Below are 60,948 nucleotides of genomic sequence, written 5' to 3'. Positions count from 1 at the left end.
GTAATCAAGATAATACTGTAATTTTTAAAATCAAAATTAATGCAAAAGAATGATAAACCAAATAATATTTTAAATAGTTAGGATCTGGCTTTTCTTTTTGCATCCAATTTTAGTATGACTCAGCACAGCACTGCTACTGATCTTGTCTCCGCCCTGCCCCACCATCACTCCTTTTCTCTTCTCAGGGGCATAAACAAACCATCCCCCTACATTACATTATGTGTATAAGCAGTGTTTCTTTTCTGTTGTTGCTTATTTTGTCAGTGTTTGTTGATCTATTTTTCCTGCAGTGAAAAGTATGTGGCTACCTTGAATTAGGACAGAATACGTATATTACCCATTAAATTTATGAAAATTTATATTTTTTCATTCAGCCGTTTTGCACTTATCAGGAATTAATTAAAATGAAGTGAGGGATAGGTGTGCTTTTCCATTCTTAACATAGTACAGCTACACACTACATATTCTAAAAGTATGGAAAACTACACACAAGTGCCCTGGTAGGTGTGGCTCAGTTGTTTGGTGTCATCCATGCACCGAAAGGTTGCTGGTTTGATTCCCCATCAGGGCACATGCCTGGGTTGTGGGCTCGATCCCGGATAGGGGGTGTGCAAGAGGCAGCTGATCGATGTTTCTCTCTCCCTCTCCCTTCTTCTCTCTCTAAATGTCAATAAAAACATTTTTAAAAAAGAAAGAAAACTACACACAAGTCAGATGAACCCCCAACTCCCACTCAGCACTCCTCCTCCATTCCTTTTTGGGACATCATGTCCTGTGTTTAGAAGCTGGGGTTGTGGGGCACACCCAAGTAAACTTTCAAATATGCAAGTCAGTGCCCCCCCCCCCTTCACTTCCTACTTACACCTCCTCTCTAGGCTCAGCACTTACAACCAGTGCTGCACTGAGCCCTTCCCAAGTAGTAACTCAACACCCCAATCAAGGAATTACTATGAAAATGACTTCCCATTTATAGAGAGGCAAACGCACAGCACGGGACCAGGCAGTAAGAGAGCCAGGGTGGGAACTCCTGGCCTCTGGCCATGCTGACCCCTCGTCTCATGTCAGGCTCCTGCAGGCTCCCAGGACCTTGCATAAACCCTGCTCTCCACCAGCAGGACCACCCCTGACAGCTTGGCGAGCTCCCCCTCCTCACCACTCCTCCCAGCCTACCTGCTAACTTGTTCAACTGATCGCTCATCCTGTCATTCAGCCCTTACAGCTTCCCCTACTGGACCAACACAGATGAAATGCACTGGAGAGGGAAGGGAAAAGATTCCCCCCAAGTTCTGGAAAACAACAAGAGTAACAGGTGTGAAGTGACATGAAACTGCAGGGAGGGCCACCATGCCCAGCATCCAGCCGGTGGAAGAACAGTGAGCTTCTGACTCTTCCCCGGGCTCCGGGCACCACTCGGATTTCAGCCTTGGGGTGCAGCTCTGTTGCCGATGGACGTGGGTCCTTGCGGTGTTGAGAAAAAAATCATTTTGGGAGATCCACAAGGGAGGATGAGGTCTGGTGGTAAGATTCATTTGGGTGGAAGTAGAAGGCAGTTCCCCATGTCCCATCGCTGTCCCTCCTGCCATGGGACATCAGGGCCAGAAATAGACCCAGTGTCCAGAGACCCTGGGCCACGTTAAAGCTGAGTCCAGTCCACAGTTTCTCACCACCCAGCTGGCTTGGTTCGGGTTCCTGGCAGCAATCCTAGCTGTGCTGCTGTATCCAGGCTCGGCCTGGAGCCTGTGTTTAGAGAATGGCCATGGGACTGCTAAAGCCACATGGCTATGGAGTGAGAACAAGTGAAGGAAAGGGTGAGCGTGTGCTATTGAGAGGGAGGGAGAGAGGACTGGCTTTGTTTCCTGGGATTAGATTACCTGGGTTTGGGAAGGACCCGTGTATTCAAAGTAACCAATCAACTTCCAAGCTTCCGGAGCTTCTGATGGGACCACCCCCACCAATCCATTCTTCCCCCAGGCTTGACTGACAGTCCTCCGTGGCCATTTGGCTTCTATGCGCATGCCTCATAGAAGCACCTCCCTGAGCTAATTTACTCCTACTCCGCACTGTGTACCTCCCCCTTCATTGTTCTGTCCCTTGCCCCAGTGATTGGCAGGAAAGGACCAGTGGTTCCCTGGGAGTGTGTGAAGCTGTAACTTCCTGGTGAAACAATAATGTCTGATTCCCTTTGCTTTCTTCCTTTAAGATCTAGCTACCTACACAACACCTGGGCCTCAGGGACCAGATAGGGGCTATGTAGGGGTCTGAAAGCCTGAAGGACATCCTGAGAAAGCCACCTCTGACCTCCCTAATAAAGTCCAGGAGGAGGCTGGCCTGGGGCTGAGGGGATGTGGAGGTACAGCCCCCCTCTTGGAACGAGGCCCAAGCCAGTGGCCAGTGAGGTGGGGAGTGGGAGAGTCAGAGGGCTTCCTCCCCATTTCACTTCTCTGCACCCACTTCTCCTGGCCCTGCATCCTGGGATTGCAGAGGCAGCTGCTGCCAGGCCTCTCCTCGGTCCTGCCTGTGGCCCAGCCTGTCCCGGTGCCTGGGATCATGGGCAGGGATGATCAGACACTTCAGCCATATGAACAGCCTTCCTTACAGAGTAAGTGCTCAGTGAATGAGTGCTAGAAATGCTATGGCTCAGAAGCCAATCCTTACTTGGCCTGAGGGGGAAGCAGCCTGTGTCCTCAGTCAGCCCTATCCCACTCAACATCCTCCAGGGCCCCCAGGCCAGGCAGCTGGTCAGTGTGAGTTCACCAAGAGGAGCCCAGGGGGAAAGCTGTGCCCTGAGGGGAGTCCTGCTCTGGGGCAGGGGTGTGATGAGCTCAGCTGGGAGATTTCAGGGCCCCCACAAACAGGGGTTGCCTACTCAAGACCCATAGACCCAGGGCAACCCCTAATCCCTGAGTAGCCCCTGCTGGGCACCTAAACCTCTCCATGAGGGTCCCCAACTCCAGAAACTGCCCCTACACCCCATCTCACCATCTTCCCGGGGCTCAAGTTCCCAGTGAATTCAAGCTTTATTGCCACACAGACTCTGCTGCTCCCTCCTGGCCATCTCTGTGCCTGTGAGAAGGTGGCTTGGTTTTAGGAAGCAAGCAGCCAGGGAGAGCCAGAGTGGAGGGGAGGGGGACCTGGGGAAGGAGGCTAAGAGATCCCACCCCAGGTTTCCCTGAGTGGTGCCCAGCCCAGGGCTGAGGGGGCTGGTTTGTGCACGGGGGAGGAAGCTCATCCTAGGTAACCCTCCCTGGGGCCTCCAAGCACACCAGGGTAGGGAGCCTCAATGAGTCTCTTCCACACACCACGATGCCCTGGAGGGTGCAAGGAGCACACAATGGAGCACATGGTCAACCAAACCACATGCGTAGTCCACAGGGAGCCCGTGGCCCAGTGTCAGTCAGCAGTCCAGGCCAATGGACACCAGCAGGTCCTCAAGTGCGTGTAGCCGCCGCTCCATCTCCTTAATGTTGCTGTAGGTCTGCACCACGCTGGTGATGTGGAAGCGGATGTCATCTACCAGAGGGATGGAGTCCTGCTCCTGCCGGCCTCTCACAGCCGCCGCCTCCTCCCTCACAGCCTCCGAGAAGTCCTCCTGCTCCACCAGCTGTGAACAGGCACACTCAGGGCACACCGCTGCTTGCCACCCACCACAGCCTGCCCCCACCCACTGAAGCTCCCACCGGCCCACCTTCTCGATAACCTTGGCCATGTACTCAGTGCACTGGTCCTCGAGGCGTGCCAGGCGGAACAGCTTGGCCACACGCCACAGGCCCACCACACTGTCCTCATCCAGCAGCTGGGCCAGACTGCGGCCACACAGTCGTTTCAGGCCCGGCAACAGGTACATGTCGGCCATGCTCAGCACATCATAGGCCACCTCCGGGGGCACCTGCAGTGAAAAAAGGGATGAGGGAGGGTGCACCCTAAGGTCACCAAGGCCTCTCAGGGGCTGGCAGCAAGGCTGGGACCTGCTGGCCAGAAGGTGGAGGCTTCGGGCAGAGCAGAAGCTTCCTCCCCTTGCCAGGTACCTGACCCAGGTTCTGCAGGCACCCATGGGACCAGAAGGGACACAGAGTCTGGGGTTCCCATAGCTCAGGCAGGGCAGAGCCTGGGCTCTGAATCACACACACCTGAGCTTGGAAATTCTAGCTGTGGGACCTTGGGCCAATCACGTCACCTCTGTGCTTGAGATCCTCTGTGAGATGCAGACACAATCATGTCTGCCTTAAAAGGCTGCCAGAAAAGTGACAGAAGTTGCTTCTGTAAAAACTGAGGCAAGGACCCTACTAAAAAGGTGGGGGAGTAACTATTTACCAGCTCCTTCCCACCCATAGAGGCTGTGGGATTTAGGGCACAGCCATAGCTGTACCCTGTGCTGGGAGAGACCATGTGCTCCACCCAGACTGTGGATGGCCACAGGGAGCAGGCTGGAAACGGAGCAAACAGGACCTCTGCTAAGCCCCTCACAGGCCATATGCATGGTGCTTACTTGTGCCGGGCACTGTACTTGCAACATACACATTCATTTGCACAAGACCTTAGGAGCTAATAACTATCAGTATCACCCTTTTCTAGAGGGGGAAACTGAGGCACAAAACAGTTGAGTAACTAGCCCAAGATCACCCAGCTCTGGGGTAGGGGTGAGGCTAACCCAGAGTAAAACCAGGTTTGGAGCCCAAGTCCTTGCTCTGAGTCATTAAGAAGTTGCCCTCTGGGTGGCAAAGCTCTTTCTAGGGTCAGGATGGGCCAAGGTGGATGCTAGGTGGCAGGGGCCAGAGAGCTGAACTATACCGCAGAAGAAATGAAATAAATAGGTAGGAGGGGTTCTCTAAAGGACTAGGTGGTAAATACTGTGCCACAGGGTCTCTGTTACAACTGCTCGGCTTTGCCATTGTGCAAAACCACCACAGACAGTAGAGAAATGAATGGGTACGGCTGTGTTCCAGTAAAAATGTATTAATGAAATGGGCTGTACGTGGCCTGCAGCCCAAGATGGACTGGCCTGCCAGAGGGTACTCACCTCCACCTGAAGGAGGAAGAAGCTTCTCTCTTCTGTAAGTTACCATATTTGGGGGCTTCTTTATTACAGTAACCTTTGCGTGTGCACGCACACACCCTGCCAGAGAACACCCTGGCAGAGGATACTCTGGTCTATCTGTTGCTGCCCATGTCACCTTATGTTAGGGGAGCCTTGGGGCAGGTGAAGACACAGGGAGGCAGAGAACCCTAGGGGTCTGCAGCAAACTAAAGGCAGGGGCTCAGGGCTTCCCACTGTTGTGGGAACCCAGCGTCACTGTCCTCTGGCTGAAGAAGTTGGGGGCCCTAGGTGGCTGACACTACGTCCCCAAGTGTCAAGTGCTCACGACATAGGTCTCGTCACTCATTCCTGTCGTGGATCTAATGAGGACCCCTCTGCCTGAAAGAAAAATCTAAGTGGGCCCCACACTCGCTCTCCAGCCTCATGGGAAACCTGTCCCTCAGAGCCAGTGAGGACCTGGGCAGACCCTTGAAGCCCCACAGTGACATGGGCTGTGTACCTGTCCTGACCATTGTGCCCCCCACCCCTTGCCCCTGGCACAGTGCACACAGCCCACCCCAGTCCGCACCTCAGTGTGGTTGGTGTATATGTAGTAGAGCACATGGGTGAAGACGTGGGGCGAGAGGCCATGCAGGGTGATGGCTGGGAGGCCACCAGAGGCCTCTAGCCCTTCATTCTCTCGGAAGTGGTCATCCAGCAGGGCCCGGAAGTAGTCGCTGCGGCCACAGAAGAAGGCCTGGGGGAGGCTGGGCTTAGGAAAGGCCAGGGCCTGGGCTGTGCCCACAGAAGCTGGCCTAGGGCTTAAGACAGGGGTTTAGGGAGCTGTGGGGTGGACAGCACCTTGTGGCAGAGGAAGCTGCAACCCTCCACTTGGAAGCAAACATCAGGACAGCTGTTGAAGCCATCAGGGAAAGGGAAAGGCAACTCCCCAAGATCACCCTGGGGGATGGGAGAGGAGACACCATTAGATAATGTAGGTGAGAGAAGGCAGAGTGGCTGGCCTCAGCCAAGAGCCCACTCTAGCTTGATCCTGGAGGGGTGAAGGGGGGTGAACTGCAACCTCATTTGCAAATTTAAATACAAGACAAACAACAAAAGTAAACAACTAGGCTCAGAAAAGGGAAGTGAATGGCTCAAGGCCACATAAGGAACTGAACCCAAATGTGGGGCTTGCCTACCACAGCTGTCCCAGGTAAGTCACCTGCCCACCAGGCCCAGTCCCAGGCCCCTGTGTGCTTACTCGGAGCTCAGGGGGCAGGGCACAGTCAGCCAATAAGGCCAGGTCCTCCCGGAGCCGGGGGTCCTCTGCGGGGGGCCTCATGCTCAGCACCTTCACATGAGTGCCTGGCTTGGACGCCACTGCAGAGATAGTGCAGCTTCAGGAAGCCAGGTTGGCCCTGCCAGTTCCTGCCCAAAGCCCTGAACCCCAAAGTCTGGACGTACCAAACTCAGACACTTCCTTGCACTTGGCCTCCAGGTCGTTGAGCAGATCCAATAGCTGGCACTGCTTGGCCAGGCGCTCACAGTCACTGATGTGTTCCACACCGACATCCAGGCCACCTGGGTGCAGCGTGGGAGGCTCAGAGCCCGAGAGCGGCCGTTAGCAGTGCCCAGGCACATGGAGTTTCATAGGTGGTCCCTCTGCTGAGATTTCTGGGCCTACATGCTGCCTTAATTTCCCCTCAAGAGCCATTGTCTGAGTTCTACAGACCCCAGAACAGATAAAAGGGGGCTCAGTTTTGGGGTGAAATAAGCTCTTCCCTAGCAGAGCCCAGCTCATTGTCTCCCAACCCAACCCAGGAGGCAACTGGAACTGCCTTGCAATGCAGGGGACAAAGCACCAGGTGATAGAAGGTCAGCCCAAGGCTACAGCTGGACCTGCTGCTGGACAGAAACGCAGCCCTCTCCCTGCCCGCCCGACCCAGGCCTGGGGTGTCACCTGTGTACAGGTACTGCAGCAGGGCCCCAAAGGCCACAGCGTTGATCTGCAGGCAGAGAGCCGGGAAGGAAGGTCAGAGCCTGGTCCAGCACAAGCCCCCCGCTGTCCCTCTGCTCTCCCGCCCCAGAGAGGGATGCACCAGTGGATGTCTGAGGACCACGATGCTCTTGCCCTTCCACTTGGTATCCAGCATGTTGGCAAAGTAGCTGCTACGTGCACCCAGAATGCAGCGATGGGCCCGGAAGGGCTTCCCGTGCACCACAAAGAGCACATCACTGTGGATGCCTTGATCCAGAAGCCTGGGGGGGCGGGTGGGGGTAGAGAACAGGTGGAAGAGGGCTCAGGAGAGTGCCTCTCCTCCGTCTCACCACTCCAGTCCCTCATATCATCCTGTAGGAAGGCTCTCAGCCCCCTGCAGGCCACACCCATCACAGACCCACTGGGCAAAGGCCATCAGATGCCCCACACTCCATCTCACCGCTGCAGGAATTCATCATAGTAGTCCCGCCTCCTGGAGGAGGGTGTCACTTGCTTATAATCAAGCAGGGCCCGGCGGATGGTATCACTTGCAGCCCCATAGAAGCAGCGTTCACCGTGGAAGGTGTTGGCCTCACAGCGGGCTCCTAAGGGCAGCAGAGCTCATCAGTTAGCAGGGCCATAAGGTGGCATGCCGCAGCTGGGGAGGGGCCTGGGGAAAGCCTAATCTTCATCCTCCTCCTCCACTTCTCCCTACATGTAGGGCCCATAGCCCTAGAGACTCCTTCCTAAATGACCCTGGGCCCACTCTGACCCCAGGGCTCAGGCACACAGGCAAAGTCCTGTACACTCACATACACATATTCACTCACACATACCACAAACTACACAAAACAGAATAGGCTCAGAGACTGGCCCTGTTCTATGCACTGGGGACACTACCATTAAAAGACAGGGTCCTGTTCTCACTGAAGTGACACTCCAGTGAGGCAGAAGGACAATAAACAGATTAACAAATGATATCAGGTGCTATGAAGAAAAACAAAGCAAGATGAAGGGTGACTGTGATGGCAGCTGCCAGAGAGGGAGGCCAAGGAAGGGCACTGTGGCGGTGACAATGTACAGAGACCTGAATCAAGTGAGACAGTTGGCCATGCAAAGATCTGGGAAAGGGCATTCTAAACAGGAGGACTAGCACGTGTAAAGGCCCTGAGGCAGAAGCAAGCTTGGAGCGCTGGAGCACCAAGGAGAAGACCGGTGTGGTTGGCACAGTGAGCACTTGGGAGAGCCAAAGAGGAGGCCAGAGAAGGAAGAGCAGGCCATGTAGCAGCTCCCAGGCAAAGCAAGGCATTCTAGTTCTATGCTAAATACAGTGGGAGCCATTAGAGGATTTTAATAAGCTCATCACATTTGTTGAGCTCCACTTGGCTACAACATAGCAAACAGACTGTAGGTGGGGCAGAAGGGGCAGCAATAAGACCAGTGATGAGGCTGGCACTGCATCCAGGGAGAGATGGTCCAGGAAGAGATGCTGTAGCTGGGTTGGGCAGGAGCAATGGAGATGGAAAGTGGACAGAGGAGAGAATAGGTTCTGAAAGTAGAGCTAACAGTACTTGCTAACTGGGTGTAGGGGTGAGGGAGAGGACTTAAGGGTGTTTGCAAATGCGTACACATGCTCTAGAGCCCTTGAACACATGTACACATGTACACACACACACCGGTGGATGGTATTCCTGTCCCCTTCCCTCACCATTGGCCAGAAGGTAGAGTACCAGTTCTTCATGCCCACATAGACAGGCATAGTACCTGAGGGGGAGAAGGAAGGAGTACTGGGAGGCAGCTGTCAGGACTGAAGGGGCTGCCCCACCCACCCTGACCACCCATCCCCTAGCACTCACAAGGGGGTACTATCCCACTTGTCCCATACATTCACATCCACGTCTCGCTGCTCCAGCAGGTACCTGGGCAGGGAAAGGGGAGGTCAGAGCCTGGGTCAGGACAGGCTCATAGTCTGGGAGAGAAGACACCTGTGTAAGGGGAAGGAGGGAAGACATTCTTTTTGGCTGAAGGAAGTCTCCCCCAGGTGAGGGCAGGTGACAGGCAGACCAGAGCAGGAAAGACATTCCAAGCAAAAGGGCCAGTGAGGCAGGATGTAGAGGTGGGAACACAAAAGGCAGACCCTGAGCTGAAGAGGCTGAAACTGGCCTGTAGGCATTTGGGAGTGACCCCTGCTCTGCTTCCACAGGACCCTCTGGCAGCTTGGGTCCAAAGAGGAAGCTGCTTGCAGGCATTCTGGTGGCAGGGAAGCATGGAAAGAAATAGACAGATTCTAGAAGGCGGAAGTCAGGAGGCAGGTAGCTGATGGAATGTCCAGGTAGGGGGGTCATCATGGATGGTGGTGGAGCCATCACTGAGCAGGGCCGCCTTGGGGGACATCCAGGTTGCACGAAAAAGTGCTGCGTAGCATTTAGCGTTGGGAGTTGCCAACTAACTCCTAGGGGGCACCGATGTGAGGGAGGGGTCAAGGGAAGCTGTGGGCATAAGTAATGGGGAAGGAAGGGCCAAGGAAGACAGGTTCCCCACCCCCAATAGGGCACTGTCTCCCTTCACTAGAGCCACTGAGATGGTGATTTCAGCGCCATATTTGCTTTAGGCAGTCCTGACAGCTGCCTCCCAGTACTCCTTTTATGAATTTCTGAATCCCCGGTGACCAGAGGCCGATTCTGGTCCCTACATGTTCCCAACGCCAGGTCCAGAGGCATGAGAGGAACCACATCGGGAGTCCCAGGCCTGCCCCCAGTCTGCCCCCAGCACTCGGAGGGTAAACTTCCTCTCCGCCCACTTCTCCTCCCGGCCTTCCGTGGCGGTCTTCTCCAGCACCGCCTCGGGGACCCGCCCCCGCGCACCCCCGCCGGGGAGGCTGCCGTGGTCCCTCCGTGGCCTGTGAGGGGGGGGGGGGGGGGCTTTGGGGGATCGAGTGCTGCGGCCAAGGCGCCCGCCTGTCCCGCGGCCGTCCCCTGCACACCCAGGGCTGGAGGCGCTCTGAGGGCGCCGCACTCTCCCGGGGCTGCGGGGTCCTCACCGCACTCGACCCACGTCTCCCTTCCTGCAGCTGGTGAAGAGGTCGCTGATATCCATGGCGCAGACGCGGCGGACGCACTGACGCTCCGGAGCCGGACGTAAACAGGCGCCGGCCCCGCCACGCCCCGCTCGCCACGCCCCTCCCTCCCGCTCGCCACGCCCCTCCCTCCCGCTCGCCACGCCCCTCCCTCCCGCTCGCCACGCCCCTCCCTCCCGCTCGCCACGCCCCTCCCTCCCGTTCGCCACGCCCCTCCAGCGCTCTCCCCACCCCTTCTCCCGCTCGCCCCGCCCCCGCCCCACCAGCCCCGCCCCTCCCTCCCGCTAGCCACGCCCCTCGCCCCGCCCCTCCTCCCGCTCGCCCCGCCCCACCAGAGCCCGCCTCGCAGCAAAAATCAAGTCAGGCAGACGGACTGGTTGGGCCCGGCGTGAGCTCCGGGAAGTTTTAATGGGGGTCCCGGGACCCGCCCCTCGGGACGTGGGTTGGGGTGGGGAAGGCTGTGCCATTATCGTTTCGGGTGGGGAGTGGGAGGAGCCGGCACCGGGAACCCGGCTGCGGAGGGTGCCGAGGCCGGGGAAGGAAGGGGCGTGACTGCGCCCTGGGTCCGCCTTGCTTGTCCCGGCCCTGCGCCGGCGCCCGCCTCACAGGTGCGTGTCCTCCTCAAACACGTCCGAGTCCTCGGGGTCCCGCTTGCCCCCCATGAGCGCGCTCCAGCCCCCCGGGCCGTTGACGGCCCCGCCGCCGTTCAGGCTGGGCTGCTTCTCCTGCATCTCCGACTGGCTGTCGCTGGCCACGTCCAGCGTGGGGTTGTCGTGGCAGCCGTTCTCTACGAAGCGCAGCTCCTCGCCGTGCGACTGCGGGCCGGGACCAGGCTGCTGGGCGAGGGCCTCGGCCTCGGCCCGGGCCCCAGCCCAACCCACCAGCTGCACAACGTGCCCCGTTGACCTGACCTGTGACCTTGAACAAGTCACGTCATTGCTCCTTCCCTAGTCTGTAAGACCCTACACAGGGAACCCCAGGGACCTTCCGCAGATGATACTTCCCTCCTGCTCTCTTCTGCTCTGTTCCCACAGCCCAAATCCTTTCTTAAAATAATTCTACTGATCCTTTGACTAACACCAGCTGATCCCTCCCAACAGCCTCCTGATAGACTCCAAGGGACTCCTGGGAAAGGGTGTCTTGCCCTGCCCTCTCCTTTGTGAGGAGTCTTTCCTGGACCCCTGTGCTCTGCTGACCCAGGGCTTCTAGGAAGACATCCAAATGAGCTCAGGCTCTGCCCAGGAGGGGTTGGTGCCATGGAGGGCTCCTGCGGGTGGGGCTGGTGACCTGCACAGAAGGTCCACTGAGATGCATGCTCTGGACAAGTGGCCTCACCTGCAGTACCCCAACCCAGGCCATTACTGCCAGCCCACCTGAGATGACAGAGTCTGCAGATGACAGCTTGCGGGGGCACTCCCATCACCACCAGCACTGCCCCCAGCCCACGACCTCTGCCCCACCCGCCCCCACACTCACCACATGTTTGAGCTTGGGCAGCCGGCGCTGCCAGCAATTGTAGAGCAGGCCCAGCACGATGATGATCACACAGATGGCACCGATGACCACCAGCACCACAAAGAGCGTCCCGTAGTCACTGCGCACCTGGCTGGCCCGGGCCTGGCAGCTGCTGGTTGTGGAGTAGTTCTGGATGCCAATCTGGGGGTGGGAGGGGCCAGGCTCCTCAGCTGAGGCCCTGGGTGCCATGGCTCCCACCCCCATAGGGCTGGGGCTTAGGAACAGGGACAGGCTTTGAGAAGGAGCTGGCACACTCCTGGCTCCTGAAGCTCCCTAAGGGGCCTGGATCAGTGTTCATGAGGGACTCTCTCTGCCCTATGTCCACCCTGTTCACCTGGGGGCAGCTCCAAGCCTCTCTACCCTACATTTCTATTGCATGCCCCCCCCCCACACCCCCAGCATGGTACTGCCTGACCCTGACCCTGTGGGAAAGAAGTCTGGCTCAAAATCCATCAGGTTGGGACCCTACCCCCACCCCCGCCCCTGACTGAGGCTGCCCAAGCTCATGCTGCCAGTCATGATCCAAACTAGACTGAGTCTCCACACCTGTCCCACCAGTTTAAAAAGAAAGAAAACAGACAAGGGCAGCTGTGATCCCCTTGCCACACATCCTCCACCACACAACACCATTGAATTAGGCCCCTGGGTATTCTGGTATTATCCTGGTCATTATGGGCCAGAGACAGTGCAGGGGGTACTGGGGACAGCCCACAGGGGCCACCCCAGCCTCCCAGCTCCCTCCCCTTTCCCACTGGAGTGGTCACCAATGGTATTTAGCTGCCCAACCCCACTCCCACACTGCAGATTGTCTTAGGTGGGCCTGCTTTCTCTGATCCAGAGGCTGCTGTGCCCTGACCTGGCCCAGCAGATGTTCTCTCCACAAATCAGCATCCAGGCAGAAAGGGAGCAAAGGTGAGGTGCCCTCCTCAAAAGATAGGTGCTCTTTCCTGGCTCCTGATGCAGAGCTGGGAGCTCCCTTTTTGCCTTGCACTCCCCTTTCAAATGCCAGTTATTCAGCTCTCCTTTGGTTTCTGTGAATCGCCTATATATTTCCACTACCTTCCTCTATTGACTGAAGTTATTAAGGGTCCATATTTCTTGCTAGAACTTGCTAAATTGCCCACTGATATACTTCCAAATGCCCGGCATGCCTTTGGCCATGTCAGTCAGCATGAAGTGTCCAGTAAAGCCAGAACACCCAGGGACTGGGAGAAGAGTCAGGAGAGTCTATAAAAAAGATCAAGGGCAGCCTGTTCCCCACCAGTTCTCGGGGTTCACAAACCAAGACTTTCACAACCAGAACAGCCCTTAGTAGAGACACTGCATTTGGTGGAAGACCAGCGTCTTGGGCCTAGTCCAAAGCCTGGCTCTCCTACTACTACTAGCTGTGCAATCTCAGGTGAGTCGCCGCCTTCCCTGGGCCTCCACTCTAACCTTAAATGGAGCACCGAGCACCGAGGGTACTCAGTAGGTGCCTTATTTGTGCTCACAAGCCCTGGGGCGGTGGTGAGGAAACCGAGCACCGTCTGGCACTCAGTAAGGATTCAACACGCTTTGCTGATAAAAACAAAAAAAAAACCCCAGAAACCCCACAGAATCCATCTCTTTGCCCTGAGTGTACTGAAGAGGCAGAACCACAGTCATGCACAGTTCATCTTTGCTGTCAAATATTATACAGCCCTCAATAAGAAGGAAGACTGGCCCTAGCTGGTTTGGCTCAGTGGACAGAGTGTCAGCCTGTAGACTGAAGGGTCCCAGGTTCAATTCCAGTGAAGGGTACATGCCCAGGTTGGGTTGCAGGCTCAATCCCCAGTAGGGGGTGTGCAGGAGGCAGCCTATCAGTGATTCTCTCATTATTAATGTTTCTATGATTCTCATCATTGATGTTTCTATCTTTCCCTCCCTCTCCCTTCTTCTCTGAAATCAATAAAAAAAGAGGACTGATGACAGATGACTGGACTTCACAGTGAGTGGAAGGGGTTTTGTTAGAGATGGTGACTGTCCTCGGGAAGGGAAGTGAATGAGGAACAGGAGGAACAATGGGGACCTGCCCCTCCTATCAGCCATGGCTCTGCTCCACCATGCACAGGTAGCCAGCCTGTCTCCTCAGCCACAGTCTCCAGGATGGGCCAGAGGCTGGGTCAGGGGTGAATCTCAAGAAGGCCTGTCTGCTGTGTCCTGAGCCCCACCCCTCACCCCCAGGAGCCCCCCAGCTGGCCAAGCATTGCAGACTCTCATGGTCTCCGAAGAAATGCCCAGGCCTCTTGTGCTTTCTCCTGTGGTTCTAGAGCCACAGCATGTGCTCCCACCCACCAGGCTTCTGAACAGTCCCTTGGCCAGGCATACTTGTAGTGTTTCTCCCACTATCTACCCAGAAAACTCCCAGCTGGCAGTTCCTGGCTGTCCCATGCACAGTGCAGTGATCGCTAAGTGCTCACATACTGTCTCTCCCATGGGGACTGTGTCTTAGGAGACCTGAAAGGAAGAACTACAGAGTAAGAGTTTGTGTTTTGCTCCTTGCACCACATGGTGCAGGCCACCCTCCTGCCCTCAGGGATGGTAGCCCGGTTGCCAGAGCTTTAAGGAACAGGACGGGAACTCGTCCCTGCCCTCTTACCTCCACCAGACTCCTGCGGATATCACCCAGCATAGAAAGGACATCTTGAGTGGGCATCACCCCTGGGGGGAGACAGCATCATCAGTCCAGCCTTGGCCACTGAGGCGCTCCCCCTTTGGACTCCTGGTCCCCTTGGACAGCCTCTGGCCTGAGTTTCTAGAGCAGGGGTGGGCAAACTTTTTGACTCGAGGGCCACAATGGGTTCTTAAACTGGACCGGAGGGACGGAACAAAAGCATGGATGGAGTGTTTGTGTGAACTAATATAAATTCAAAGTAAACATCATTACATAAAAGGGTACGGTCTTTTTTTTTTTTTTTAGTTTTATTCATTTCAAACGGGCCGGATCCGGCCCTCGGGCCGTAGTTTGCCCACGGCTGGTCTAGAGCCTCACTCCCTGGCTCCCTGGTATATACACAACCACTCTCTCCTCTGCTTGCTGCCCACTGATTGACTCATTAAGAAGATTCAGTGCGTGCCTACTAAGTGACAGGTGTGATACCAGGCGGTCACTTCCACAGCTCCTTAAGTCTGCATTTTGAACACATTCCTTCTCAGCCCACCACAAAGTATACAGTGCCACTGTCTGGCACCTGCACTGAAACCACACTCTTCCCCCTCCTATTCCCAGTGTTCCCACCTTCCTCCTCCTGCCTTCAAGCTTGTTGTTGGTACTCCTGGATCCTCAACTAGGAGGCTCAAGCAGCACCTCATCCTGCTATCCTAAAAGCCCACCCCTCATCCAAAAGCCCTGGCTGCACTTTCTCACAGCTCTGCGGGAGAGCTTCCGTGGCCTTGGGAAACCTCTGCTGGTTTGGCCTGCCTCCCACTGCCTTCTTGGACCCTCTCCCCAAACATACCAACGACCCCCCTCCTGTGGGTGCCCCTCCCCCCCGCTCACCCTGCTCGCCCACCAAGGTCATTAGAAGGTGCTGCTCCTTCTCACTGGGCTTGCTCAGGGAGATGTGCCAGTCCCCGTGGTGGCCGCTACCATGCCGGGGTAGCACCTCCTCCACCAGAGCCAGGAACTGCAGTCCCCAGTGCTGCCGAAACACCTCCTACAGGGGCAGAAAGAAAGCCTATGCTCAATGAGGGAGACAGCTCTAAATACCCCTGCCTGGAGACCCAGCCCGACTCCAACCTCCGCCCATCAGCCAAATCCTGGGAAAGGCCATCTGGCTCTTTCAGAGGGGGCTGGTCTGGACCACTGGAAAGGCTGTGAACTTTGCCTTCTAGAGGACTGTGGGTTTGTTGCCTACAGGCATCCAGGTGCTCCTTCCCACCTTGGCTTTGCACCATGAGGAGGGTGTGGGGCCTATCCAGGGATACTCGCAGTTGAGCTGGGAGTACAGATAGGCCCACATATGATGACAAGTCCAGGAAGTGAGTGTGTAGCATGCGAAGGAGTATGGAAGACTGCTCATGGTGCATCCGTGTTCAAGTGTATAGTGTAAGGAATGAATATTTTGGGGTGCAGGGATAAAAAAAACAACAAAAGATATTTTCAACCATACAGCCACCAAAGATCAGGAGGTGAGGTGGGAAGCAGTCTGTGCTCATCTCTCTTCTGTCATTGTAGAGATACAGCATAAAGTTGGGGAATCAAGAAAGATGTCTGCGTACCCTAATGCTGGTGGTGGTGGCCAGAAGAACTAAGCAGAGATGGTTAAAATGGTAATCCCCCACCCAAAAAAAAGCAGGGCTGGGAGCAAGAGGAGGGATGTAAGGAGACTTCTTTCTCATCTGACACTCTCTTGTACTGTTCAGATTGTCTTGGGGGGATATATATATATATATATATATATATATATATATATATATATTCCTGGCACTGAGCAGGAATTCAGTGAGTGGCAGGAGCTCAGGCTGGGGCTGGAGACCAGGACCCTACCTCTGGCTCCCAGCCTGCCATTGTCCCTGCCTAGCCCCATGTGGAATCAGACCCTCCTTTGGCCCTGTAACTGCTACCCATTCCCTGCATCCCTAAGCCCTAGCTCCTCTCCAGCAGCCTTCTCCCTCCTGTACCTGGGAAGTCAACTATCCCCTACTTCTGGAGTCCAAAATTCCCTGCCAGAGACACCCCTGTCAGCTGCTCAGCTCTCTCTTGAGTGCCCTTCTGTGAAGCTGCAAGCCAGGGCTGCCGTAAGGCACAGGCATCTCCCCAGGCCACCCCTCTGGGACTGCTGACACTCCTAGTCTTTCTGTTAGAGCCCAAACTAATGAGCCTTCCCTGGACCTCATGTCAACCTGAAGGCCACTAGGATGGCAAGTGGCAGGTTCAGGCTCAAGCTTTGGCACTCACTGGCCTAACAGAAATCCAACTCAGTTTTGAATTGGGAAGAAGATTGGTACCTGGAGATAGCCATATGCAGCTAGAAAGTCCCAGTTCCTGAAATGGTTCTTACCATCTTCGTGTGTGTGTGTGTGTGTGTGTGTGTGTGTGTGTGTGTGTAGGGAAGGGGTGCAAGCTCACACCTGCCTGAGCAGGTACACAGAATGCACTGTGTCCAAGCAACCCCACTGCTTGCAAATAAACCCCACCCTCTTGTCACAGGTAGTGCCTCCCCCCATGCAGTAGCCCTGTGCTTCACCACGTGTGCATGCCCCACATTTCCTCGGGTCCAGCTGTCTGCCTGGCTTGATCATCATCGTAAGCCCAGGCTGTTAGGACCAAAGCCCACATTTTCAGATGGGGAAACTGAAGCTCAGAGAGGTGCAGTATTTTGCTAAAGGTCATGGAACTGACAAATGGCAGAACCAGGATTTGAACCCAGATGATTTAGATTCCAAAGCCAGGGCTTTTCTCCCAGGCCACCGACACTTAATTCCTACTTACAAAATCAATGGTATGATTCTATATACAGTCATCAGACTCTCCCAGGGGTGATATTGTGAGTCTGTGGGCTCCAGCCAGGCAATCCATCAAGCTGTATACTTAAGATTTGTGTGCTTTTCTGGACGTATGTTGTAAGTCGTTAGAACTTTTCTTAAGTGCAGTACACTCAGAGGTATAAACTGTCTTCTCTGCTAACTCCTGGGCAGATGACCCTCACAAATCACACAGTTTCTCCCACTGTAGGGGCTCCAGCTCCACTGGTATGGTTCTTATGACAAACAGGAAGGGACATCTCATTATTCATCAGAACATTTTGACTTCTGGCAAGATGACAGATAGAATTGATGAAAGCTCTGCTCTACCACCTTGCTACAAACACATAGAAATACTGGACAAAATACAACAAAACAATGAAGATGTTCTAAAAGCATGCCCAACTTCAAGCTCAAAGGAGGCAAAAACAAATGGAACTTGAAGCCAGAAGAGTAAGCTGACACTAAAGCCACAGTAATTCTAGGACCCAGATATTGGATCCAGCAGTTGGAGACCTGACTTTCAATGCTCACATGGAGACAGGAAATGTGCTCCTGGCCCCGGCAGGGTGGGGAACTAGAGCAGAGTACCAGGACAGAGCCTCAAAGAGCAGCCCTTTCAGTAAAATGGGGACTCAAAAAATTTTCCACTCACCTGGAGGAGCTATAAGGGGTATGCCTGTGTCCATGGGTAGGAGAAATAATGTTACGTAAAATCACTTAAAAACCCAGGCTTGCACTTCACCTGGGAGTGGAATCTCAACTTGTAGTCTTTTGTGGTATAGAAATCTAAGCCAAGAAATAAATTTAAAATTATTCTAAAACTATTAGAACTCCTGAAGTTTCCCTGAAATCACTCTGTAGAAGTTCTTTCACACCCTGGGGTTTAAGATGAGATCACAATAAATTATGATCCATATGAGGGAATAAGGTATAAATGCAACAAACAGGAGAACTGACAGGTCAAGATGTGGTGTCATTAAATATAAAAGAGATAATAAAATAAGTATGTTTAAAATAATTAAAGAAGTAAAGGAATAGAAACCATAATGAAAGAAGAGAACAAAATTTAAAAAAGAGATTTGGAATCAAATAGAAATTCTAAAAATATAAAATAGTTATCTATATAAATGACTCAATGGGTAGGTCAAACAGAAGATTAGATACAACTGAGGAGAGCTACTAATTTAAAAGCTAGAGCTAGAAAATCACCCAGAATGCATCAGAGAGATTTTAAAGACATAGAAAACATAAAAGTGTATTAAAAGACACTTGACTCAGTGGATAGAGTGTCAGCTTGCAGACTAAAGGGTCCCGGGTTTGATTCCAGTGAAGGGCACATGCCTGGGTTGCAGGCTTGATCTCCAGTAGGGGGCGTGCAGGAGGCAGCCAGCCAATCAATGATTCTCTTTCATCATTGATGTTTCTATCTCTCTCTCCCTCTCCCTTCTTCTCTGAAATAAAAAAAGCAATTATTAAAAAAAATAATAAAAGACAAGGTAGATGGGAAAATAAGGCCCTAAACCTCTAAGAAGAATGAGAGAGAAATGGGAATTTGGCAATATCTAACAAACTGCATATGGAATCTCATTTCTAAGAATTTACTCTGAATATACATTCCAACCACGCAAACACACACACACACACACACACACACACACATTATTCACTGCAACATTGGAAGTAATTGCAGAATATTGCCCATACAAAGGAAATTTGATGAATAAACTGTGGTATACAAACATAATGGAGTTATTATTCAGTTGTAAAAAATGATTAAGAATGGTCTCTATAAACAATAAGTGCTGGCGAGGATGTGGAGAAAAAGCAACCCTAGTCCACTGCTGGTGGAAATGCAGACTGGAGCAGCCACTATGGAAAACAAGTGTGGAGTCTCCTCAAAAAATTAATAATGGAACTGCCATTTGACCCAGTGATCCCACTTAGGATATATTCCTAAGAATCCCAAAACACCAATCAGGAAGAACATATGCACCCCTATGTTCATAGCAATGCTATTTACAATAGCTAAGATCTGGAAACAGTCCAAGTGCCTATCATTAGATGAATGGATAAAAAAAGATGTGGTACATTTACACAATGAAATACTATGCAGCTGTAAAAAAGAAGGATCTACTACTCTTTGAGACAGCATGGAGGAACCTAGAGATGATTTTGCTAAGTGAAATAAACCAGACAGAGAAATACAAATATCACATGATCTCACGTATATGTGGAATCTAATGAACACAATAAAATAGGACCAGAGGCTTGAAATCATGGAACAGACTGGCGAATCTCAGACGGAAGGGAGAAGGAGAAGCTGGAAGAGTTTAATCAAAGAACTTATATGCATATCCATTGCCCATGGACACAGATAGTGGGGCAGGAACCAGGAAGTGGGGGGCAAGGGAAAAAAAGGGGGAAACATCTGTAATACTCTCAATAATAAAGACTTTGCCCTAGCTGGTTTGGCTCAGTGGATAGAGCCACGGCCTGTGGGCAGAAAGGTCCCGAGTTCAATTCCAGTGAAGGGCACATGCCCAGGTTGTGGGCTCAATCCCCAGGAGGGGGCGTGCAGAAGGCAACTGACCAATGATTCTCATCATTGATATTTCTATCTCTCTCTCCCTCTCCCTTCCTCTCTGAAATCAATAAAAATATAATTTTAAAAAAAGAATAAATATTTTTTAAAAAGAATGATCTCTATAATGGTCATAAAGTGGTTTCCAGACTATATTGTTAAAGGGGAAAAAATGCAAGAGTATTGCTAAGGACTAGCGGTGTCACCCTCAAATTCATATGTTGAAGTCCTAACTTCCAGTATGTCCTAATGTGGCTGTATTTGGAGACAGGTCCTTTAAAGAGGCAACTAAGTTAAAATGAGGTCATTAGGGAGGGCCCTAATCCAATGACTGGTGTTCTTACAAGAGAAGAAGATGAGGACACAGATATGAACAGGGGGAGCACCATGTGAGGACACTGGGAGAAGACAGTCATCTACAAGCCAAGGAGAGAGGGCACAGGAGACACCAGGCACAACTATGAAAGGGGGCTCACATTGTAAACAAGGGAGTAAAATATATGCATGCACATGTTTCTAATACTGAGACGCCCAGCCTTCTCCCCACCCTGGTTCCCAGAACACTGGCAACCAGCCCCTTATACTCCCAGTAGAAAAGAAGTCCCCTTTTCAAAGGATCTAATCACCTAGGAGGAAGGAGCTAACGATGTTGGGATTAGAAATTTTCAAAAGAAATGACCCGGTCAGACCACCCTCCTGAGAAGCCATAGTTAAGAAACTCCACCACCACGCCCAAAGCTTCCAGCCAGCTTCCTGGTGGCAAACACCGCCAGACATTTGAAGAGAGTACGCATGTGGAAAACTGAGACTGAAACAAAGAAATCAGGAAAGCAACCGATACAGGAAGAAAAGATGTTAAAAAATGATTTCCATATCCTCAGAGAGATAAGATACTGCATGCATGAGCAAAACTATTCCTTTAAATTAAAATTGGAGGGGGCAAGAACAAAAGAGCCCTTAGAAATTTGAAAACATGAAAGCACTGTTTTCTTGGATGTTGGTTCATCCCCTGGGTGAAGCTAGCCCCCCTCTGACTTAAGAGCTAAGCCTTCTACCCCATCCACTGCCCATTCCCCAGTGCCTGCCCACTGCCTCCACTCTGCCCGCCTGCCTCCAATCTCAGCCTGCGGTCCTCAGCCTAGCTCAGCACTCACACAGTCTATGTTCTCTGTCATGTTCAGAATGATGTAATTTTTCCCAGCCAGATTGCTCCAGTCTTTGCAGACCACCTGTACAATGAAACAGAAAGAAGAGTAACAGTTACAAAGGTATAAGGAAAGGCATCCAGAGAGGGCCTGGGTAGAAACTCTGAGAAGCTGGGAGGTGAAGGCCAGGTATAGGTCTGTGATAGCTAGGTGGGAGCTGACAGCCTGTGCAAGGTGACATGCCCAGGATCCAACCCACGTTCACAAACCCATATGTCTTCAGGGAGCAAGTGAGAGGAGGAGGCCAGGAGTGACACAAAGGAAGAGGAATCTGTGCCCAAGAGGCCAGCCTACAGAGAGCTTGCCCCAGCTAGGAACAAACTTTGTTTTTAATGCTCTGTAGGCCAGATGCATAGGCTAAAAACTCAGGACCCCCTTCCTTTCCTTCTGGTGTTGGAGGGTGTGCGCGCAGGGCAGGGATGATGAGGGGAGGAGCAGAGGGTGACTGTGCATGTGATGGTGGGTATGGAAACGGCTGGAGAGAATGCAGGTCAAACACAAACTCTCGCCACTGTCATAAGCAGTGTGGAAGCCATGAGTAGCAGCAGCAGCACCTGAACAAATAAAAACCAGGCCAAGGCAGCAGACTCTTCCAAAGCTTCCACTTGGCAGGTTAAGTGTGGTGCGGACACCCACTGTTGAGCCATGAGGTATGCACCCCCAGCAGTTCTGCTGAGACTCTGCCTGGTGTCAAGGCCCTCCATGCTCAGCCTGGCAGACCTCCCACCGCAGTGCAGCCCCAGAGTAGCCAGAGGCCTGCATGTGCCTCCACGTTACCTGCGTAGAATCCCAGGGGATTCTGGATTGAGCTTCGGCAGCCTGCCTTTCCTGGGGCTGCTGGCTGAGGTCTTCTTGTCCCAAGGTAGCAGAGGACGGTGTCAGTTCCATGTCTTGGGAGGCCAGGGGGACAGTGGCTGAGGCTCCAGGGTAAAGGGGGTCTTCATCTGGGGTCTCAGCCCCACTTGGGGCTTCTGCTTGAGGGAATGAGGCCAAGGACAGCACCTCCCCTTGCTTGCCAGCCAACACAGTTATTCCCATGGTAGCCTCCTCAGTTGCCTCCTGCGGAGCCTCAAAATCTACCTCACGCCCTGCAGCTGGCAGCGTTGTGTCCCCTGCCTCCTGGTTAGTGAAGTCCTGACCCTCTAGGGTCACTGTACTTGGGGTGACTGAGGGTGGTGACAGGCTTGGCTCCATGCTGCTCCCTACCTCCACACCTGAGGAGGCCTGGTCCCCAGAATCTTCATGCTTGTGTTTGGGGGCCAGGGGAGTCTGGCTGCTGCTGGTGGGAGAAAAGTCGTGGACCTGAGTTTGGGCTTCTTCTTGGGCTCTGTTCACAGGCAGCAGTTCTTCCTTCTCCTCCTCCTCTTCTTCTTTCTCTATATCCTCCTTCTCCTCCTCTTTCTCCTCGTCCTCCTCCTCTTCCTCCTCTCCAGGAGCCATATGCCAAGGTGGCTCTACCAGGTTCATCTTAGGCAAGGGAGGGGGGAGGCTTGACGCCTCTTGGCCCTGGCTGCTGTCTTCTATAGGACCTGCCTTCTCAGTCAAGTCTGGGAAACCATAATCTAAGGACAGAGATGGAAAATTCATTCACTGGTTTTATTATTCATTGATTTGTTCAGTATTTGCTGAGCAGATGATATAAAAGAACCATGAGACCCTCGGGAGAACAGCGGGAGGTCGCACTATTGATTATATCAGAAAAGACTGGGAAATATAGCTGGGTAAGGGGAAGGGGCAGACTGCGGGGGAAACAGAGGCCAGGCTGGCCCTCATTTCCTTCATGATAATAAAAATGACATAAATCTGACACACAAATTCCATGAATATAGAAATGTATAAAGTAGAAAGTTTATATGATTACACCCCTCAGAGACATAGCCCTTATTAACAGTTTGATGGATATCTTCTCTATTGTTTTTATAATTTGCTTGTTTTTCCTCATCTGGGGATTTCACCAAGAACACCCCATTAGAAAAGGTTCCCTGTATGAGGTGTAAGGACCCTCTCTCTGATCATAGGAATAGATGAGACCCACAGATTATGACCATTGTTCCTAAACTGTGCTCTTATTCTATAACCCAGGCCTTGACTAGGAGATGAAAAAGATGCAAGGAGAGCTAGTGAGAGGCCAAGGGCCTCTACATCCTCTGTAAGTCCTGGGGAAAATCCAGTCAGGGCACAAACGTAGGTTGAAGGTTATTCCCAGTGGGACACATATAGAAGGACACTGATTGATGTTTCTCTCTCACATCAATATTTCTCTCTCTAAAAATCAAAGAACATGTCTTCAGGTGAGTATTGAAAAAATATATACACTGAAGTATTTATGGGTCTGCAACTTACTGTCAAATTGTTTAGAAAAATTCTATGTCTATATGTCTACATATACATATACAGAATAAAGCAATGTTAACAATAGGGGAACCTAAGTGAAAGGTATATAGGAATTATTCTTGTAAGTTTTCTGTAAATTTGAAATTTTAGGAGAGGGAGAAGGGAGAGAGAGGAAGGGAAGGAAGGAGGAAGGGAGAGATAGAGATAGAGACAGAGACAGAGACAGAGACAGAGACAGAGATAGAGATAGAGATAGAGATAGAGATAGAGATATATATCATTTTAACTGGCTAGTGAATGTGCTGGAACCACCAGAAGAAAAGAGAGCAGGTCATCCTGGACTAAGAGCTCAGAACACTCCAGGAGAAAGGAACACAGTTGCCATGACAGAGAACAAGCCTGGTGGACAGGGAAGAATGCTTGTCCCATTCAGGTGTCCAAGGCAGGGAGACCAGGCTTCCAGGGACTTGCAACACTGAGTAAGGAGCAGAAGCCTTAGCTGTCATTTTGGAGGGGAATAAAGGAGTAAATTGGCAATTGAAGAAGAGAAAAAAAGAAGTGAGGTGGATGAGGAAAAGGAGAGAGCCAGAGATACGGTGAGAAAAGAAAGGGAGAGGAGAGGAGGGCAGCAACAGGGGTGAGGAGGAGGGAGGGGGGAATGGGTCTCCTCTCCAGGTAAGGTGGGCCACTCCCAGTCCTCTAGTCTCCTCGTGCAGTGATGGGCTGTGAACTTCCTTCCTTCGGTGACACGCCAGCGCTGTGAAGCTGCAGTCCTTCTGGTGGCCATCATTGGAAACTACATCTTCTGTAAGTCCTGGGGGAAATCAGGCTCCCCATCCCAGATACAGGGTATCAGATAGGGGCCCTACAAGATCCAAGGGCCCATTGCCCTCCTCTTACAGATGAGGAAACAAGAGCTTGGAGAGTAGAGGATAGTTTCTCTAAGCTTTGAAGCTAAATTTGGCACATTGTAAAGCTGTAAAACTCAGGCTCATATGTAGTCAAAGCCAGTCTTTCAAGACACCTCCTGGTCAGGCCAGCCCTAAAACTTGTCTTCAGACGCTGAGAAGAGCAAATTGACAGCAGTAACATTACCTCTCCCAGTTCATCTGCCCCTCTGGTCACAGCCAATCTCTTTAAAGCTGTGCTTGAATCACCAGATTGGGTGAAATGTGAGAGCCAAGGTCAAGCTTCAGAGTTCTGCAGGCAGGGATTAGAATTCTGGGTGACTGGCCTCTAGGCTCTGCACACCCAGCCTCTGCGACAGGTGGCTAAAATGAAATGACATAATGAATGCAAAAACACCTGTCCCATGGAAGGTACTTTTTTCTCCCAAGGCAATCTCTAAAAGTCTCACTATATGTCTTGCACTCCTCTAAGCTTTCCACACAATCCAGCTCCCAGTAGATAGTATCTGTGATCAACCTGTTATTATAATGGGACTATGAGGGTTCTAGGGGTCTAACACTAGGAGGGATCTAGGAGGCTATCTGATTGCCTCAGCCCTCTGGCAGGTGCCTAGGAAGTCTAGAAAAGGTGGGGTCACAATCCTCTTCAAGAACACATCTTGGCCTCCTTAGAGAGGAACTGCTGTTGTTGCCTTTTTTTCTCTCACCCTAATTTCCTTAAACCTTAAGCCCATTTCTGTTTTATCTACGAAGTGAGGATCACCTGGGAAGTATCTCCCTCAGGAAAAACACACACATACATATGTCTTAGTTGCCCTAATTTAGCCTTCTTTCCCTGGGGCTAAACAACCATCAATAATTATTCCTTATTTGCAACCCTTCCTATTAATATTTTGCTTCTCTTGTGAAAACTCTGGATTCACCATCGTTTTAACAGTCGTTATACAAAATCAACAGAGTAGTTACACAACTAATATATGCTGAATGAATTGTTGAAACTAAACAAGATCCACTAACTAGAGCAGTGGTTCTCAACCTTCTGGCCCTTTAAATACAGTTCCTCATGTTGTGACCCAATCATAAAATTATTTTCATTGCCACTTCATAACTGTAATGTTGCTACTGTTATGAATCGTAATGTAAATATCGGATATGCAGGATGGTCTTAGGCGACCCCTATGAAAGGGTCGTTTGACCACCAAAGGGGTCGCGACCCACAGGTTGAGAACTGCTGAACTAGAGACTAACTGATGCACAATGTAAAATAAGGTTCTTGATGGAAGTAACATCATTCGTCACAGCACTTAAGCCGCATTCTCCCCAGCGATGTGATCGGTGGCTCAGAGGCCTCTAGGGGTCACTATGATGAAGCTCCAGGTCTCTTGACAACTTGGATTCTTTTCTTTTTCCCTTTGAATCTCACTATGGTACTGGCTTTTGTTCTCTAAATCGATCATGTTGCATTTTCTCTCTCTTATATTTATTTCATCAGGTTTTTTGTTTGTTGGTTGGTTTGTTTGTTTTGTTTTTTTAGTCCAGGACAAGCTTTCATTTATTTTAGAGAGAGAGGGAGGGAGAAACACCCATCCATCAGTTGCCTCCTGGACACACCGAACGCACTGTATGCACCTCCACTGGGATCAAACCTGAAACCCAGGCAAGTGCTCTGACCAGGAATGGAACCTACAACCTCTCTGTCCACAGGAAAACTCCCAACCAACGAAGCCACACTGGCCAGGGCTCATCACAGTTTCGAGGTCTTGTTCCCCAATTTATCAAGGCCACACTGGACTTTATTTCTTCCATCCAAGAAAGCCATGTTTCATGGATGATGTTTTGTATCTGCTTAAATATTAATGAACTGATTCCTCTGTTTAAGACATGGAATTAAAACAGGCATCAGGGCCAGTGGCCTTGAAAATCACTTTAAATATCTCTTTAGATTAATGTTAAATCACTGAAAATTGTCCCCTGAGTGCAACACTCAAGCTAGTTAACTGAACGCTAATATAAAAATACTCACAAAACTCATAATAGATTTGTATAAAACAAAGATACAAAGGAAGACGCTTTCAGTATAATTAAAAACTACCTCAACTGCAGTAGTCATGAAAGAAGCGTAAACTAAACAAGATGATAAATTTTTTTGGCCTACCAACATATATATATAATGGCCATTATTGAATCAGTGCTGACTTGAACAGAAATCAGTCTACATTTTTGGAGGGGGGTGGCAATATGAATGAAAAGTTTTTAAAACACACATTCTAAACCCACAATTTCACTTCTAGAAGTGCACCCTAAGGCAGTGGTCAGCAAACTGTGGCTCGGCAAACTGTGGCTCTTTGGCCCCTTGAGTGTGGCTCTTCCACAAAATACCGACTTCTGCGCATGGGCCACGAAGTTTCAATTGCACTGTACATGCGCGCCCGCACGTGGTATTTTGTGGTATTTTGTGGAAGAGCCACACTCAAGGGGCCAAAGAGCCTCATGTGGCCGCAGTTTGCCGACCATGGTCCTAAGGAAACAATTAAGGATGTTCATAACAATTTGGTTTTAAGACTTCCCATAAAAAAAAAAAATTTCCATCATGGCACAGTTCACACAACAAAGACTGGAACCAACCAGTCTCACACAGCAGGGGGTAGACTGAGAAATGGAAGCCCATCACTCTTGAGATCAGCCTTACAGATGAGGTTGGAAAGCTGGGTTCGCTGGCTTGGAAAGATGCTGGTAACTGAAACAGCAAGATCTGTACACTATAATAACAATTTTTTGTGAAAGTATATTTTATGTATTTCCCATATGGGAAAAATTCAGAAAGATATACATGTTTACATTTGTTAATTCTGAGTGATGGGATTATAGGTGGCGTTTATTTTCTCCTTTTAAGTTGTTTGCCTTTTCTAACTTTCATATAATGATACTCATTACTAGCATAAAACAAAAATTCAGATTTATTTTTATTTTTTATTTTTTTTGCTGCCTAGGTGAAGTGCTTCTGTCAGCTGGTCCTCCTCTTAGTAAACATGCTTGATGTATGGGCAGTGACTCAGAAGGCTAAATCATTCTATAGCAGACATAATCTCAACAAGGATTCACTGTATAGAATGAATGTCTAGGTCCCATCAGACAGCTGCTTTGATGATCTGCTTTCTATAAAATTCATTACAGGCAACAGTAATTAAAGTAGCCTCATGAATGATTTCATATAGAGAAGGAATAGCAGATCTTGAAGTAGAAATCTCAGATTTGAGATTCAGCTCTGCCACTTATTACCTGTGTAATTTAGTGCCACTTTTACACCTCTCTAAGCCAGTTTCCTTATCTATAAAACAGCGATACTAACCACGCCTGCTTTTACAAATTTCATCTGGTTGCAGTGAGGTAAAAAACGTATGTGAAAATACTTTATAAAATATAAATACTTTATGAATGCAATGTGGTTTATGCCCAACCATCATTTCACCGCCCCCCCTTTTGGTTAATGGCACTCCAATTCTCCCCTCTTCTTAGTCCAGAAGTAGAGGGCCCCAAGACCCACTATGAGCCAGTGAGAGACCTCTGTCCCCATGGCCTTAGGACTGGTGGGAGATGGGCTCATGACTCCAACCAAACTAATGAGCTTCCCCTCTGTTATTTTTCCAAAAGTGATGGAAAGGCAAATTTTGCTTCTGCTGGGGCTGTTACATAAAAGAAGAATGAAATTGCAGGTACTAGGGGCTCTTGAAGCCACCACACAGGAACAGCCTGCCTAAGAATGAAGCCTGAAGGGGAAGCACGGTGGAGCAAGGCAGGCTCTGACTCAGGTTCAACCCCAGGACCCCACCTGCAGTTACTGAGCCAGGAAACACCTGTGTGCCTGTTTGAGTAGGCTTTCTAAAACTTGCCAAGCCCAAAGAGTTATCTCTTTTCTTGCAGAACACCAATCAGCTTGTTCACTGGGGAAATTAAAACTGCTTGCAGAGAATTTTATTAAGGAGTTTAGAAAATGAAAGAAGTGGAGGGTGACAATAGGGACACCTAAGTCTTGAGATAAATAAGTAACCTGGGGAAATATTCTTTTTTTTTTTTAAATATATATTTTTATTTATTTTAGAGAGGAAGGGAGAGAGAGAGAGAGAGAGAGAGAGAGAGAGAGAGAGAGAGAGAGAGAGAAACATCAGTGATGAGAATCACTGATTGGCTGCCTCTAGCACACCCACTACTGGTGATCAAGCCAGAAATCAGGGCATGTGTCCTGATGGTGAATCGAACTGAGACCTCCTGGTTCATGGGTTGATGCTCAACCACTGAGTGACACTGGCCAGGCAAAATATCCTTAATCATTAACAATTCTGCATGAGTTAATTGATCTGGCTTTATGTTGGCTTGATGGTAAAGTGGCAAATTTACATTACATATCTTTTTCCCTACTTTGCTGAGACTACTTTTTTCAATTGAAATGTCAGAGAATCATAATATTTTAAATCTACAAAAGACTTCAAGCTATCATTCGCATGGTCTCACAGATAAAGAGACTGAAGCCAAGATTAGAAAAGAAACCCACTCATCATCAGTCAAGCAGAAACTCCACTAGCTGTTTTTGCCATTGGACCTCTGCCCCACCCCCAGGATCACTGCTACAGAAGGGGAAGGAAGGCACCAGCTCTGGTTCTAGGCATAACAAACTAGAATGAGCTGTACAATAATACAGATAACAGTAAAATGTACTGGTACGGGCTCACCTTGGCAGCACATATACTAAAATTGGAAAGATACAGAGATGATTAGCATGGCCCCTGTGCAAAGATGACACACAAATTTGTGAAGCATTCTATATATTTTTTTTTCCAATTAAAAAAATGTACGGGTTCCCTAACTAACACATCCCATCAATGTGCTCCTGTGGCAAGAACCCAGGTCCACAGGTACCACTGCTCAGGAAAAACTGATTCTAGACTCAGCTCTGCTGTACACAAGTATGTGCCCTTGGGCAAAGCTCTCGCTGTGGGCAAGCAGACTAATCAAAAGATGAGCAATGAGGGAGCCTGGACAAAACGCCGCTCCTCCTCCACCTGTTCTATATCTCTTGCCCATTGCCCTTGGAGGGCACTTGTGTCCCCACCTCACAGTTCTTCAGGTATGTACAGCAGAGATAAGAAAACAGACTTATGCCCTGACCTGTTTGGCTCAGTGGATAGAGCGTCAGCCTGTGGACTCCAGGTCCCAGGTTCAATTCCGGTCAAGGGCATGTACCTTGGCTGCGGGCACATCCCCAGTGGGGGGTGTGCAGGAGGCAGCTGATCGATGTTTCTCTCTCATCGATGTTTCTAACTCTCTATCCCTCTCCCTTCCTCTCTGTAAGAAGTCAATAAAAAATATTTTTTAAAAAAGAAAACAGACCTGTGTTGTGGAGCTGGTACGATGTGGACTTGGCATGAGCAGAATGTATGCAAAGTGCCCATTACATGGCTTGTGTTCAATGAATGACAGGCATTTTTATTATAATAACACCTAGAGAAGCCAATGGGGGGGGGGGGGAGGAGGGAGAGAGAGAGAGAGAGAGAGAGAGAGATATGAAAGAGGGGGGGGGCAAAGCAAGGAGGGGTGTGAAACAAATCGGAGTTCATCAAAATCAGGGCCTTACGCTGTGATCCTGAGGAAGGTCTAAGTGCATAACTACTGCTTTCTCAACCAGCCGCTCTGAATGACTGCTCGTCTTAGACTGGTATCTCAATAGTTTGAACAAAAGAAAAAGCCCAAAGAAAGACCACGTACATATAATTGTCTGGTACCAGGTAAAAGTGGAATTTCTTTTCAGTGATGAGAGGATAGACTTATCAATGAATACTGCTGCAGCAATAGGTTATATACATGGGAAAAATGAATGAGATCCCTATCTTATGCCACATGCAAAAATAAATTACAGTTAGAATATTAAAAAATCAGGCCCCCAAAATATATAAGAAATAAAGGTGCATATATTTCAGGGAGGGAAAGGCTTTTCTAAACATAAAGCAAAGAAAAACACATAAAAACATTTCAAAAGAAAGACTATTGCCTGGCAGGTGTGACTCAGTGGTTGAGTGTCGACCTATGCATCAAGAGGTCACTGGTTCGATTCCAGTCCCGACACATGTCTGGGTTGAGTCTTGATCCCTGGTGAGGAGTGTGCGGGAGGCAGCTGATTGATATTTCTATCTCTCTCTCCCTCTCTGTTCCTCTCTCTCTCAAAATCAATGAAAACATGTTTTTTAAAATTACATGAAAAAAGAAAGATTACTTGAAGCTTATAAAAATTAAATGTAGATATATCAAAAATTACTATAATAAAGGTAATTGACAAACCAGAAAAATGTTTTCTATATATGTCAGAGAAATGATTAGTATCCTTTTTATATGGAAACTAGAGGCCTGGTGCACGAACTTGTGCACAGGTGAGGTCCCTCAGCCTGGCTGGCGATCAGGGCCAATGGGGGGTTGGGAGACTGGCTGGCTACTGGAGGTTGGCCGGCCACAGGAGGTTGGCTGTGGGAGTGTACTGACCACCAGGGGGCAGTTCCTACATTGAGTGTCTGCCCCCTGGTGGTCAGTGCGCATCATGGCAACCGGTCGACCCGTCGTTCGGTCGCTTAGGCTTTTAGATATATAGATGTGTACAGTGATAAACAAAGCCTCAGTAGAAAAAAATGAAAAAGTAATAATAATAATAGTTAATATTTACAGAAGACTTATAATATGCCAAGCACTGTAGTAAGCACTTTAAATGTATTATTGCATTTAAATCTTACAACCCTATGATATGAGTATTATCCCCATTTCCAGATGATAAAACAGACTTAGGTTGTTACTTCCCAAAAATCATATAGCTGTTCAACGGCAGTGCTGGAACTGTGGAATCTGCCTAACTCTAACACCTGTTCTCTTAATTACACTATGCTTCAAATTAAATAGAACTATAAATGGACAGAATATGTATATATCATATATAGAGAATACATAGAATATGCATACCTATAATATATGTGTGTGTGAATATATATACATATAAGTTAGAATTTACTAGTAATCAAAGGCCATTATAATTTTGCCTACCAAATTGACAAAGATTTCTAAATGACAAAATTCAGTAGAGGGAAGGGTTCAAAAAACTGGCATTCATTATGTCTGGTGGGTATGCAAATTGGAACCATCTTTCTAGAAGGTGATTTAGAAATATTTAACAAAAGCTGTGGAAAGATTCATATCCTTTGTGTCAGACAGATCCAGTCTCTACCCTTTCTACCCTGCCTTCACCCAGGAAGACTGACCCCGTGGATTACATCAACAGGCCATGCTTTGTTTCCTGACCTGACTCTTGGGCAGATGAGGAGAAAGGAGAATTATGGGCAGGAGATAGGAGGAGGGAAGTTGAGTACTTATTCTCCTGGTACCTTCCCTGTCTGGCCACCTTCCCCTACCACTGTCTGTCCCTTGAAGGTTCATTTCATCATTCCCTGCTTTTGTCCCTTTGAGTATAGGGCACTGATGGCTCTGTAGCCTTGGATTCCTCTGTGGTCACCTGTTCCCTACCTATACCTTTGTAAAGTCACTGCTCTATAAATAAACCCTCCTTGGATTATCTTAGTTTGATTCTGTCTTAAGTTTCTGATTGGGATGCTGACTGACACACCTTTAGACCCAGAAATTTTGTTTTAGAAATTTATCTAAGCAAAGAATCAGAAAAGTACAAAAACATATGAGTCTATTTATAGCAGCATAAAAACTAAAAACAACCTAAATATTTAACAATAGAGAACTGGTTTCATACATATGATGAGCCACATGATGAAATACTATGTAGTTATTAAGAATCAGGTTATAAAAGAATATTAATGATGCAGAAATTCATTTCTGAAATATTTTAAGTGAAGACATTATGTCCACTATGATTCCATTTTTGTACATAAAAGTGACTAGAAGGATGCACTCCAAACTATTAATAGTAATTATCTTTTAGTTGTGAGATCATATCAGGATTTTATATTTGTACTGTTTCTGTATTTTCATATTTTCTACAATTTTCATATATTGTTTTTGTAATTAGAGCTAAATTCTGTAACCCCCATGTGCATGCACGCATGCACACACACACAGATTTGACAGTCCGGCATTTAAAATGGGCTCCTGCTGGCCAAGGACATGTGCACAGCTGCTGTAGCTAGAAGCATGGAAGCTCTGTTGTATCTGTAATCAGCCGTGGTACATGCATTACTGCTGAGCCCAGGTCCCACATTTCTATTGGTCATGCTCTCTAAGTCCAGAAACCAGCTCTGGTCCATGACTGAGGGCAAGACAATTAGAACACCTTGATGGGGCCAGAGAGACTTAAGGCAGGACATGGCATGTGTAGACTTCTGGGAACCTTCAACAGAGACAATACAGCACAGTACAGAAAAACAAACAATCCCAGACCTTGGAAAAACCTCAGCTTGAATCATGACTTGACAATCTGAACAGCTGCATGACCTTAAGCATGCTTTTAACTTTTCTAAGCTTCAGTTTTCTCATGTGCAAACTGGGGATAATATTATGAGCACAGAATACAGGCTCACTAAATAGCAGTGAATATTAAAGAGAAAAGGGCCTCCTGAGCCTATAAGACGTTCCGAATCCCAGAGACTTGGCTCTGATGCACAGAGAAAGCTGGTGGAGAGAGAGACGAGATATGATTTGAGCAAGGAAATGGTCCTTTGGCATTCTGCCAAGAGTGGCTCCTACCCAGCTGCAATCAGCACACACTGTTAAGAAGAGCTACCTGCAGTGGGTCCCAGGTCCAGACTAGAGTCATTCAGCTCCTCCTCCTCTTCCCAGAAGTACTGTGGTGGCTGCAGAATGCGGGACTCTTCACTCTCTTCGCTGGGGAAGCCTGACCCAGGGGCTCCCAGGCCAGCTCCCAGTCCCATGGCCTCACTGGGCTCCTCTGAGTCCAGCGGCTCCAGGCCAGTGGGCAACAGGAGGTCCAGCAGGGAGGTGGAGGTGAGGCCCTCTGGGCCAGGTTCATCAGACCCGGCTGCATACGCGCCCAAGGACACCCCTGCACAAACACAAAAGCCCGATGGTTATGAGAGGCCAGAGAGGACAGGCTGCTGTGGGGTTAAGACATGTCTCCACAACAAAGAACCTGAAGGGGGGGTGGGTCTTTGGGGGACAGTCCTAAGACCCAGGGACTGCGAGGGGATTCTGAGATGCCATTCTCATTAAAAATAATTTTTAAACATATTTACTGATTTCAGAGAGGAAGGGAGAGGGAGGGAGATAGAAGCATCAACGATGAGAATCATTGGTCAACTGCCTCCTGCATGCTCCTACTAGGGATTGAGGCTGCAACCTGGGCATGTGCCCTGACAGGTAATCAAACTGACCGCCTGGTTCATAGATCGACGCTCAACCACTGAGCAACACTGGCCGGGCACTTCAGCTTTTTTAGAAAAGTGCAAACTGATTTTTTAAAATTCTTGGAATTTTTAAAAACATTTTTTATTGATTTCAGAGAGGAAGGGAGAGGGAGAGAGAGATAGAAACATCAATGATGAGAGAGAATCATTGAGCTGCTGCCTCCTACATGTCCACCACGGGGGATTGAGCCCTGACCTCCTGGTTCATAGGTCGACCCTCAACCACTGAGCCATGCCAGCCGGGCAAGAATTCTTGGAATTTTACCTTTTACAAAATAACTGGAGGATCAAACACACCTTGCCTCTTCAAAATCCAAGGACTGTCTCTCTCAGAGCTGAACTGTGGTGTGGTGGCAGAGAAGCCACTGTCCCTAGGCTCTCCAGCGCAGTTTGGATCTTGAGAAAACTGTGTCTATCCTCTTGAGGAAAGTCTGACCAGCAGTCCTGCTGATTTCCCACCTCTGGGGATAATATCCTTTTTAGTCAGTGAAGCTCTCTGTGCAGAGGACTATGGTCTGAGGAAGTCACTGGGTCTATCCCCTACCACTTCTATGATAGGTGAGTCCTCCGTTCTCTGAACCCCACTCCTTTACCAGTCAAGCAGAGAAGCCACCATCTTTCTCTACTTCTTCTCCCTTCCCCATCCTTGTCTTCCTTTCCCAACAACCTGGCAGGAATTAACAGATATTTTGATAACCTTACTGAAAGCTGTGTGTTTAAAAAAAAGAACCTAGTTTTTCATTCTTTCTCCAATAAACAGTTCCATGTTCTTGAATTATTTTTCCCTATAATTATTTTTTTAATAGACCTTGATGTTTTCAACAGCTTTGGCAATGAGTAATTATTTAGGTAATTAAGAGAGGTTACTTATTTTCAAACTTGCCCATCAAAATAGTAGCTGAGACTTATCCATTCTATGTGTAAGTACTTTCGCACTTAACTAATCGGCCTTAATTGAGACCCCACCTGATTTAAAATTTCAGGATTACACTCTGTAATTTTTTTTCTCTAACACCTATAATTTTCTGTTACTTCATCTCTGCCAATACAGGAAAGAAGAGAAAAAGAAGGGGCATGCCGTAGCGGTTCTCAACCTGTGGGTCGCGACCCCTGAAAATACATCCTGCATATCAGATATTTACATTACGATTCATAACAGTAGCAAAATTACAGTTATGCAGTAGCAACGAAAATAATTTTATGGTTGAGGGTCACCACAACATGAGGAACTGTATTAAAAGGTCGTGGCATTAGGAAGGTTGAGAACCACTGAGAGGATCAGCCTCAAATAATGAAAATCTGACCAAAACACACCGAAAAACAGGCAAATGAGTGAAAAACAAAACAAAACACAAGGCCTAGTAATCCCATGTCGTATCTCCCCTGCAATCTGCTCCTGATGCAGGCATCCTTTTCTGATTCTCACCATCAGCTCCATCCTCTTAATCAGCAGCTCTGTAGTCCAGATCTCCCTAAGCCCTTGCCAGACACCAGTCCTGGAGCTGCCCGGCAGTATCTGTTACACAGCCCTCACACCCGTGAGTGTCAGCTACAGCAGAAACTGCCTAGCACTGTCACCCTGCCACATACACCCTTATACTCATGTGTGTGTGTGTGTCAGAAAAACAACGCTACAGGGTTTTGTAGGGTTTCTACACAAAGGTGTGTAAGAAAGAGACATACTGTTAGACTCACACGTGTAACCCATACATGGAGATAATATGTGTGTCATGAGGAATGTGTATGGGAAGGAGAAGGGGAAAGAATAGAAGGGAGAAACGTTGCCCACAGTAATCCACGGCTAGCCATGTAAGGGTCCAGGCAGTTACAGTGGGGCATGGCCAGTTCTGCTGTGGCTGTCACAAAAAGAACTAGTGAACTAATCAATTTTAATTTATTTGTTGAACCTCACCTTCTTCAAAGAGGATTTAAGATTTGCAAGGATGGAGGTGTGTGTGTGTGTGTCTGAAACACTTGTGGACATTTTTCCTGTGCACACCACTTAGGTCCTTACCCATCCCTACTGACCCCTGCTGCACTGGCCTTCCTGAGACATGCTCAGGATGGCCCCTCTCCCCTCCCTGGCGGTTTTCTTGGGATTCTGTCACTATGGCCCATGGTAACGGCACATCTCATTGCCACCAGCAAGCAAAGGCTGCTCCTCCCCTCAGGAAGAGATCCTTCACTAGTCTCTCCTCCACTCACACACATCACACAACGTGCCCGCCTTGGTGGGTTAACTGTATGGGAAGTGCTTCCTAGCCAGTGTCCCATGCACGCGGCTGCCTATAAGCACGTCACACCCCTGTGTGTCCGTTGGAAATGGAGTCACTCCAGGTTACCTGATCCAGGAGCGCATATCCACATCCACATCCACGCACACACTCACCCCAGTGCTCTTCTCCACCAACACCAGGTACCCATCAGACCTTAATATATGCTCATGACATCTCTCCCCCTCGCTCTGTCAGCCACGCGGAGAGGCTGTTTAGCCATGTCCTGATATGACCTACTCTTGCAGACAGCCCTTCTCCCTCCTCCTACCCCCATTCTGTGTTGGTGGCCTGTCTCATAGGCTGTCACATACTTTGTGACCCCCCCCTCCCCAGCACACACCTAAACCCCAAGTCTGCCACTCAGCTGTTCTCAGAATGCCTCTTGCTCAGGCACATCCATTGCACAGCTGCCCCCCGCCCCGACCCTTTCATCGCCCACGTGCATCCCAGTGCCCTTGAGTAACTGAATGGGAACCATCTCAGAGGGGCTCTCACACCCTGCTGTCCGCTGCGCGGGAGCTATCCAGCACTGTCACTGTCACACGCAGGGACCTGCTGGGGCCGCCGCGCCTCTTCTTTGTCGGCTCGGAATAAAGTAAGTTGCCCAGCACAGCCTGGGAGCCGCACGCACGACGACACACCCTCCTCCGGCCCAGCACCGCCCGCACGTAAACACCCCCCACTGCCGCAGCAGCGGTCTGGGGAGGCGCTGCAGCCCCCCTCGCGGCCGCAGACACTCCCACCCCGCTCGCTGTCGCGGCCCCAGGGGACCTTCAAATGCTGTCTCCCGTTCCCGGGAGGCTGTCGCAGAGGCCGGCGGGCCCGGTCGTCCTCCTCCCCGCCCCGGGGCCGGCCCCGAGCGCCCCTCGTCCGGCGCCGCAGGGAGCGTGCTCGGGCGCCGCGACTCCCGGGCTCACTCGTTGATGTGCATGTGTGGGTGTGGCGCTCGCGTGGAACCACACACACCGCAGGCACACGCGGTCGCCCCACGCCCCCCACTCCCCGCGAGCGCGTGTGGCGGAAGGACGGCGCCCCAGCCCCGCCAGACCGCGCTCCCGCCCCGCGCCGGTCCTTTGTTGGCGGCCGGGAGCTGTCCAGCACCGCGGCCTGCCGCCCGCCCGCCCGGCCCCGCCGCTGCCCGCCCGCCGCCGGCGCGCACTCACCCCCGGCCAGCAGCAGGAGGAGCGGCCGCAGCCACGGCGGCAGCGGGGCAGCCCGCAGCAGCCGGCCCATGGTGCAGCCGTCGCCGCCCGCAGCAGCAGCGGCGCGGCGCCTCGGCCTGCGTCAGGGGCCGAGCTCCGGCGGCGGCTGCGGTGGTGGCGGCGGCTGCGGTGGTGGCGGCTGCGGCGCGCGCGCGCCCCATTGGACCGGGCGGCCGTCACTCACCCTCGGCCCCGCCCCGTCGCGTGCCGCGGGCGCGCCTCCGCGGAGATGAGGAGGGGGCGCGGGTGGCCCCCTCCGCCGCCTCCGCTATGCGGATCAACCAATCAGCGCTGCCGAGGCCTGGAAGAGGCGGGACCGCGACCGTGAGGCCTGGAATCCGGGGCCTCACAACCCCGCACAGGACCCCAGGTCGCCTGTCCAGCCCGGGTGATGGAGGTGAGCGCCAGAGCCACCCAGTCACCCATCCCCTGGAAACAGTACCTGCGCACCCAGGAGGCAGGCAGTGATCGCCGGCACCAAGTGAGATTGCTCAGAGGACTGGGGAGTGACCACTACGCTGTCAACGTGGAGTGTTGCCAATTGTACATCACGAGGTTGCACTGCAGCTCCAAGAGGAGTGGGGTTAGGAAAGGCTTCTCGGAGGTATCTGAGCAGGGAGCCATGAAAGCCATGGTGAGGGAAAGACAGGCAAAGGCCGTGGGCCAGGAGGGAGCGGAGAACCCACTTGGATCCAGGGTTATGCACATCCTTACTTCCCATTGGCTCGGAGTCCTTTGGTGAACCTCTTCGCACCTCTGGGCCCCAGTCGCCTCATTTTTTAAAGCGGGCTTTGAGTTATTAGGGCAATATTTCTTTCTCTCTTTTTTTCACATTTATAAGAAAGTTTATTTAGAAAGTCACAGAAGTAGAAGTGATCCGTGGAAGAAAGGGGCTCAGGAAACAAGTTACAGCAGCAAAGGAAGGGCGCTTGGAGCTTAGGAGAGAGGCAAGGAAAGGGCCTGGGGGAAGGAGGCTGGGAAAGGCGTGGGTGCACTCCATTGAGAGAGTTGCTAGGGCAGTGTTTCTCAACTTTTAAGTGTTTTGTCCCTGTGGCAACTAAAGTTCATTCATGTGCCGAGCACCAGGTAGGGAACAAAACAGTCACACCCCCATCCTCATAGTTTAGTGAAGAAGACAAGGAAAAATCAACACCACACAACTGGTTGCATGATTACAACTGTAGTGAGGTCCGTCAAGAAGGAGAAGGAGCAACGAGACAGTATAGAACAGAGGGTTTGCCTATATAAAAAGAAGTATGTGTCTATCATTTTACTTTTTATCCAATCCCAGAGGTTGTGTGTCTGTCCCCCAACTCCCTCACCCTACACTTGGCTTTCTCCTGCCTCCCTAATCTACACCAATGGGTTTCATGTAACCCACTTACATCTCCTCGTTTCTTGTAAAATATGTTTGTATTGATATTTTAAAGAAAGAGAAAGGGAGAGGGAGAGAGAGTGAAACATGGATCGGCTACCTCCTGCACACCCCCTACTGGGGAGGAGCTTGCAACCTAGGCGTGCCCTGACCAGGAATGGAACCTGTGACCTCTCATGCAAGGGATGATGCTCAACCAACTGAGCCACACCAGTCAGGGCTTACATCTCTTCTTTTGATTGTAATGTATAAAATAAGGTGCAGAACTGTCATTTTCCAGAGCATTTTCTCAATCTGTTGAGGTTTTGCTTCCTGGCAATTGTCCTCAGTTTGGCTCAAATAAATTTGTGGACTAATAGGGGCCACATGCTAACCTGACAAGCTCAGGGAAGGCCTGCATGGCAGCCTTGCAAACTCAAAGACCTAAAGTAATCACAAAGGATGGTCTGAAATTAAAACTTTTTAACTGAAAGCAGTTTATGATGGGTAGTCATGTCCTAGGCTGGCATCTTCCTCTTTACCTTAACTGAGCTGTCTTTTTCCTTTTTCTGGACCCCTCAAAGCACAGGCACCACTCTGCGGAGACCACAAATCCCCTCATTGTTATTGAGTTAATTGTTGACTGTTAACTATCCTGTACCCACCTATGTAAAAGATATATTGCTCCTTATCATTTTTCTTTTCTTCCAATCCCAGAGGTTTCCCTACTTTGCTTTCTCTCACCTCCCTAATCTATCAACAGTGGGTTTCATGTAGCCCACTGCATCTGCTCTTTTGATTGTAATGTATAAAATACGGTGCAAAACTACCATTCTCTGGAGCATTATCTTAATCCATTGAGATTTTGCTTCCCGGCAATTGTAGACAGTTTGGCTCAAATAAACTCATAAAAATTCTCTACAGGTTTGAATGTTTCTTACATTGACAGGAGAAATAGGAGTTGGGGTAGAGGGTGATAGAGTGGAAATGGTTCTTAAAGGAAAGAACATGAATAAAAGGTAGCTCAGTATGATAGTACTTGCCATACTGAATTTAGATGATCATTTCATGATTAAGATGAGGCAGAAGATAAGGTTAAAAAGAGAGATGACTTGCCCTAGCTGGTTTGGCTCAGTGACTAGAACGTTGGCCTGAAGATTGAAGGGTCCTGGGTTTGATTCCGGTCAAGAGCACATGCCAGGGTTTCAGGCTTGATCCCCAGTGTGGGGCATGCAGGAGGCAGCCGATTAATGATTCTCTATCATCATTGATGTTTCTATCTCTCCCCCCCCCTCTTTCTTCCTCTCTGAAATCAATAAAAATATATTTTAAAAAATACTACTGACCAATAAGATATTAAAAAAGAGAGAGAGATGACTTACTAGCTAAATATTTTACTGAATTTTTGGTTAATTCATACAAAGTAGTAGGTCCTTATATTATAAATGAAGCAGTGAAACACAAAGGAAAAGTGACATGTCTAAGAACGTAATGAAAAGCAATAAGTAAAATTAGAAATTTTAGGTAAAGATATTCTTATTTAATTTATAGAACTACATCATTTCACTTAGCCTGTGTTCAATTTAAACTCCACAGCCCCTTTTGTTCAATAGACATTGTGGGTTCTAGAAAGGTAGGTGAGGACCAGATAGTATAGGATCTTGAAGGTCATGATGAGCAGTTTAGACTTTATTCTCTAGAAATTCATTTCTTATATAAGAATCATGGCATGGTTAGGGCTATCTGTAGACAGACAATTCTGAGAGCAATAGGGAGTAAGGACTAGAAATAGAAGAAAGAGAAAAATGGCCAGTGAAGAGATTGCTGCAGGAGTCCCAGTAGCAGATGGTAGAAGTCTGACTTGGGGCTAGCACAGCAGATTTGAGAAGACACCCCAGAGGCAGGTCTAATATGTTTCAGAGAATGATTGAATTGAGTCCTGTTGACTATGGGTTTTTGTGCTATTCTCTATGCAAATACAAATTAGGCAAGACCTAGTTTATAACAGTTTACACAAAAAAGCCTACAGATAGGCAATGACTATAGAGTATAAAGCAATTTTGGACTTAAAAAGAGGACAGTGTCCAGAACAAGGAAGTTAATGGTCCTGCTATTCTGAACTGTTTGATCTTTGTCAACATTATGCTTTTACAGTAACCTTTTTTTTTTTTCCCCGTTTGATCGTTTAATTAAGGACCAAGTAACAGAGGAGGAATCCAGGAAGATATCATTAAAAACCAACTGTGAAAGCTGGGAGTATCTGGCTTGAAGAGAACACTAGGATGCATCAAACCCATCATCTCTCTCCTTCTTTCCTCTGTTGCAATGAAAGAAGCACCTCTTCTTTATCACAGGCCAGTTTCCTCCACTTCGCGCTCATCATTGCATGTTTGTCTCCTTTCAAGGACTTCCATTTAAAAGTATCTCTTTTCTGACAGTGTCTGTCTCTCTCTCTTCTGGGCTGCTCTCATTAGGTATAAACATGATCTGGAATCTCTCATCTTAAAAAAATGCTGGGGGAGATGAGATCCTGCTGCTGATACACGGAGTCCATGTGCCTACTTTCCCCTCCAGCTCTTGACCCTAGAAATCATAGAAATGTACATTTATATATACTTCAGTCCAAAATAGCACTGGAAAACAAGATGGGATCAATTGGTGGATCTAAAATGATGAGGAGTCACTTGAAGGGGAAAAAAAAGCAAATGAGATTAAATTGATGGAGAACCCACAGTCAAAATGCATGCCATTCTAAATAGGTCTGAGGTTAAAAAGTAAATCACAATATAAATTTTAGTGTATTTAGAAATGAATGACAACATGAGACTATTGCATATCAAAATCCATGGGATGCAGCCAACAATTCACAGAGATATTTTATAGCCACAAATAATTTTTTAGGGAAAAAAGGTTAAAAGTGAACTAAGCATTCAATTTAAGAAGCTTTAAAACACATACACATCAATGAATTTCTATTGCTGTTAAAATAACAATAAAACCTGGTAGAACCAATTAATAGAAGCCTGTTATTTGAAAAGGTGAACAAAGAAATAAAACCTTTAGTATCAAGATAAAAAAGAGAAGATGTAAAAAAATACCATTAGGAATGAAAATGGGAACAAAACTACAAATAAGATTTTTAAATTATAAGCTAAATTTGACATAATTTATTAATAAAATTCAAAATCTAATTGGAATGAATACTTTTAAAGAAAACAAAATACTTAATTGAAAAAAAAAACAAAAAAAACCCAAAATACTGAAATTTATTAAAGTAGTAGAAAAGCTAAACCAACCAATAACAATGGGACTACTAAAGACAGCAGAAAATCTACCCTTAAAAAGACATAAGGCCCATTTGAAATGAGTATATTCTACAAACCTTGAACATGACTCGTCCAGAAAAAAGTTAGAAAGCCCCCCCCCCCCCCAATTTACTTTATGAGGCTAATATAACCCTGATACAAAAAACAACCACCACAAAGCAAAACAAACACAACAAACAGGAAAAAAAACTAAGAATAATATAAATAGAAAAAACCCTAAGTCAGTCTTACCGGACACAGATGCAACTTTTATAGAGAAAATATGAGCAAGTTGATTACAGCTGTATGTTAAAAATATTGATATATCCTGATTAAGTAGGGCTCATTCTAGGAATTAAAAAATGGTTCAGTATTAGAAAAAGCCACTAATTTAGTTACCTGCAATAAGAGAGCCAATTTAAAAAAAAATTTAGGAGAGGTTCCCCCCAAAATAGGCATGCAATGAAACTTAGTATTTATTTCTGTTAAAAGGAACAAATAAAAACTTTAGAAGCAAACAAGAAGTAGAAATTTACTTAATTTAAAAAAGGATGTTTCCCAGAAACCTACAGTAATCATCATACTAATGAAGAAATATGAAAAGCATTCCCATCTAAGTGAGGGACAAGAAAAGGATAATCATTACCCCTGGCCATGGCTGTAGTGTGTGACAGTGCAGTCTCGGGATCCAAGCAGCTTCGAACCTGGAGACCAGTGACCTCGGGCACCTTCACACTATCTGGGAGCAGATAATGCAATGAGATGGTGCCGTGTTAGCCCACCTGCTGTATCTGTGGGTAACAGGCAGGGACTGCATGTGTCCTTTGAGGCACTGGTGCGAGATGCAGGGTCCCAGGGCAGCAACTGTGATCCTCAGGGGCCAATGGAGGGGGGGAGGGGGGGGAAGGGAGCCTTATGTAATACTGTCAACAACAAAGATTAAAAAAAAAAAAAGCACGTGGAGCAGAGCTGAAGCAGCTGGCCTGTAGCCACTGATTGTAACATGAATGAGAAATAAATGCTTGTTGTAGTAATAAAAAGATTTTTTAAACTTTTGTGCTTTAAAGTGTTACCAGACAGAACCGAGTTTAATTAGTCAGTAGTTGCCAGCCAAAAGACAACTTCGAGATGATTTTACGAGAAGGAACAAATCTTATTCTGAGCCAGCAATCAAGGACAGACACATCGGGGGTCACTTTCCAAAAACAGTTGTCCTCAAAAGATGGGATTTGTCTTTATTCAGGGAAATCATGCATAAACATTAAGGTGAGCTACATCATCTGTACATAGTTAGGAAACAGGCCCATAAATACACGGAGTGCTCAAAAATGGCAGAAATTCTCAGCCCCTGGCAGGAGATTTTAATATTATAATGAGAAAAGTTTGAGGAGGTCACTAGATGGTCTTCGAAGGCGCTTGAAACTGGCCTTGGGCAGTTTTTGCTAGATCAACTCCTGGTGCTGCAAAACATCCTGGGCTTATTCCTAAAAAACAGCTCTGGCAACCATCAATGTCAGGGATGGCACAGGCTGGAAAGGAAGTTTAATCAAGTTTCAGCCTTCCTGTTAAACTCTTAGCAAATTACAAGGATATGATTACATAAGCCTTATAAAATTTAGGATGATTTAAGAGGGTTTACAGGTTAATCTAAGCGAAATTATGAATTCTATATAGTAGTCTATGGTAGACTACCAAGTAGGATGGATATATTACAAATGGACGCTACCAAGAAAGTGAAGGCAATCCACAGAATGGGAAATAATATTTGGAAATTATAAATCTGATAAAGGACTTGTGTCTAGAACAGGGGTGGGCAAACTTTTTGACTCGAGGGCCACAATGGGTTCTTAAACTGGACCAGAGGGCCGGAACAAAAGCATGGATGGAGTGTTTGTGTGAACTAATATAAATTCAAAGTAAACATCATTACATAAAAGGGTACGGTCTTTTCTTTTTTTTTTTTTTAGTTTTATTCATTTCAAACGGGCCGGATCCGGCCCACGGGCCGTAGTTTGCCCACGGCTGGTCTAGAATATATAAAAAACTCTTAATAACTCCATAATAAAAAGATGGCCGAGCCCTAGCTGGTTTGGCTCAGTGGATAGAGCATCAGCCTGCGGATAAAGGGTCCCAGGTTCAATTCTGGTCAAGGGTACATGCCCAGGTTGTGGGCTCAATCCCCAGTGGGGGGCGTGCAGGAGGCAGCCAATCAAATATTCTCTCTCAACATTGATCAAAGATTCTCTCTCATCATTGATGTTTCTATCTCTCTCTCCCGCTACCTTCCTCTCTGAAGTCAATAAAAATATATAAAAAAAAAGATGACTGGCTGAAACCAGTTTGGCTCAGTGGATTGAGCGTCGGCCTGCGGACTGAAAGGTCCCGGGTTCGATTCCGGTCAAGGGCATGTACCTGGGTTGCGGGCACATCCCCAGTGGGAGATGTGCAGGAGGCGGCTGGTCGATGTTTCTCTCTCATCGATGTTTCTGACTCTCTATCTCTCTCCCTTCCTCTCTGTAAAAAATCAATAAAATATATTAAAAAAAAAAAAGATGACTGAATTTTTAAAAATGGGCAAAAATCTGAAGATATTTCTCCAAGAAGATATCAAGACCCAAATGAAAAGATACTTACCCTCATTAGCCATCAAGGAAATGCACATCAAGATCACAATGAGAAACCGCTTCACATTAAGATGGCTAAAATAAAAAAGAGCCCTAGCCCATATTGCTAAGTGGGTAGTGTCAGCCCACAGACCAAAGTATCGCAGGGTTGATACCTGGTCAAGGGCACGTACCTTTTGTTGCAGGTTTTGTCCCTGGCCCCTGTTGTGTGGGTGTGGGAGACAACCAATCAATGTGTCTCACATTGATGTTTCTCCCTCCCTCCCTCTTTCTCTAAAATAAATAAGTTTAAAATGATATAATATGTAAATTATAGCCCAATAAACCTGATACTAAAGAAAACAAGAATACATACACATAACTTTTATGTTATCTTTAACATAGTTAACACACACACACACACACATATATATATATATATATATATATATACACAGTATGTGGTATCGTTATATTTTAAAATTTTATATATTTGATACATCTTTGGCATTTTATTTTTTCACTCAAAATTATCTTCCAGGTTAATCTATTAATAAGCTTTTATTGCATGAATAAAAAACTTAATTGTTCAATCCTAAAGTAAATACCAAAAAGAAAAGCTTTCCCTTGATCTGTGTACCTTGCCAGCTGTCCTATTTCACTTCAGAACCAAACTTTTCAAAAGTCTTTACATATACAATTTCTATTTTAACTTCCTCTTTATTCTACTCACACTGCATTGAAACTGCTCATCAGTCACCACTAACCTCCACAGTACCACAAATACCATGTTTCACCTTGAGATGCACATTTAAAATAATTTTCCAACATCTCTACAATGGGATGTCTTATGGCTGATGACATCTAATCATTCTAAATGTTAGCATTTTTGTCTTGGTCGCACATAAAATAATGGTGATTCTTATACTAGGTGGCATCTTATATTCAGTGAAACATAGTACAATGGACAGGTTTGTTATATTCTGATCTTTCAGCTACATTGGCCCAAACTGACCTCAATCTCCTTGAATTTTTTTCTTCTGGCTTTCATAAAACCCTCTTCCCTGGTTTTTCTCCCACCTTCTGCCCATTCCTAAGGGTCCTTTGCTGGTTCAAATGGTGGGCACTCACGTTTCCTTCGGCAATCATTTCTCTCTGTGACAGCTGTCAGTGGATGACAGCTCATGCCCAAACTTCTTCTCAGCAATCCAAACTCAAATCTGTCTTTAAAGTTCACATTTCTACTTGAATATCTGAAAGGCATATCTAGCCAACCTGTCTAAAATGAAATTCCTGGTTATCCCTACTAAACCTCGATCTGTTTCTCAAGCTAGAAACTGGTCATCATCCATGGTTTCTTCATTTCTCCCACTGCTCATTCATCACTAAATCTTGTCTAATTTACCTGCAGAATATATCTAAAGCAGTGATGGTGAACCTATGACATGCGTGTCAGAGGTGACAAGCGAACTCATTTTTTTGGTTGATTTTTCTGTTAAATGGCATTTAAATATATAAAATAAATATCAAAAATATGTCTTTGTTTTACTATGGTTGCAAATATCAAAAAATTTCTATATGTGACAGGACACCAGAGTTAAGTTAGGGTTTTTCAAAATGCTGACACGCCGAGCTCATCGCCATAACTGATCTAAAGTATTTCCACTTTCCCCAACCCGAGTCCAGACCACCACCATCTCTAGACTACACAACAGACTTCCACTCAACCCTTCCTCTTTCCTCTCTTCAGTACAAGTTACAGTAACCAGATGGGATCATCTATTAAGTATGTTGGACTGTTTCTTTCCTGCTTACAACCTTCAAGAGCTGTCTATGACAATCAGATGTGAGGCCTCATTAGGCCTGTGTGATATTATGAATCAGAAATGTGTATTTTGGTTTTTGTCTCAGCTCCTTGTCAGAACTCCTAACACCCTTGCAATTTCCTAAGTGATAAGAACCATAGAATCATCTTTTGCTGTAACATTTGGGTTTTATCATGGTTCCTGAACCAGCTTTGGAGTAGTATTGGTGATGTGTCCTGTTATTCATAACAAACCCCTTTCAACCACACCTGAGTTTACGTTAAGGAGGTGACTTTAGGAAAGCCCCTAAGGATGGAGCCTGGTTGCCAGGGGAACCAACCTTGTGATTGGAGGGTTGGAGCTTTTAGCCTCAGCCCCTGACCTCTGGGGAGGAGAGAGGGTTTGGAGGTTGAGCTCATCACTAATGGCCAATGACTTAATTATCATGTCTACCTAATGAAGACTCTACAAAACAGCCCTAACTAAAGGGCTTTGGAGAGCTTCTGGGTGGGTGGACAAGAACACATCCATGTTCAGGGAGGGTAGCGCATCTCACACTCTCTAGGTGAGGCAGGACAGTAAGAAGCTAAGAACATTCGTTGGCAAGTGGAATGGGCAAACAGACAGAAAGCTGATTCAAACTGGCCTCATTCATCATCCTGACTCACCTGTCTCCTTCTCCTTGCATGACCACTCCCTTAAGCATTAAGCTCTCAGGACAATGAGGTTCTGGTCCATATCAAATAATCAGGAACACAGCCTTGGGTCTGTGCTGGCAAGGTGGCTCAGTGCGTTGGAGCATCTTCCCGTGCACCAAGAGGTTTCAGGTTTAATTCCCAGTCAGGGCACATACCTAGGTTTGATCCTTGGTGAGGAGGCAACTGGTTGATGTTACTCTATCACATTGATGTTTCTTTCTCTCTAAAAATCAATAAAAACATATCCTTGGGTGAGGATTACCAAAAAAAAAAAAAAAAAAAAAAAAAAAGCCTCTGGTCTATTGACCAGAGACACAGTTTTGGTCAAACCAGAGATAACATCTAGGCTCAGTTGTGTTTCAGCACAGGCTATTATATGAAGACAGAATTGAGACCAACAGATCAAAGTATTTAGATTTTATTAAAAACTTTAACCACAGAAACAAATTAAATGTACAAACGAGAAAATGGGGAAATTATTAGGCAGGAGAAAAATGATTAACACAGCAAGGCTAAGCGGTATGAGCAGTGGTCCTCATTAGCAATATCAACCCCTATGACCCTTTCTCCTGCAGGAAACCAAGCTGTGTCATCACAGAGGGTAGAGGGGTTGGGGCATTTTCCTACCCACACGATCTCTCCACTCATGGAAGCCTAGGTGTGCAGGACGAAGTTCAGAAAAACACTACCTATAACTTGAACTTGCTCTTTAGCCAAAGTGGCCAAAGCATCCAGGATATAGAACTCAAGCCAAGAAAACCCTTATATGCTTAGCCATCTAAAAGGCTGTATCTTGAACACATTAGACTCGGTCCAGGATGAAGTGGAGGTAGACCTCCCATAAATGGTGGGTTACTGGGCAGCTGAAAAAGAAATATTGGCAAAGCATGCCCGCCTGATGGTGAGAGAAGCAGAAAAGCCTAAGAAATAAATAACAACATTCCCAGCCACAACCCAAGCCCAGCAGCCTGGGGAAGCCAGATAGTTCAGCTGCCAGACCTGGCCCCACCACACTGTGTCCCCCGCAGTTGGGTTTTGTATCCTTGAAGCATGGGGTGACGTGAGCATGGAAAGACTTCCCAGCCAGAAAGAGGAAGCTGCTGTAGAGGCTCAGAACTGCTGGAGGATTATCTTCTGCTTCACGTCATGGCTGAACTTGTTCATCCGAAAGAGCTCACTGTCATAAAAGGCAGAGAGGTTGTGGATGTTGATCTGGCGGGCCTAAGAGGAGAAAAAGTCAAGTGAGCCGTGGGAAAGGATTCCAGAATGCCCAAGCAGCCTTGGGTTCAGTTCGCTTTCTAAGGCCCGTTCACCCCAGGCTGGGCAGGCCTCCCATCTCCATTATAGGGAAAGTCAACCAGGGCAGAGGCTGGCTGTGTCGGGTCTGAAGCTAGACACAGGCTGGCCATCTTAGCTCTGTCAACTGCCTGTGGGCTCAGGAGAGCTACTCAGTGCCCTGTGATGTCTCCTCTGTAGGATGAGATAACAGTAACAGGACTTGCCTCTTTTGGCTGCTGTCAAGATTATAAACGTATGGAACAGTACTCAGCACATTACACATACCCAATAAATGGCTTTCATCTGAGGCCCACCCACTCACTGACAGAGCAAGGACCTTCTGCCCCCAAAGATGACTGACAGCTCCCCAAATAGCCAACCCTGCCCTCCCCTCCCATCTGTGCCCGTACCTTGTCCACCAAGTCCTTCTCAGGCACTTCAATAGTGTCCTGCTGGGCCCCAAAGCGGTTGCGTTGATAAGTCACCTGCTCTGCCACTAACTGCTTCAGTATGAAGAGCAACAGCTCATTGTTATCACGCCGGAATGAAAGATAGCGGGCAAAGGTCTGCATGAGACAAGAGCAAAAAAATCACCATCCCTCCCTACCAGGATACTCAGAACTAAAGGATGTGGTCATCCCACTCCCACCATGCTCCTTCACCACCAGCAAGAGCAGCCAGGGCCTTCTGCTGCCAGGCAGCACAGCAAAGCCAGTGCCAGGCCAGTGTCTCGAGATGCCCATGTGGCCTCCCTCCTGTGCTAAGCTGACCCTGAGCTCCTAAGGAACCCCACCTCAGTGCACACCAACCTTCCGCATGCTGCGCATGACACTGAACTTCTGCGTGTCGATGAAGCTCTCCAGCATCACTCGGATGGCCATGTTGACGTCATCCTCTATCACATAGTCCCGCAGGTGGATGCGCGCATGGGCCTCTGCCATGCGGATCATGGACTCGATGTGTCGCACTGTGATGGGGATGCTGCCTGTGGCCTGGAGAGGAGGATAGCATCAGATTTTCTTGGGCAGAAGAGAGGCCAGGGAAACAACAGTGGCAATGCCAAAAGCCCAAACCCAGAGGGCACATCTAATCACCCTGTGGCAGAAGGGCTCAACAGAGCCAGCAGGTGAGCTCACTTTCTATTCCTTCTTGAGGTGTGGTAGTGCCCAGTGGATGCCTCTGCTATGGCCTGTCACTATCACACCTGCACATTTTGTCGCCAACCGTTCACTTACATGCATCCCAGAATCTGTTACACTTGTGGCCAGCTGTCCTTGCTACTGTCATGTATGTACAATGTAGAAAAAATAAGCTGTTGTTTCTATGAAAACTAAGTTGAATGCTCTAAGAAGGCTTGATGAAAAGGTAAAAAAAAAAAAAAAAAAGAAAAGAGTTGTGATCTTGATTAGGCGTGTGAGAAGGACCAATCTACAAGAATTCTGTATTCCAAATGCTTGCATGCTGCCTTTAAATCTTCATCCTACCATCAGAGAACCGAAACCAGTTTAGAGCACCTGATGATTTGGGTGAGATTTATGCAAAGTCAACATGGAACTTAATCAGTGGCCGTCAAAAGACCTTGGTCCTATACCCACAGAGACAAATGCACGCACACATAAGTGCCATCTGAAACAAAACACTTCAGGTATAAGGTGTGTAAGTTTCCTTTAAAAAGCCTTCCTGCTTTAGCACTTTTTGGATTAACTGACTACAAGGATGAGAAAGCTGCTGCCTATTCCTGCCCCACCCAACTCCACCCAGCCCTCTGGCTCCCAGGGCCGCACCATGGATTCTTTCCTCAGGTCGCTGTACATCTTGGCCACCTTGTCCTGGTCCATCTGATTGAGCTTCGGGTGGACCTTCTCCTTGGCATAGATGATGTACTTCTTCAGGACATCCTGCGGCAGAGGCTCCACACCGAATGTGTTGGGCATGGTGGGTTCTGGGGTGCTGCCCGGCCTCTCCTCCTCCTTGTTACTAGGGTGGTGTCTGACGTGGCTGCCGACCACGAAACGGGCCAGCATCTCATCCTAAGACAAGATGGAAGAGGGCAGGTCACAGGGGAGTCTCGTGGCCTGGCTGGGAGAAGTGCAAGCTGATATGCTTCAGAAGAATGTTCTCTCAACACTTATATCCCAAGCCTACTATGTGCTAGGCAGCTCCAGGTACCCGGGTCCATTGGTAAATGTGACCGAGCTCTCATGGAGCTCACCTCCCAGGGAGGGTAGAAAAGACAGTTTTTAAATTAATTACAGAAAGTAACGTGCTAGAAGAGAAGTTAAGGCAGTGTGTGAGGGCCTGAGGAGACTGCTCCAGGTGAGGTTGCTAGAATACCTGTCATCTGACAGTCCCAGAAAAGAGCATTCCAGGAAGGAAAAAGCAAGTTGGAAGCCCTGGCATCTTTAAGGTGTGGATGAAGTGAGGAAAGGAAGAAGAGATAAGTGCAGAGAACTCTTAGGCTGGCAGCCACAGCAAGGATGGTGGATTCTCTGAGAGTTACAGGGAAAGCTGCTAGCAGGTTCTTAAGAAGGAAAGGCATGACCTGACTTATGCTTCCAAAAGACAGGCTGGCTTCTAACTGGAGGTCTAAATTGGGCATGAGTGGAAGCCAGGAGACTAACCACCAGACACCACAGTGCTTCGATGAGAGCAAGAGAAGCAGCAAGTGAACTCAGGCAGTGGGACCAATAGAACTTGGTGGCAGATGTGGACTGTGTTGGGTGGACAGCTGGGAAGGGGACCAGTGAAGGAAACAGAAATCAAAGTTGACTTCTGGATACGAGAACAAGAGTGGAAAACACACCAAGGTCCATGTGGTGCCCCTTTCCTCATGCCTGGCACACCATAGGCCCCAAGCCTCATGGAGGTTCCCAGAACTTACTGCATGGAACCTGGGACAGGTGGTTGTGTACCTGGACTGGGTCCACTGTGTCCCGCACCACACACAGGATGTCGAAGCGGGAAATGATAGGCTCCGTGAGGTCCACGTTTTCTGAGAAGGTCAGCGAGGGGTCATAGCGGCCCCCTGTAACACAAAGGAAGCTATCAGGGTTCATGCTCCCGCACATCCTCTCTTCTTGAGCCATAGAAAGTTCTCTCCAACCCCAAGTTGCTTCAGTGACAGAGGGGAAGAGCACTTTGGCAGAGGAACTAGGAGGGTGGAGATTCAATGCCTGCTGTCTGAGGCGGTCTGGACAAGAGACAGAAGAGGCTTTCCCCGAGCCACAGCCTGAAATCGCCTCGGACGGAAAGCATACCTGTCTCCTGGCAGGAACAGCCAACCAGACAGGCGAGGGTGCCAGGCTCTCTAAGCACTTGCTGGCTGAGTTTAGCAACCACTCCACCCACATTTAGACAATGACCTAGATTCTTCTCTCAGGTGTTCTAAGAATGGCCATGGTGGTTCTGAGAACACGGCTCAACAAAAACGCAGGCACATCACTTCCCGCTCTGGCAGGCCAGGCAAGAAAGAATCACCGTTTGTTGCATAATTCCTAACCCAGATCTGGGACTGAAGGAGGGGTGCTGTGGGTTCCTGATTCCCAAAGGCAGGGTCTCTCTGGGTCTTGTCCCCTTTAGCAGGCCCTGAGCCCTGCCGGCTAGTGTGCCTGGTGTACCTATGGGGTTGGCAGCGGCAATGACGGTGCAGCGAGCCTGTAGTGAGGTAACGATGCCAGCCTTCGAGATGGAGATACTCTGCTGTTCCATGGCTTCATGAATGCTGGTTCTGTCCTGGTCATTCATCTGCAAGAGTCGAATGCATGATTCTCCGTGATATGCCTCATTAACACTTATCCTCCACTGTGGGCTAAGCCAACACACCCTGAATCCATCACCCACAAGGTCCAGAACCCACCTTGTCAAATTCATCGATGAGACATACTCCTCGGTCAGCAAGAACCAGGGCTCCAGCTTCTAAGGTCCACTCCCTGCTGACGGGGTGCCGCTGAACATATGCTGTGAGCCCCACAGCTGAAGCCCCCTGGCCGGTGGTGAAGATGGCACGGCTAGACACTTTCTCAACATATTTGAGGAACTGAGACTTGGCTGTGCCAGGATCTCCGCACAAGAGCACATTGATGTCACCTCGCACCTTGTGCTTGCCCCCTGCAGGCAAGGATGGGAGGAGAGGGAGTGGAGACGAAAGGAAGGTAAGGGGTAAAGGGCTTATCTCCAATTTCTTAGCCTATTATGAATGACAACGAAATATTCTCTCCAGAAAGGGATGCAATACCCTAGATCAGCAATGCCACTACTGAGCAATGAACCCAGAAAAATGGGTACATAGGAGGTGTATATAAATATGTTCTTTGTAAATGTAAAAAACTGGAAGCAACGTAAATGTTCTCTAACTAGAAAGATAACCAAATACATTATGCTATATGGACCATGATTTAATTTAAATTACATACAGTAATTTAAAAGAATGAACTTGCTCGGTATGCACTAATACCAAAAGATACCAAAGATGTGTTTCTTGAGTGAGAAAAAAGATGGATCCTTTATGCATACTCACTTATACACACATACAGGAACTGTAAAGAGAAACATGCATTTTTGTGTGAAATCCTGTGTTTTCTAAGTACGTGTGTTAAACCTATGAATAGCCACACAAGGTCTGGGAGTGCACAAACCACAAAGATCAGAGTGACCTACAGGGAGGGAACTAGGATTAAAAAGGGTGGTCGACAGTGACTTTGGCTTTTCTCTAACTTCTAACTTTAAGAAGGTGTAATATAAGTAAAAATTCATGTATTTTTAAGTTAAAACAACTTTTAAAAAGATAAAGTTTTAAAAACAGGAGTGAAGCAAAGATGAATTTGCTCCTTACAAAGGAAGGCAATGGTACAGCTAGGGACACTGTGATGCCCAAGATGCCATGCCCTGGGCTGTGTTCTCCCTGTGATGACCGAGCCACCTCTTAGCAAGCTCTAAATACACAGTCCTGCCTTGCCTGGTATCTAGACTCTGGCTCCTACCAAATTCCCCGCAGAGGCTGCTCACCTGGGTTTTTGGGCTCCCCTCCAAACAGAGCCAGCGCCAGGCCTCTCTTGATGTCTTCGTGCCCGTAGATGGAGGGAGCAATACTGGCAAAGATCTGAAGAAGGAAGGGAGCGAGCCATGGGAATGGGACCTCTGCTCTGGAGTCTGGGCAGATAACCACCCTGTTCTAGTCTTGGGGGATGGAGAAGCTCCAGCCCCAAAGCACCCACACTACAGCTGCTTCGATTCCACCAGATCTGGCCTTCAGCCCGACCTTATGACTATGGGCCTTGTTATTGGTTGGCTCTTCCTGAGAATCACAGAATTTAATGCTTAAAAGAACTTTGGTCAGACCCCTTTATGTTGTCCTAATTTAGAAAAGTCTACCCCAAGGTTGCAGATCAAGAGCAGAAAGGAGACAAAACCCAGGTTCTGACAGCAGGAAGACACCTCACATAAGCTCTGTGGTCAGCCTGTGATGGAGAAATACAATACAATACAATACAAAGCCAGATCTGGCATGGAAACAGCGTTAAGTGTCCTTCAATGGATGAATGAATGAAGATGTGGTACAATGGAATGAATACAAATCAGCCATAAGAAAGGAGGAAATACTGCCATTTGAGACAACATGGGTGGATCTTAAGAATATCATGCTAAGCAAAATAAGTCAGACAGAAAAAGTGAAGAACCATAAGATTTCACTCATATGTGGGATAGAAAACAGAAAGCAACAAATGAACACACAAAACAATCAAAAACTCAGTGACACAGACAACAGTATGATGTGACCAGCGGGAGGGGGTAAGGGGGGCTGAAGAAGGTAAAGGCGGTCAAATATACGTGATGGAAGGAGACTGAACTTGGGTGATAAGCACACGATGCAACATATAGACGATGCACTGAAACATATAAATACAGAGCATCAGGGAGACGCAGCCACCAGGAATTCAGGTCATTTCAACCGGTGAGTCACTGAAACATTTCCCATCTGTGTGTGTGTATGTGTGTGTGTGTGTGAGAGAGAGAGAGAGAGAGAGAGAGAGAGAGAGAGAGAGAGGGAGAATATATGCAAAATCTGCTGAATGTTAAGATGAAACGAGACATTAGAGACACATCTTGCTGATGGGAGTCAGCTTCCACCTGTGGCATGGTTGTGCCTTCACAATCTCAACCTTTCCACCCTCTGCAAAGCACTGTGTCCTCACAAGCCAGACTGAGCTGCGTGGGAAGCACCAGGCCCCGGGATGAGGCTGTCGGGAAATCAGCACTAGAAGTGCTGAGGGAGACCCACCCCCACAGTGCTGGATCCAGCTGTCTGGTCTCAGCCACCAGCCAAGTGGAAGAGGTACTCCCTCCGGCTTCCCTGAAAGCACGGAGATGAGGGAAACCCGTTTCTGGGAACTGGTGCTCAGGATCAGCCATCTATTCCGTGTACAGCCTCTCTCCACCAGAGCCAGTGCCGTGTGACCGCAGGACCTTCTGGAAACAGGGTCTGCTGGTACCAGTGGTGCTGGTGCCAGAAAGGCCTCCTGCCACTATTTTACTAGCTAGGAGTAGAGGTCTGTTTCCACAACACTGCACCTTTTTTGGTTCTTTCTCTGACCCTAATATTTACTGCAATACCCAGTCCAAGCAGAGGCTGTTAGCACTGTTAATATTAGTGGCTCACAGTGGTCCAGGTCTAGTATATCTAGAGGCAGACGTCTCTAAATACTGTTTCCCACTGAAAAGAAAGAATATTTCCCACAGGGCTGTTTGGAGAAATAGCTGATTCCAGGTCTGGAGCAGGAGCCTGCAATAATCATAGCACAGAAACCTCAACGACATTAAAACCTACAATTTTACAATCATGAAAATGCCAACATCAACCAAATAACTGATAGAAGGGAATTGCTAATTATTTTTAAGTGTGATGATGGTATTGTGATTAGGTTTTAGTAGAGTCTTTTGGAGACACATGCTAATATAGTTACAGATAAAATGCTGGCATTTCCTTGCAAATACATGAGAGGGAGTGCAAGTACAGAGAAAACAAGGTTGGCCAGAATGGGACAACTGGTGAAGCTGAGTGAGGGATGTATAAGGGTTCACTATACCATTCCATATACACATCTGAAAACTTCTATAATAAAGTTTTAAAATATAGATCAGGACCTGTGCTAGGGTACCCCACAGAACTGACAATTACCAAGTACACAGGCATCCTCCGAAACTCTGGCTACTGTATGAGGGAGCAGGATGCAGTCATCGGGAGTCTCTGAAGCCAGACTGCCTGGGTAGAAATCCTGGCTCTGCCATTTGTTAGCTATGTGACGTGGGTGACTTATTTAAACCCTTGTGCCTAAGTTTATTCATCAATAAAATGGACGCAGATACATCTAGATTATAGGATCGTTGTTACTATCTGGAAATTACCTAAACAGTGCCAAGCAGACACTCAGTACTGGGTACATATAACAATTTGTTTATTAAACCCTCATCTGCATTGGGGATATTGGAAGATACTCTGCCCCAGATTCCCTATCCTCCTACACACCGTGTGCCGTCAGTCCTCTTTATCCAGACTGCTACTCAGAGCTGTTTTTGTAGCGGGCAGCCTTGCAGCATGAACTCGTGTTTCTCCTCCAGGACCATGAGCAGCAGCCTGGATCCTGCTTGCTTTGTATGGCAGGTTCCCAAGCGGACATCCCCTGCCTCCCTTTAGGGCAGTAGGGGGAGGGGCAACTGTGTTATTGCCTACACTGCCCACCATGCCCTGTGGCTGACCCAGTGACTCTTGGAAAGTAACAGGCCAACTTAAGCTGATAAGGGTAAATTCAAACCCAGACCTGACAGGAAATATCAGTGTTTCCCATGGATTATTTCACTTAACCTCAAGCTCATGCTCTTAACTCTCGGCGTGCACTAACCCGTCACTCTTCAGAATACCCACCTGCATGCCTGCTGTGAACAGGAGACAATGCAAGGGACCACCTGAGGTGCCAGGCCCAAGGCTATGTTTACCTTCCTACTGGTCCTTTATGCTTTCCACACACCATGCTGGCACCTCCATCCAGTTTTTGTATCCAGTTCAACTTTTTTAAGAACCTGTATTAGTAACAGCTAGCTGCTGAGTAGTCCACAGCTAGCACATCACGTGTTCATCTGTTTAATCCAGGAGTCCTCAAACTTTTTAAACAGGGGGCCAGTTCACTGTCCCTCAGACCGTTGGAGGGCCAGACTATAAACTATGAACAAATTCCTATGCACACTGCACGTATCTTATTTTGAAGTAAAAAAACAAAACGGGAACAAATACAATATTTGCATGTGGCCCGCGGGCCGTAGTTTGAGGACCCCTGGTTTAATCTTTGTAACAACTCTGCAATAGATACTACCATCATCTCATTATTAGATGGGGGCAGTTCATCTGATCATACTAAGGATTATGCCAAAATTCAAATCCTGATAAAATATGAGCTCCATGAGGGCAAGGACCATGTCAGACTTCCCACCAAGATCCCAGAACGTGACCCTAGAAGGTATTCCAGGACTGAGTATGTTGGCAGAACTGAAGTCCTTCTGAGGCTGATGAATATCTGCGACCCCTGCAGTTTCCCCAAGTCTTGGCAGACTAAGAAAGGTGGTCCAGGCAGAGGTGAGCCATCAGCTCTGGCCTTGCCCTCAGGGAGTTTACAGACTATAAAGAGAAGGATCCCATTCATTAAATAAGTCACTAGGACCTGAACTGATTCACCTAAACCAATGGTTCTCAACCGTGGCTGCACATTAGAATCACCTGGGAATCTTTTTAAAATCCTGATTTCTGGGCCTCACCCTCCGGAAATTCTGTTTCTTTGTTATGGGGTGGGGCCACAACATTAGTAACAAAGAAACAATTTCCGGAGGATGAGGCCCAGAAATCAGGATTTTTAAAAGATTCCCAGGTGATTCTAATGTGCAGCCAAGGTTGAGAACCACTGATAAACTGAGGCTCTTGAGGAGCAGAAAAGCAGAGACCAGAGAGACAGCCAAACTGTTCGGCATTAAAAACTGAACAGGAAATGGAGAGTGAAGCATAGAGGAAAGAAGGAAATAAATTAAGAGAATTCTGAGCCTGAGAACACTTACAACTTGGCAGCTGGTGACACCCAAGCAGGTAAAATGGGAGAGGACTTGTGTGAACAGAACTTTAACATTCTATTTGTTATCTTTGTGTCTACAATGCCAATCCCCTTCATCCCAACCTTCAGTGAAAAGGTCTACATGAAAAAACCAAAACCTGCCGAAACCGGTTTAGCTCAGTGGATAGAGCGTCGGCCTTCGGACTGAAAGGTCCCAGGTTCGATTCCGGTCAAGGGCATGTACCTGGGTTGCGGGCACATCCCCAATAGGAGATGTGCAGGAGGCAGCTGATCGATGTTTCTCTCTCATCGATGTTTCTAGCTCTATCTCTCTCCCTTCCTCTCTGTAAATCAATAAAATATATTTAAAAAAAAAAAAAAAAAGAAAAAACCAAAACCATACTGCGGCAGCGCTCTTCCTGGAAAAGACTGTGAGTAGGCGTCTGACACGAGGGGACACCTACCCGAGACAAGTTATTGCTATAGCTCTGCTTCCATTTCAATTTCATATGGGCTCCACATGATCTGATGAATCCTTACAACCCTGTCCTAACTGGGTAGGGACACAGGCTCAGGCCAATCTCACCAACATTTATGCTCTCCCCCTGGAGTGTGGGACCCCCAGCAAGGTAAGTTTACTGAGTTGCCACTGGAAGTAAAATAAGGGAACTCCAGTTTCCAATACCTGGAAATAAATAAAGACTGAGGTATCAGGGCAGCCTGGAGTAGCAGCCAAGGCTAGGGCAGTGAGCCCTGTGCACCCACAACACCCTCACTGAGCCCCTGGGTTCCTTGCAGAGCACAGTAGCCCTGCAAGACTTCAACTTGCCTTCTCCCCGATCTGCTGGTCCTTGGAGAGGCTGATGATCATCTTCACATCTTCGTCAGTCAGTTCCCCCACGGCAACCTTGTTGTCCTTCTTGGCTATGTGGTTGGCTAAGATGACCGTGGCAAAAACGGGGAAGCCATTGGCAGTGTTGAGAGAGCCATCATAGTTGTTGTGGTAGATGCCGGTCAGCTCCTGGGAAAAGGCAGACCATATGGTCAGTGGGGCCAGCTCCGGCCGGGGTCACAGTGGGAGCTGGATCTACCTCCACACCTGGCTTCATCCAATTGCTTCTCCTTCAAATCATCCATGCTAGACATCAAGATGAGAAACTCAACAAAACCAAAGCACAACTAGTCCTCAACCCAGTGTTCCAGATAACTAGTCCAGTACACAAGGGTCACTCAAGAACTCATCCCACTCCCCCAATCTGCCATCAACTCCTCCCTCAGCCCACCACAAATCTCCTTAGCAGCTCAGTTCCCTCCCAGCCCACTCCTGGCCACATACGATCTCATCTCCTGGCTTGCAGCTGTCCACCAGATCGGCGAGGAGGATAGCATCCTTAGAGCGGGGCAGCCGGCCAGCCGCCACTTTGCCGGGACTCTCCTGAATGCGGATGCGCTGGTAGTTCTGATAGATTGTCTGCAAGGGACAAACACACAGTCATGGGACCTGTCCCTGTGGGGCACACTTCACACTTTTTCAAGCACTGAATGATGTTGCCTGACCTTGACCATGTAATACAGCAGTTTATAGAGATGCTGAGTCAAAATGTCTGACTTCTAATCTTTTGAGTCACTTCCTGGCTGGGTGACCCTAGCCAATTTCTTCATTGGCAAGACAGGGTGATAGTACCTGCCTTAGAGGGCATGAGGAGGACTACATATGTTTCACCAGGCACCTGGAAAATACTCTAGAAATGCCAGCTATAATTATTAATCATCTACTAGTTACTGTCTCAAGTTCCCTAGGGGTGGAACCTCAAGCTCTGCTCCTACACAAGAGACTTTTGTGAAGGTAGAATCCATAAAGGAGGAAAGTTAGACAGGGCTGGGAAGCCTGGGCAGAGACATGGGCTGAGGTGAAGTACAGTCTTGCAGATGTCTCTCACCAGGCAAGACATACTTGAACTTTTAAACAGGTCAGCTTTAAAAGCACAACTTTCCAGGCATTTTCTGGCAAGGCAACTATGGTGAGTAAGCCAACACTCAGGGCAGCAAGGCACAAGGACATCTGCGCATCTACTGCAGGCACCATGACTTTATAGATGAAGTTGTTAACTACAAAGGCATATGCAATGTGCCTAGAGCCGTAAGGCCCAGAGGCTTTGAGCAGTGTCTCTTGAATATAGTGTCTAAGGTGGTTCCAATCCAAGAGCCCCCAACCAAAGACCCAGAGGCAGGTACCAGAAACATGAAGAGGAAGTGTCAATGGGACTGCAGGCATTTCATGTGAGTGATGGGCTGGAAAGCAGCTGGGCAAACAGTGGGCCCAGTTTAGCCAGATCTTCCCATTTTTTCATAAGAAGCCATCAACTTTGATGCTTTACATACAATCAATCAATTTTTAAATATTGGCTTGAATTTTTGAAAACATCTTGTGGGCAAAACTAAACAGGCTGGCCAGACAGATGTGCTTTGCCCTATAGTATGGCTAACACACAATACCTTCTTGCTTCCCTCTGCTGCCATGCTGGTTTTCCAAACTGCCTAAAATGTCAGGCAGGTCCTTCATACCAGGGACCCAAGACAGGGACAGACAGCAGCCCGTGCTGCGTGCTTGCTCACCTCTTCCATGTTGACCTCAAAGGGGCCAGCTGACTGGCACTCAGGACAGGAGCCAGGCTTCACCTCCTGGTTCTGGGACTGAGCGAAAGGCCCCAGCACAAAGCTACACTTGTTGCAGTTGTATTTGACCATGCTGAGCTGGGGCAGGACACCTGTGCAGCTGGTCACCACCCCGCTGGTACGGATCAGCTGGTTCAGGTGCAGCTGCCTGTGGAGATGAGAGGGTACCTCAGCGGCCTGGAGCCCCGATGCTTGACCTGCACCCTCTGGAGAGGTGAGGCCAGCATGTGAGAGCATTCCAACATCAGATCCTGAAAATCTGGGGCTTGGCACCACCAGATCCATCGTACCCCACTCTATGCAAGCCAAACCCATGGCTGAGGCCTCTCCTTGGCTGCAGTCATCCGCCCACACCACCACCTTGAAAAGCTCTCTTGAATGATGCCTGAGCCACAGGGTGCCAAGAATCAGACCCTTGGCCCCTGCCCTGTCCTCAGCTCACCTCAGTGAGCGCAGTTCCTCCACCAGAGGCAGGTGGGAGATGCGCACGTGGATGTGGCTGGTGATGCGGTCGTACTTGGGGTACATGGCCAGCACGACCTCCAGAGCAGCCTCATCGAAGATCTGTAGCAGCTCTGCTGGCGCCTCTGGCAGGAAGTATGCCAGGACATGCTCCCTGGCTGCCAGGTCCTCATAGTTCACCACCAGGCTCTCACGGTTCTCTAGAGGGGAATAAAACTGAGTGTCAAGCCAGAGGAGGCGATTTCTGTCTCACCGTGCGAGGAGAGAAAGCCCAGCTCTCACTTCTAAGACCACCTTGCTTTAACTATGTGACTTAGATTCAGTGACACATCCTGAGTCTCAACTTCCCAATCTGTAAAATGAAGAAGTCACTGGGAGAATTAAGTAAAATAATACACACAGAATGGCTAATACAGCAGGGCTGCAACTTGAAATGCCTATAAGGACCAGGAAGGAAACCAAAGAATAAACTGTGTCCAATGTAAGACACAGGAAATGGAGGGGACAGCAGGAAACAAAGAATTGCATGCCTCCTTATAAAATAACTCCTGTCCCAAAGAAATATGCCGCTACTTTCTAATCAAAGTAGTAGTCCAGGTTTTTACATAAAACCTGCCAAATTTATTTTTTTAAATTCTCACCTGAGGATATGTTCATTGATTTGAGAGAGGAGTCGGGGAGAG

General features: G+C 48.2%; 3 protein-coding genes and 1 non-coding gene across 5 annotated transcripts in view; 1 reads left to right on the top strand and 3 right to left on the bottom strand.

The window, feature by feature from the left end:
• Window positions 1-340: 340 nt before the first annotated feature.
• ABTB1 (ankyrin repeat and BTB domain containing 1) lies at window positions 341-10,111 on the bottom strand. 2 transcript variants are annotated; one of them, XM_070420746.1, is made up of 12 exons: window positions 10,033-10,111; window positions 8,849-8,911; window positions 8,701-8,756; window positions 7,453-7,597; window positions 7,114-7,273; window positions 6,975-7,020; window positions 6,479-6,595; window positions 6,276-6,394; window positions 5,876-5,974; window positions 5,604-5,771; window positions 3,686-3,886; window positions 341-3,601 (listed from the first exon to the last, which is right to left on the bottom strand). In XM_070420746.1, exons 1-12 carry the CDS (start codon window positions 10,086-10,088, stop codon window positions 3,395-3,397), a joined length of 1,437 nt encoding a protein of 478 aa, XP_070276847.1. In that variant the 5' UTR covers window positions 10,089-10,111; the 3' UTR covers window positions 341-3,394. The 2 variants fall into 2 exon arrangements, with proteins under 2 accessions (XP_070276847.1, XP_070276848.1); XM_070420747.1 differs by lacking the exons at window positions 8,701-8,756; window positions 8,849-8,911 and having other exon boundaries at window positions 10,033-10,104.
• Window positions 10,112-10,442: 331 nt separating this feature from the next.
• On the bottom strand, window positions 10,443-37,102 carry PODXL2 (podocalyxin like 2). Its single transcript, XM_070421583.1, has 8 exons — window positions 36,957-37,102; window positions 32,878-33,156; window positions 21,634-22,418; window positions 20,806-20,880; window positions 15,101-15,257; window positions 14,201-14,262; window positions 11,545-11,724; window positions 10,443-10,883 (listed from the first exon to the last, which is right to left on the bottom strand). The coding sequence occupies exons 1-8, from the start codon at window positions 37,024-37,026 to the stop codon at window positions 10,671-10,673; spliced, it is 1,821 nt and encodes a 606-aa protein (XP_070277684.1). The 5' UTR covers window positions 37,027-37,102; the 3' UTR covers window positions 10,443-10,670.
• On the top strand, window positions 28,818-28,924 carry LOC139014701 (U6 spliceosomal RNA). The gene has a single exon (XR_011472267.1). It is a non-coding gene; the product is annotated as a U6 spliceosomal RNA (small nuclear RNA).
• Window positions 37,103-47,162: 10,060 nt separating the features above from the next.
• The window catches only part of MCM2 (minichromosome maintenance complex component 2), a 19,965-nt gene continuing 6,179 nt past the window's right edge, over window positions 47,163-60,948 (bottom strand). Inside the window, exons 5-16 of the mRNA XM_070421581.1 lie at window positions 60,246-60,465; window positions 59,744-59,951; window positions 58,464-58,598; window positions 57,957-58,148; window positions 53,043-53,136; window positions 51,895-52,145; window positions 51,656-51,782; window positions 50,951-51,063; window positions 49,823-50,068; window positions 48,848-49,030; window positions 48,449-48,604; window positions 47,163-47,981 (exon numbers count right to left, since the gene is read on the bottom strand). Coding sequence (XP_070277682.1) covers window positions 47,871-47,981; window positions 48,449-48,604; window positions 48,848-49,030; window positions 49,823-50,068; window positions 50,951-51,063; window positions 51,656-51,782; window positions 51,895-52,145; window positions 53,043-53,136; window positions 57,957-58,148; window positions 58,464-58,598; window positions 59,744-59,951; window positions 60,246-60,465 — 2,036 coding nt within the window. The 3' untranslated portion in view covers window positions 47,163-47,870. The remainder of the gene's footprint in view (window positions 47,982-48,448; window positions 48,605-48,847; window positions 49,031-49,822; window positions 50,069-50,950; window positions 51,064-51,655; window positions 51,783-51,894; window positions 52,146-53,042; window positions 53,137-57,956; window positions 58,149-58,463; window positions 58,599-59,743; window positions 59,952-60,245; window positions 60,466-60,948) is intronic.

Source organism: Myotis yumanensis, unplaced genomic scaffold, assembly GCF_028538775.1.
Source record: "Myotis yumanensis isolate MYYU_CA2020_CCGP unplaced genomic scaffold, mMyoYum1.0.hap1 SCAF_7, whole genome shotgun sequence".
Lineage (NCBI taxonomy): Eukaryota > Metazoa > Chordata > Mammalia > Chiroptera > Vespertilionidae > Myotis > Myotis yumanensis.
This window is presented reverse-complemented; position numbering and strand designations above follow the sequence as displayed.

Bases quoted from the DNA above. Each gene is read 5' to 3' on its own strand.
- ABTB1 (XM_070420746.1), bottom strand. From the start codon at position 10,088: ATGGATATCAGCGACCTCTTCACCAGCTGCAGGAAGGGAGACGTGGGT. The intron at 8,912-10,032 runs GTGAGGACCCCG...TTCCCTGCCCAG, and splicing joins GGAGACGTGGGTCGAGTGCG to GTACCTGCTGGAGCAGCGAG. The intron at 7,021-7,113 runs GTGCATCCCTCT...CTCTGCCTGCAG, and splicing joins TGGTCCTCAGACATCCACTG to ATCAACGCTGTGGCCTTTGG.
- PODXL2 (XM_070421583.1), bottom strand. From the start codon at position 37,026: ATGGGCCGGCTGCTGCGGGCTGCCCCGCTGCCGCCGTGGCTGCGGCCG. The intron at 33,157-36,956 runs GTGAGTGCGCGC...GTGTTTGTGCAG, and splicing joins CCTCCTGCTGCTGGCCGGGG to GGGTGTCCTTGGGCGCGTAT. The intron at 14,263-15,100 runs GTGAGCGGGGGG...GTCTCCCCCCAG, and splicing joins GACCTTGGTGGGCGAGCAGG to GGGTGATGCCCACTCAAGAT.